Raw genomic sequence first — 66890 nt, forward strand, 5'->3', positions numbered from 1 at the left:
TAAAAGGGTTACTCGCAGGTGCGAGTAGGAACGCTCGCAGTTGCGAGCGATGACAGAACAAGGTTCTGTCGGAGCTCTGCAACACATCTCAGCACTCGAATTCTCACTACCCAGCCCTCTAATTCATCACCAATCAGCATCTAAACGTGTTCTATGACTAATTATCATCTGTCTATATCAAACTACATCAAAATTCACCTAATTCTTCCACTTTTAATGATTTTTGACCTAATCTCAATCCCTTAAACCTACAACAATTGATCACTTCTATGAATTAAAACTTGTTAATAATGAGAGTTAGTCTCACCCTTACCTTAGATTATGATTCTGAAATCCAACAGCCGCGTTCTTCGTTCTTTAGGGTTCTCTCTGGTTTTCTCTTCTTTCTCTCTTCTTTCCTCTGTTGTACGCGTTCTAATTTTCTCTCCCAATTACAGACTTTTATTCTTTCCCTAATTGCTCTTCTCACCACAACTTACTCTTTCCCCTAGTAATTTAATTATTTCTACTAATAACAATATTTCTCCCCCACTTAAGAAAATACTTATATTATTAACATATCTTCTACCAATATATATATATATATACATATATATAATAATTCACATAATATTCTAATAAAAAAAAGCCATAAATCGCTTAAATATTAATTATGAAAAAGTGGGCGTTACAGTAGGGCTGCAATAACAATAATACGTTAACGTTTTCTTAGAAAGAAGAAGAAAAAATGCAGAAATGGCGAAAGGAAGAGGAGACAATGTTTTTGTGTGAATTGATAATTAAATAAAAAGTGTGAGTTGATAAGTGATTATTTAGTTAATTGGTGGGGCCGGAAATTTTCTTACACAATGACCAACAACAAGTTGCAACAATTACCACTTCTTCAATCTCAGCCATTCAATTAAAATATAATTAAATCTACGGTTGTAAAGGACACTTTCCCATCATGGGAAAAAAGAGTCCATTCCCATACTAAACGTCACCATTGATCATTATTAAGAATGTTAAATAACAATAAGAATCTTGATTAAAAACAACTGTCTCTAACAAGGACGACTCTTAAAGGAATGAAAGGAAGAGGAATAAGGTGGCTCCATTCCATATCCCAACTGGATTTAGAGGGCTCCACGGTCACTAGCTTTTCCCTTCAAAACAAACTTCAGCTTTGATTCTCTTGAAAGCTTCTTTTCGATCTTCATTAATGGCTGCTACTTTTTGTTATGTGTAACGAATGACGACAAAATGACTCACATTTTTTAAATCACGGTGATACAAAATATCATGGTTCGATCTCAACATCATGGCAACTTAATTTTGTCAACCAAAAAAAAAACGACTACTTAATCAATAAATCTTACAAGGAAGGCTTTACTGTTCTTCGAAGGATCCTGTAGATCGACCAATTTGCAAGGGTTTTCCCTTTACCCACGAACGTTCAGTTTTCAAATTGCTGGTGTCGTTTTCGTCAAATCCATAGCGTCTCTTGCGGGTCCATGGAGAATTTGGTGTCAGGGTAGATCCTTACAGTCATGGTGGACCTTGCTCGCTCCTTCCCGATAAACTTTTACTGCTTGTCAGAGTACCTTTGATTGTGTCAAGGTCGGCGCGTTTCATGGCAGATCAGTAAGCACGAGCTATATTATTTCTTGCTTGTGGGGTTTCCATATGAATAATTGAGTTCCTTCCCCGGTTTATTTAATTTGTCAGTAGAAGTTATGTGTGGTTCTCATTTACTATATAAGCTTTCCTTGTGTGTGTTTGCTCCATCGTCTCATCCCTCTGCATTTTAGTTTTCTGTTTGTGAACTTGGTCGAGAAATCGCTTGATTCTTTGTTCTGGGTATGGTTTTGATTTTTGTTTATTGTGTATTGATTAATTGTTTTTATCTACTTTTGTAGGAAATCTGATTTGTTTGTGTTTCCCATCTCCTATTCAAGCTGAAACAGATTGGGTAGGAAAGTTCCAAAAAGAATTTGCAAAACTTCTTCATGACCGGCAACAAACACAAACAAGGAGGTAAAGTTCCGTCTTTGTCTCATTCCCTTAATTCTCAATTTCAGAATATGATTTTGTTCTTTCAAAGGTATCAAAATCCATTTTTTCTCATGTTTTGTGTTTATTTTTCATTGTTGCATCTTCTTCAAATCTTGCATTTTTGTGTATTTTCACATCAGCTATATATAGTTTAGTGATTCACTTATTGATGTTTCTGTTATGCTTATTGATTGTGTGTGCATTTCAAATCTAATTTAATCATATCTTTTAATCTTGTGTTGCTCTTTCAGTTTCATATATGCACACAATGTGTTTGATAAAATGCAGAAGTGAATCATCATCAACATTAGCATCACCTGGTTTGATGCCCTTCCTTTTTTTTTTATTCATGAATATTTCAATAAACTTGCTTATTAGTTTTTTATTTGTTTTGCCATAAGACCAATCCGTATCCTGCACACATAGATTGGTAAATTTCTAAATTATCTTTCTTTTTTCTTTACTCATCAGATTTATTTGAAAAGAGAGGGAGAGAAAAACCTAATTTCAACTAACATGCAAGAGTTTAAAACAATATAATTTATCATGATTAAATTATGATCAAGAGTAAACTTCCACACATCTCTGCTTATTGCTTAATCAAGCCTTCTTTATTGTTTTAATCAGATTCAACTATATTTCTAAGTTTTCTCAAAAGGAGTTGAAATCTTTTCATGGGTTAAACACCAAAGTAAAGCAAATATTTGTAGTATGGTTTTAGTTTTTATATATACATGTCATCAGTTGAAGTTAATATAGTCATTAGTTAATATATTATCCTTTATTTTGATTTACATCGTTATGGACCTATGGTGATGTAGACGACTAGACGATGATATTTCTAATTTCAATTTGATTTCTGTTAGTGTAATAAATGTCTACTTGCAAATGATTTGATTTGAACATTTCCTGCATGTTTTTTTATAATATGCAGAGCAACCTTAGTGCACCGGAAATGTTCAAGGAGTTCACATGGTATTCTATTACTTTTCATACTCTGAAAGCCTTTTATTATGAGTATGTTCAGTTGCTATTAGTATTTCTATCTTGGTGATTTCATTTATGAATGATGGATCAATAATTTCTTGCTAAAATTTATGTACTTCTGCTTTTCTTCTATCTACTATACATGATGATATACAAAACTGACATAATAGTTTGGAACTTGGGTTTAAATATTTAGTTGTAATATATGTAAAATTGTTCTACGGAAGGGAGGAAAGTGGCATAATGGTTGAAGTTGCTATCATTGGTTTGAGCCACTGAATTAACCTGCTACTAATGCTTGGCGAGAGAGCAAATAAAACATATTTCCTATGGATTCAACCCTTTCACTGTATCCCACTGTCTCAGCCGTTTTATAGTACTAGATTGCCGTTTAGGTTAAATTCTTCTGGAACGACAATAGATATGGCAAGTATAAGCTTTATACAATATGAATTTTTGGATTGCCTTTGTCATTAGGACTTAGGTTGTGACAGGGTATGAAATATAACAAGGTGTTAGTTCTAAATTTGTTGACTTTACCTACTTTAATAAAAAGTTTGTAGATTTCTTGAGTTATCCTACTTACTATTATACACTTTTGAAAGAAGAAACTTATACAGTGTGTACTTTGAAAATTTCTCGAGTTCCAAATTTTCTATTATTTCAAGAATCCTTTTATGCTGGACTTTACTGCTTTTTCCCCTTTCTGCCAGTTCAAAATTCACAAATATGCAATGTAAGTTCTATAAAAGTGTTATCTTTACCTTCAAATCCTTCAAATGATGCCATGTTGTTGTTTTTTATTGCACGTCACATGAAGTGGAGAACTAAGCCTAACTAGAGGGACTTGAGGAATTTCAAATTCGAATTTATGGCTTGCCTGTATCAGAAGAAAGTTTTCATTGGTGCTTATAAGAGGGTGAATTTCACATGAAGTGGAGAACCAAGCCTCGCTAGAGGGACTTGAGGAGTTTCAAATCTGAAATTGTTGCTTGCCTAACAGATGAAAGTTTTTATTGGTGCTTACGAGAGGGTGAATTTAGGACTAAATAGGGGTTTCACTTTATTGTCTTACTACTTAGTCATGCTAAAATTAAGCCACCCTCAGGTTTAGTATAAACTATTCATATTTTACATGTCCATTTACAACCATTAAAAACTCTGAAAATTGTAGGCTTGGAGAACCATTCTCCAACAATGTCAAATTGCAGGCTTGGGGAACCATGCTCCAACAATGTCAAATGCTTGGTCTGGGTCTAAACTGTTTATTAATGATGATTCCATTGAGGAACTCAAACAATTTAAGGAAAGGTAACCAATTAAACATAAATCAATTTTGAGTTATGTATACAATGTTATATAAATTGAGTTAAGTATACAATATTATATAAATTCTTAGACAAGCATCACAATTTTCAAAGGTTGCCTGTTATTGAAGCTATTGTTTGTGAAAGGCAGGCATCACAGTTGCAGTCAAATTCTCTATTTTTACCTTTTTATTTATAGCTTTTTGGGTTTTATTCAGTTTCAGAATGTGATTTTCAAGCAGGCCAATTCTCTATTATTAATTTAGTTCAGTAGCATACTTTCAAATTGATTCAGACTTAGAATTGTGTTTGGTTGATAATGATATCCATAAATTGAACAAGTAAAAAGAAAATTTTGAAGTGATTTAGACATTTAGTATTACTGTTATTATTATTACAAGGTTGGTTTAAACTTGTGTTTTGTTTACAGATTAATTCATCATGACTGAACTTTACAAGGTCATTCACGGTTGGTTTTATGACAGCTGCACTAAATGCACCAGGAAGGCTAAAACTCCAAATGGCCAATTTAAATGTGATTGTGGACAAGTTTTTGAACAGGCAATCCCAAGGTAAAAAAATATACATGTCTTTGTGCTTATGGATATCATGATGGAATGTGTGCTACTTGATTCGATAATTGACATGGTAGTTTCTTTTGTTCACAGGTACAAATTTCCAATTGTAGGTCTTTTTATCAAGTAGGTCTCAATTTGATTGAAGATTTTATGATGAGAAAGAACATAAATAGTGGTTAATGAAATCTGATGGGAACAAACACCAAGTTAATTTTATCAAATCATAGAACTCTCCAATTAATGCAACATGGATGGATTTGGACACTTCTGTCAATGAGACTGTGGCCAATTCTGTAATTGTCACTATGTTTTAAGGACTAACTTGGGTTTGTTGTTGTTTTAAGTTTTAATCTTACTAATTCTATATGTAATTTGGAGTTTAGAACTTTGACATAATCTATGCTTTTTTATTGATAAACTTATTGGAATAATCGAAGCATTTTCTGGATTATATATATCAATGTATTTGGTATTAATATTCATCAATGTATTTGATATTACTTTGAATATTTTCTGGATAATTTTGATAGTAATTACTTTAAATATTTATCAATGTATTTGGTATTAATATTAATGTATTTGTTGGGACGTGCTTCATCCGAAAATTGAGATGCGAATGTACGTTGTCGATACACGCTTTGTCAAGCATCGTAGTACGATTGTATGTTGTTCTGACTTGTGTTGTCCGAAGATAAATTTAACTGTGCGTACGCGCACGGGTCACACACTAGTTATTTTACACATGGTAAAAATATTGCGATTGTTAAGCGACCGTTGCGGCGAGAATTCAAGCCCTAACTTTTCTCTTTATTTGTGTAAATTTTCAATCACTATTACTATTGTAATTTCGTCTATTTACACACATACAAAAAAAAATCATCAATTATAAATTTGAACCGATATTTGATTGATTGAGAATGAATAACGCACGTTAGTTTTTAAAATAGTACTATTTTGTTGTACTTGTTTCATATCTATCAAATTTTGACTTTGAAAACTTGATCGGTCTAACACATATTGAAATTCAATGCGAATTTTAAAATGAGGCTTTTGAATCAAAAACAAATATTTTATTTAAGTTTAATTATTCGGTGAGACAAAATTATTTACTAAAATTAGGTTTATTATAAAGAAAATAACATTTATATTATACTAGCTTGCAGACATTGCTTATCAACTAATAAATAATTCAGGTATAGACAATATATAACTATATTTGTCTACCATGTTACTCTTTGTCATTGCTATGGACAAACATTCATAAATAGTAAATTTTGGGATGGCCGGATGGACAAGAGTAGTAGCAAAATTCATATTTTCATTAGTTAGATTTGCACTTGATCGAAACTGATCTGATAAACTGAATCAAACAAAAATCATAAACATATGGGAAAGCAAAACAACGCAACACAAAGACCAAAAAACAAAACGACAAAATCACGAAAGAGAAAAACTATGCAGTTAGTTACTAAAAGAGATGGTAAAAATATTAATATTATTTTTACTCGTTCTTTCAATTTTATCATTTTTAAAATAAATAAATACTTTAATAAAATTATTGCAATTGTTTATAATCAATAATATTTTAATAATTTCTACTGATAAACGAATATTTTAATAATCATAATAAAATAATTGTAATAATTATATATTAATTTGTACACCAAAAAAATTATATATTAATTCAAGATATTAAAATAAAAAAAGGGCAACTTGTGATGTCTCCATAATACTTCTAATATCATTTAGGTTGATTGAACGATTTTCCAATGCACTAGACCAAGTGTTCTAAGGCTCTCCTGACATATCTACTGGTGCTGAAAATATTAGAGAATATATGACCTCTTTTTTAGGTGTTTTTGCTTAGTCATTTGGTACCACTAATGTCGTAAATGTTGAATTAGTTGTTGCCATGTTAGCCGATAATTAACGCTGGCTTGAATGTGATTTCATGTTGGTATTTCAAGCTTTTTCTAATACTAAAATACTAACTTGGCTTCAAAGTTGTTGGTCCAATTGTCTCAACTTAATCAGAAGTTTTTGTTTTGAAGTGTTTCATATCTTTGGAGAAGAAAATATTTGTACTATGGTCTTGCTAATACAACTTTTTTAGTAGTAATGATTTTGTTTTTGTGGAGTTTTTACTTAAAAGACGTGGTCTTCCAAATTTCAAATTTCATTACAGTTTTTTTTTTTTTTTTGTTATTTATTCATTGTACTCATTTTTCCTTTACCAGATTTTATGTCACTATGTTATCTTAGTGATATTTTTATTGAGACAATTGTCCGTAAAATCCGTTCCCTTGAATCTAGTCCTCCAAAATCATTTTTCTTTCCTTAATTTTTAATATTACGTTCGTTTGAGGTGACGTAGAAGAATGTGAGGAGTTAGGGTGCTAACTAACCTAACTTGAATATCTTATTTTCTTTAGTACATTAGTTACAAACCCGTGCTTCGCACGGGTTCAATAACGTATTCGATAAAAAAATTCTTCGAAAGGAGATGTTAAAACGATGGAACATTGTGATTCATTATAAAATATGTATGGGCTGATTAAGAGAGCATATAATCAGTTTATGAGATTAGGAATTGACATAATATTTAGGATGAAAACAATTAGAACCAATAAATGAACCAATGATGTGCGAATTTACATATTATCCAAAATTATAAAAAAGAGTGTTGTTGTTATAGAGTTACCAAAAAATGATTGATACCCATATTTACATCAAATGAAATCAAGCAAAGAAGTAACATCGGTGAGTGAATATAATCTAGTCTAGGATTAGAGTTAAGGTGATCTGTTGTAAGTGCGGATCATGAACACCAAATCTTTATTTGGAAACGACTTGAACGTCCATATTTTTAGCTGGCTTTTCTAGATCAAAAATTAACTTATCACCTACCTCTAACATATGTTCTCGACAAAATTTGAACCATTGACCGCTTAAGTATTTTTTGTAACTTGCTCTCTTTGCCGTTATCAAACGACAATTATACCTTTTTTGAGCTTGTTTGTCGATGAGTGTGATTGTTATCCGTGTTCCTTTTAGAAATGTCATTGATATCTCGTTTGAGAAGTGCTAGGTAGAAAATAAATTGCAGTGTTAATTAGAAGTTATATATATGTACATTTCTAAAACATTTACCAAAGCATTATAAATATTTACTGTAGGAAAAGAGCATGTTTTATTTTGTTCAGGAGATTAGGAAAACAACATTACAATTAACATGATACTAATTGGAACCAATGAAGGAACCAACAATGTGCAGATTAACGTTACATAATAGTTAGGTTTATAAAAAAGATTGCAAGTTTCATAAACTAACCAAAAAGGGATTTTTGTCAATATTTACATCAGACAAAATGAAAAGAACAAATGACATCTCAAAGTCAAGATAGTTTACGACTGTAACACCCCGTTTTCCCAACATAAAAATTTCATATTAAATCAGAGTATTTAAACCATAAACGGAATGTCACATACTACTTGAAAGTCTTAAAATGGATAATTAACATTATCCTTCAAATTCAACATCATAAAATCTGAAACTTTGCAGCGGAAAATAGTTCAACATAAACAAAGTCTTGGCACGCAGGCCTTATCAGAAAATCTCATAATTTTAGTTCAATACTTATTCATAAAAAGTTCATAAAAGACACGTAAGGAATAGAAGTAAAGCAAGCCTCATCCCGTTACGTATCAGAGCACCTAGACACAATGTGAGGAGTCTACTCACGAACGCCTCTAGTCTTTGCTTACCTGCAAGTTACTCATACGAAGAGCAACATTTCCAAGCAGAGGGGTGAGATTTCTCAAACAATAATATTAAACATATAAATCATATAAAGTACATTCAACAACTTAAACATTTTATAACTCATTAATCATATCTAATAATTTAAACTTCCTTAACTAGTGTCATTATTTTTCCTACATTAGTCATATACTTCATCAATAACCTCAATTATTAATCATAAAACATCATCACATATCATCAAATAATAGTCACAAACACATTATCATAATCATATAACATCTTACCATAAATCACATAACATCTAACATCAATAATAATCATAAGCATCAACATCTAACATCAATAATATTCACGAGCAAAACATAGTATTTATCGAAAACGTCTTCATAATCAAGTTCATAATCAACTTCATAAACAAACATCATCATTAAATCATAATCATCGAATCACAATCACACTTCATAATCAAACCTCACTTAACTCGACAATGCGACTCAACTTGACTATGCAACTCTTAACATCTCAAATCAACTTAGCATCTTGACAACTTAACAACTTGACACTCGACAACTTCACATCTTAAATCATCTTAAAAACCTCTTGATATGCAAATGCATTTGGTACCAATACAGAGCATCAAGCTCCCAACCAACTTATATGAGCGTAAATAGGCTCTTCAGGGCATCAAGCCCCCAACATAGTGAGCAAAAGCTCCAGGGCATCAAGCCCTCACCCATCGTGTGAATGACTAAACATTCTAGGCATCAAGCCCCCAACCAACGTATATGAGTATGCAATGGACTCAACTTTCTACAACTTAGACAACTTCATGAACATCTCTCATAATTCCATTAATGTGGACAACCTCTTAGATATTTATGACTTAGACCGACTTATACATCTTCACTAAGATTCAGCAGCAACAAACAGCAACAAATGCAGCATATAACAGTGCTTGAATATCATATCATCAATAAGAAATGAATCATATCAACTTATCATCATAGAACATCATAATATTATGTATCATACAATACTCACATAATGTATTCCAACATACCAACAACAATAACCACATATACATTAATCAATTACATTCATATCAAAGTCCAAAACATTCTTCAAAAGCAAATCAAGTTTGATCAATGAGACATAAGCCAAATACTCATAAAACACCTCAACTAAATCCCTAATACTTAAGTTGAAGTTTGGAAACCAACCATAAGTTTTTGGACTAACTTGGGATTAGTTATGCTAAGTTTTCTTAAAGTTTTCTAAAGACCCACTTGGACTATTTTCATCAAAACTCAAAATCTACACATAATTTTCTAGTCACTTCAAAGTCATTAGAAAGCTAACTCAATTATCTACAACTTTCATGTTTACACAGAGAGCTAATTCAACACGGAAAAGGGTGAAAAAGACACAAGAACGCAACAATCGAAGTTCTGACAGCACGCAACAAAAACACAACAAGCAGTCACCCATGAGGGGCTGCCTTGCTGCGCTCAAGCGTGGAAAGCTGCGCCCAGGCGTGGGAAGGCAGTAGCCAGTGACCTGCGTGGCAGCTCTGTGCAGTTCTGGTTTTCCCGGTTTTACCGTTTCGTCCGTAAAAATCTAACCGTTACCCCGATTCCAATTTCGTTTTCGCCTACGCGTTGTATTCGACAAATCCTATCATATTTTACTGAAAAATCATATTTTTAAATCTCCAAAACAGCTTATCCTAGAATCACTTATTTCTCAAAAACACTTAAAATCATTTTTTCTCAGAATCTCAACTTTTCATCCATTCTCATGTTTCTAACCATCAAACTACTTCTAATAACATTCCTATAGGATATCTAAGGTCTGTTCATGATTCCCTCATCAATTCTACGGTTCTTTAACATCTAATCATCAAAATCGCTCATAAACCCCAATCCTCTTAATCTCACAAACTCTCCCCAACTTGTTAGATATAATCTAATGATTTAACAACTTAATATTAATGTAAGATAGTCTCACCCTCACCTTAATATGCAGAAATCGCAGCTTCTTCTCTCCTAGGTTCTTCTCTTCTCTTTTCTCCTCATTTTCTCCAAGACTGAACGTACGTTGTAAACTATTCTCTCGACCTAGCTTCCTCTATTTATATCCTTTCTATTCTTTCTAAATCTATTTTGGGCTCAACAACTTATTCTTCTTTCTATTTTAACCTCCAATTCTACTTACACTAATAATTCTCATATTCTAATAAATAATAGAATAATGCCACATAATAAAATACTAACACCTCATATATATAAATAAATCACATAAATAGATTCTAACTTAATAAAAATAATTAAATAAAAGGAGGGCGTTACAACGACTACAGTCCAAAGTGATACGTCAAAATAGTAGAAGTTCAAATAGTTCACCAACAAAGATCTACTTTTGAACAACTCGAATTTGCAAGTTCTTCTGTGACTTTTCAAGATCAAATATGTGCTTACCACCTTCTTCCATCACTCGTTATCTGCAGAAATTGAACCACTGCCCACCCAAGTTATTTTCATAGCTTGCTCTATCGGCGGTAATGAGGTGACAGTTATATTGTCTCTGTGTCTGGTCATCAATGAGAGTGATTGTTTTGCGCTTTTCTTTCAGAATTGTTCTTGACACCTCGTTTGGGAAATGCTAAACATGAAAATAACTGCAATATTAGTCTAATGCATATTTACATGGATAAGATGTATGCGAATATAGTTACATATAATTTATAAAATAAAGGTAGCATAACACATTTTAAGCTAAAGAAAATGTAGCATGACTTCTAATTTATCTTCCTATAAAGTCTAGATAAATGCATGCATGTACATTATATGTACCCTGTTGACCAATTAACATTGTTGAAACTAATGGAAATTAAGCATCACTTCCGCATGTGCGTATATAGCTAGCACCATTTGACATTGATGTCTTCGAACATTTGGTGCAACTCTCATAATACAATCCAAACTGGTTAGGATTGAATTTAGTTGTTTTCCAAATAGTGATGTAGTATGTTTCCTAACACAAATTATGCACATGAAATAAAGAATAATGCAATATGTATTTTTAATTTGTGCGTAAAAAAACTCAAAGCATGTTTGTGCATAAAAAAAGCAGACATTGACTAAGTTTATAAATTCAACAATTGGCCTAACCTGAGACAGTTTGGAAAAATCGTTGTACGAAGCACGTTGAGAAGAAGTCAAACTCTGACTTAAGTTCTAACTGAAGCTTTGACTCTGAGCTTGAGAAGTGTTAAGGTTACGACAACAATTCAAGAAACATGGTCAAAAAACAATCAAATCGGATTGTGAAATAATAAGTTACTCTAACACTGTATTGTGAAATCATAATGCAAACTTACTAAGTCTTAAACTTCTCAACAACCGGATGATGTAGGTTGATGAGCAGCCTCGAACCTGACCAATTGTTACATATATTTGGGTTGCCATTGACTACAAAATGGAAGCAAAGAACTCAAGATAAATAGATGTTAAATGATAAAGCTACGGAGTATTTTTCCCATAGTGTTACATCAACTATATTCCCACTACATAAGGAAAGACATCTTTCGGGTCATTATCAAACTTATACAAAATCCTATCATCTGATGCTGACAAAATAGAAAATAATACCTTTTCTATTTAACAATGTTTAGTTTTTTTGATTAAGAAAAAGATATGCATAGTTTGTTACGATATAAAGGTGCATTATATATATATATATATATATATATATATATATATATATATATATATATATATATATATATATAAGATAAGTACCCTCTCAAAAAAAAAAGATAAGTATAATTTTTTTAGGCATCTATACCTTTTATGTGTGTGTGTGTGTGTCTATATATATATATATATATATATATATATATATATATATATATATATATATATATATATATATATAAGATAAGCATAATTTTTGTAGGCATCTATACCTTTTTTGAAGAAAAGACATCTAAAATTTTACTTTTAATTAAAACCAAAATTTTATAAAAATTATACGCATTAGCGTAACAAAAAAACAGACACACATAAAGTATTACTCTGAACGCTAATATGTGTGTCTGTATATTTGCGAGGTTGAAGAAAGAAAATAAAAATATTTTGTATCATTAAATGATAGCGAGAATAAAAATATTTGTGAGGTTGTTATGATTAAACGGTATTTAAATTAAATATATAAGTGATAAAAAGATAATAAAATTTCTTTGAAAAAAAGGTAATAAAATTAAATGGAACCTCCTTAAAAAAATTAAATGGAAGAAAAAAACATATTGAAATGTAATATTAGAAAATAAAAGAAAAGGTTCCCAACGTGAATTGAAGAGAGATGCTTGTGAAATAAATTGTCGAGAAGTAGTTTTTTGAAGTAGCATTCAACAACTTTTGGCCAAAGCTCATTCCATTCAATTTTATGCATTAAAAAAAAGTACCTTTTTTAGTAAGTACTTAATTGATATTGTACTTGACCTAACTTCTCCTTAAAAATGTAGAGAAGTTGAAAAAAACCGGGCAAACGGTATCTTAATCTCCCACAACGGCAGTGTAGAAGCAACTGAATTTGGGAGAAAAAAAAATTAGAAAATAGTTAAAAATAAAAAAATTGGAAAATAGTCAAAAGTTTTTAAAAATATGAAAATTGGAAAATAGTTAAAAAATCGGTGAGGTAGCACTCAACCAAGCAATACTAAAAAAAATTGTATGCATTAGCGTAACAAAAAACAAACAGACGGACATAAATTATTACTTTAAACGTTAATGTGTGTGTGTATATATTCGCGAGGTTGAAGAAAGGAAATAAAAATATTTGGTATCATTAAATGATAGCGTGAATAAAAATATTTGTGAGGTTGTGATGATTAAACAATATTGAAATTAAATATATAAGTGATAAAAGGATAATAAAATTCTTTTGAAAAAAAGATAATAAAATTAAATGGAACGGTTCAAAAAAATAAAATAAAATAAAGTTAAATGAAAATAAAACATATTGAAATATAATATTAAAAAATAAAAGAAAAGGTTTCTAACGTGAGTTGAAAAGAGGTGCTTGTGAAATATATTGTCGAGAAGTAGTTTTTTAAAGTAGCATTCAACAACTTTTGGCCAAAGCTCATTCCATTCAATTTTATGCATTAAAAAAGTTCCCGTTCTAGTAAGTACTTAATTGATATTGTGTTTGACCTAACTTCTCCTTAAAAATGTAGAGAAGTAAAAAAAGATCCGGTCAAACGGTATCTTAATCTCCCACAATAGCAGTGTAGAGGCAACTGAATTTGGGAGAAAAAAAAATTGGAAAATAGTTAAAAATAAAAAAATTGGAAAATAGTTAAAAGTTTTTAAAAATATAAAAATTGGAAAATAGTTAAAAAAATCGGTGAGGTAGCACTCAACCAAGCAACAATAAAAAAAATTATATGCATCAGCGTAACAAAAACATAGACAGACAGACATAAAATATTACTCTAAACGTTAACGTGTGTGTGTAAATATTTGCGAGGTTGAAGAAAGGAAATAAAAGTATTTGGTATCATTAAATGACAGTGTGAATAAAAATATTTGTGAGGTTGTGATGATTAAACAATATTGAAATTAAAATAATTGATAGTGTGTTTGACCTAACTTCTCCTTAAAAATGTAGAGAAGTTGGAAAAAAGTCGGGTCAAACGATACCTTAATGGGCCCGTTTGTTACAGATTAAAATAAAAGTGATTTTGATATAAAATAATTTAGAGATTATATTTTAGAGATTATATGAAAAATCAGAATCTATTTTGCGTTTGTTTACTATAATAAAAATCACTTTTTTTAAACAAATAATCTAGTTTGTTTGGATACAACTATATAAAAGGGATTTTTTGTTACAAAATTAGTTCAATCTTTTAAATTATATTTACTCTCTCCTCTAAAAAAAATCTATTTTATTTTAAGCTGCTCCTAACAGCTTCTCATTTGAAGCTGTTTTTAGATTATTTTTAGATTCTGATTTTTTTAAAAATCTATAACAAACGGATGCAAAACTCTTAAAAGTGATTATTTGTTTAAAAAAAGTGATTTTTTTTCTTAAAAAAGCTATAACAAACGGGCTCAATATCCCACAACGGCAATGTAGAAGCAACTGAATTTGGGTGAAAAATTGAAAAATAGTTAAAAAAATAAAAATTGGAAAATAGTTAAAAGTTATTAAAAATATAAAATTATAAAAGTTATTAAAAATATAAAAATTATAAAATAATTAAAAAAATGGCGAGGGGCAAAATGGGAAATGCTTAAAAGTTATTAAAAATATAAAAATTATAAAAGTTTTTAAAAATATAAAAATTATAAAATAATTAAAAAAACGGTGAGGGGCAAAATGGGAAATGCACCCTAAAAACGATGAGGTGGCACTAACCACATCAATAGGAAATTACAAAAATACCCCTCTTAGGGGCAAAATGGTAAAATCATAAGGATTTATATTTTATATATAGTAAGTAGATTTGTACCTCATTGATTTATAAATAAAAAATTACACTAATGACCTTAAAATGAGTTCACATTGTATTACCTATGTAGATACATATCAAGACAAATAGAAATATTCTCCTAATTTCTTAAAAAAAAATTCTCTTAATTGCACCACTCTAGTATGCATAACTCCTTCTCATTTTCATCATCCCTTACCTCATGCAAGCCATTATACTAGACATACAACCACCTAATCACTTGTTGCCATTTTATTTCTTACAATCTAACTACTTTTTAGCGTTTTTATTTCCATTGCAATTGTATCAAGGCTTCTAGGATTACTACAATAAGGCAAAGTCTTACTTGTATTATGCTCATTGAAATATGTAAAGTTTTTCGTTTGAGAGTTAGAGAGTGAATTCTCTCTTAGCTTCTAAGCCATATTTTCATAAGAAAAATAATATACGTTTTTTTTAGACATTATAAGTGTGGAAAAGCGAGGAATTCATATTCAAACCTCAACTCTACATACCATTGTCAATGGAGCTAAACAATTTACACACACTATCTAACAAAAAACCAATTCTTTATAAATAAATAAAAAAAGGCAAAATTGGTCATACGTCATTTAACTTTATTTCAAGTAACAATTCAACTATTTATTATTTTTGGTCCCTCTTTGACCATTTCAACTTTAAAATAGAAAACTCATAAAACTATCAAAATACCCAAAGCTTCATAAGAAAACCTGGATCTTTAAACAAATTAAGATTTCAAATATAAAACACAAATCTTCAGAGAAACCAATCCTTTTTTTTTTTTATAAAATAAAAAGAGTCTCATATCAGTCCAGAGATGATTTTAATAAGGATTTTTAAATGGGGGTAATCCTCACCTAACAAACCGATTTTGTGGGATTATATTAGGTCTGACCATAATTTATATGAAAACTAAGGTTAACCAAATTCATATATTTATTTCCTCGTTTTTAATAATCTATATTGTTTATATCCCATTTACTTTATTTTTAATTATCTATATCAAGACTTTCTCATTTGTTATGATATTAATGCAAAATATTGTAAAATACAAAAGAATAAAGAGAAAGAGATAAAGAGAGAACATTAGACACAAATGTATCTTTATATTGCAATATAGATCCTATTTATAAGACACAAATGTTGTAAGTTGCAAGTGTATGAATAATTATAAAACTAAGGGGAAATTGCACTCACCTCCCCTGAGGTTTCATTGAATGGCACAGACACCCCCTCTAGTTTTAAATTAGACATTCACCTCCCTTGTGTTAACACCGTTGGTCAAATAAACTTCAGAAGGAAAAGAGAAAACAGAAATGTTCCCTTGCAATTCGGTTCTATGAATTTCAACCATGTCCTAGCTTCCAGTTTTCTCACCAAGGCAGCAAAACCTCTCTCAATTTTGTAACTATGCTTTTATGGCATTGTCAATCCTGCCCATTTGTGAGCTGCAACTTTCCTTTTTTATTGTTATGTCTTTCTTTATGCTTTCTGCTATATGCGCATTTGTGACACAAATTAACTGACCAAATTGTTTTATATTGGAGAAGCAACTTATTAATAGTTTGATGTGACAACAATTGTGGTATGGCATCCATTTGCAACAATCAACAACCCACTAATTCGAGGAAATAATCGAAACTTGGATATGAATATCCATTTGTTCCTATGATAACAATAAGAAACCAAACTTAACAATAGTGTGCCAGTTATTTTTTTGTATGAATATCCGTTTGTTCCTATGATGTTACCTATTTCAACAAAGGACATGTCCAAACGAAAACAATAGGGAAACCCAATTAGGGATGCTGCAAAATTCAAGAAAAAACATGAAATATTAGAGAAACCGATACAACTATTATAGAAGAAAAGAGGAATAAGTCAGTTGAGAGAAATAATTCAAGAAAGAAAGAAAGAAATATGTAGAGCCTCAGGCGAGTAGGAACATGCCAATGAACTTTAACGGACAACAAACGGCGTTAAACAAAAGAGGGAGGTAATTGTCAATTGAAAAATTAATTAGGGGAGGTAAGTGATTAATTTAAAACTAGAAGGGGTGTTTGTGACATTCAATGAAACCTCGAGGGAGGTGAGTGTAATTTCCCCTAAAACTAAATATCAATAACATTGAACAAAGCCATTTATCATATAGAAGTTAAGGAAGATAGAAAATCAAAGGAAAATGGGCATCCACGTTAGCATGACACACATGAAATTCATATTATGGGTTGTATCTTTCTTTCGTGTCTACATACATTATGTGAATCTCTCATTCCTTGGCAATGTGCTTGAATGATTTTGTTCTATCAAGGAGTTTTTTTTTTTTTTTTTTTTTGTGAAAATTTTGGTGACTTTTTAACTCGGGATTTTATGTTGTTGTTGGAGATAAAATTTCGAGTTTTCTATTTTAAGATTTGGATTTTTTTTATGAAAATGATGTTAATCATTGATTTATTTGACATGTTTTGTAAAAAGGATAACTATTTTTAGGGTCAACATTTAAAAACAAAAAGGATCGAATTGAAAGGAAAAAAAACAAAGGAATGAAACATTACATTAAATTAACTTAAGAGACCGCATGATTTTGAGTGATTATAAATTTGTGTCTTGCACTAATAATTTTTTCGGATAAACTTACATTGGTAGCGTTTTTTTTTTCTTACTATATTATTGATGCGACGTATCCATTGACTTTGTTCATAACTTCGTGGAAAACATGAATGATCATTTTTTGTGGGGTTTCCTTTTTCAACTATTTTTTTCCCCATCCACGAAGCTCGAACATGAGACCGTCATTGAGACATCTAATATTGTTTACTCAGACCAATATGGTATTGATGCGCATACACAATATTTTACAAAATATCACTTGTATTTAGATACTTATGATTTTCAAACACTCATTCAACGTCTCATTATTTCTTATCTATCTATCACCTACTTCGCACATCTTTCATATCACCAATTTATCTATATCGCTCTCATGGTGTTGAATGGTTATGAGTGTAGAAAAGCACTTTTCCTTTACAAAAATCACTAACTAGTAAATTAGTTAAATGGTTGAAGGTGTGACGTTGACTAACAACTTTTTTTTAAAAAAAAATATTTATCATATGTACTTATATATCTATCTATAAAAGAGATACATGATTTTGAGGTGACTTTTTTTCTTTCATTTTTATTCTTCATTTAAATTTTTTTATTTGTAAAATATTAATTAAAATATAATTAAATCTCATTAAAATATGAACAACTTCACTACAATAGTAATGATATTGAAAACTCTAAAAAGATCTTACTTTAATCTTATTTGTCAAAATTATATGATCATTTTTTTTTGAAAAATTAGTCAAAATTAATATCTATACAATTAAGCATGGTAGAAAGCGGATAAACGACACCTTAGTGTCCTCGTGAGCTTAGCTCAGTTAGTATGGACAATGCATAAAATATGCAAGGTCCGGGGTTCGAACCTCGGCCACCACAAAAAAAAAAAGCAACGCCTTAGTGTCTGTTTTTCACTAGTAATTTTTTTTTTGAGAGATTCCACTAGTAAATATAAAAGGTAGAGTTAAAACAAATAATAAACAATATAATTATTATTTTTTAAATAAATAGACATATCAAGAATAAGTTTTATTTTTCACCAGTAAAAAAAAGTGATTAATTTTCATACACTATTCAGTGTAAAAAGTTTAACACCGTTAATAAATTACAACCATTATGAGCAAACTTAAAATTAGTTATAGTTAAAATTAAACGTTTTCAAATGGTTATGGTAGAGTGATAGTGTAATTTTTTTTTACAAGTGTATATAAATAAAAGGGTTAAATTTTAACCGTTAAATAATAAATAATATTATAAAAATCATTAAATATAGTGAAATTTGTTTTAAGTTCCCATAAAAAAGTGGCATGTTTTGGTTTATGTACAAAAGAAAATCAGCGCAAGTTTTAGTCCTTGTTAAATTAAATTTGTTTAGCCATGCTTAAACTTTTAAATTTTTGAATGATTTTTTACATACATCTTAAAAATATTATAACAAACTCTTTAGAAAGGCTAAAGTATGTGTTGAAATTTTTTACATAGACTAAAACATGTCATTTTTTTTACGATGACTAAAAACAAAATTGACTATATTTTGTCAGGTTGCCTAGTGGCTATATTCACACACATTATGTGTGGAGAAGTGGGGAACCAGGGTTCGAACCCCGACCCCTGCACATAATATCCCTAGTAGCTACCAACTGTACTACACTTACAGGATAAAAATTGACTATATTTATAAAGACAAAAACGTATATCTATACTATATATAAAGAAAACTACCATTTTCAGCTCTTTTGGGCTGACTTTTTCTTTTAAAAAATGCTCTTAATTTTCAATACAAATAACATATGTAACAAAAAGATAAGAATAAATTTAAATATTAAAATAAAAGTGTAACAAACATAAATGTCCAGTTTTTTACTTTATCATTTAAAAAGTGTAATAAATCAGATGAGTGCATATATACTTACTTTTTTATTATCTCAATTATACCCTTAAAGTACAACTTTTTATATAATAAAGATTGTTGTTGGTATCATTAAAAAATAAGAATTTAGATTAATTTTTTTTGTTATATTGTTAGTTTCATTGAAATATATTATCATGATTAGTTTGATTTGTTATAATTTAAAAGCAATAAACATTTATAGTTTTTCTTTTAATCAAAATTAAAATTTAATAAAAAAAACACCGTTCATAATTTTCAAACGTTAGCCAAGAACGGAAAGACGGACACCGGGCACGTGCCCGTCTTTTCGCATTTGAAAGCAATTTCCTAGTAGTTTCCCATTGTTCAAATTCAAAAGCAAGGGCCCTTCTGCTTCTTCCTGGCTTTGTACTCATTTCATTTCTATTTGATGATAGAATAAATGCTTACTTCAACCTTACTCCTTAGACCAACCGGATACCTGGCTTAAATAAATCAAAGCAGCCCCCTGCGTCACGGTGTAATCTAGTAGTAAATTACAAACCTTGTCACTTAGCATATGAGACCGCACCCATTAAGTCCAAGTCCAGTTAACTATTTCAGCTTCAATAATTAAAGAAATACAACCGAAAATATGATTTAAAAAAACTGAGGACAAATTATATCTTATATCCATGACCTTTTTAACTAAAATATGAGTTGCTATGTTAGCTTTACTTCAGATACATATCTATAATTTGTGATCAATTAAGACATCATGCGCACAACTGTGAATATTAATCCATTTGGTTAACTACAGACGGTCTATAGTCTTTGGTAAACTAAAGTTTACTCGCATGCAAATGCAAAGACTACCTTTAAAGAATTACCTCTCATAACATATGTGTTTACGCGAGAAATGTTAGCAACACACATTTTAGCACACACTTTTTAACAGACTCTCTTTGATTGGTTAAAATTCACATGGTATCCACCAAATTTATATAGGACCCACATAATTTGGCGGGACTCATGTGAATTTTAATCAATCACAAAGAGTGTGTTGAAAATTGTGGGTTAAAATGTGTGTTGCTATCATTCCTCATGTTTACATAGACACCGGGTCACCGTTGTGGTAGACGCCCACACCATGTCTGTACTTTGGTTAACTATAATGTATTTTTTGTGTTATGAAAGGATTTGGTTAACTATAATTATCGTCCCAATTCTCAATAACCATTAACCAGCATGGTTTTTAAAATATCGGGTATCACATTATTGATCTTGAAACACTTTTCTCGTTTTTGTTTTGTTCATATGCAGCGTTTTAAATGCCTTTCCGATATCACCTTAGAGGAAAAGAGGAAGATAATCAATTTGGATTCAGTGAATGATTCTTTTCAATCAATTTGGATTTTGTGAATGATTCTTTTCACGAATAAAGTATATTCTGATTTCCCACACCATAGTGGAAAAGTACCTTTTAAGAGAAAATTATACATTTCCTCAAAACAAAAATATAAAATCATTTTACATTTACATCCAATCAAATCATGCTGAATATTGATAAATAACTTAAAAAATTGGCATCATAAATTAATTTGATTGAATACATGTTTAAAAATATTTTACATTGTCAAATGTGTGTGTCTGTGTATATATCATACTCCTCAATTTAACGAAACATCTTTTACAAAAGATAAACATATGATGACTCATACAAGGACCAAAACAGACAATGTCTTGGAAACACATTGTTACGAACTTGAGGTCAGAACATTAGTGCCCCAAGTAGGGATCAAACCTATTCAATACCCGAGAGAAGACATGCCCATTTTCGATGTGCAACATGTGAGTTTTTTTTTTTTTGAAATAAATTGTGAGTTAGAAGTTCCTTATTTGATGAAAAAATGGATGTTGAACGATATATAAGTGGGATGACCGATATACATAATTTTTGAAGACTTTGAGTAAAAATATGGTGTAAATATTTCCTTTATGCGCTTACTTTTGGTCCAATGTAATGATTCCATGAATTCCACTCACGACCCTAGACCCTTCCTGATGCGATTGACCACTGTTCTAGGAAACCAAAAAGTCTCATATTGCACAGGAATCAATGCAAATGGTAGTTTTATAAAGGACACACACTCCTCAATCAAACAATGCGCCATTTACAAAATATAAAATTGTGAGAGCTCATACTAGACTTACAATGGACAATTTTTCAAAACACTGTGATGCGAACTTGAGGTCGAAACTCCAATATTTATCCAAAATAGTTTTTGCAAAACAATATTTGTCGAAATATATTTTTGGTGGAAATTAAATACCGTATATAAAATATATAAAATTTTCCACAACAATCATTTATTTCTTGTTGTAAAATATAAAAGTTTACTTTCATAAGATCTAGCTCACTTAACAATGTTGTTATTGTTTAGTTCGACAACTTCAATCAAGTTCTAACATCAAATCTCACACGTCATCTACCGACCCTAAAAATAAAAATATATAAAAAATTTAACTTTTAGATTTTTTAATCTATGGTGTCATGGTGTGTAATGTTAGTATATTTTTTTTAGAGGGAGTGTAATGTTAGTACATGTACATCCAAATAATAAAGTACTAATATGATTGTAATTGTAAAGTGAGAAGTTTCATAAGAGAGGAGTGACAAAATGAAAAGCTTGTCTTTGTGTGGAAGTAGATGGATACACAAGCCAATTATGCTATCTATATATGTGTGCTAGCAAAATAACGAACAAGTGGCCTTCCCTTCTCGTCCTATATATATAGATTAGAAGAAGATAGCATTTTCCACCAATTGCCTTCTCAACTCAAACCAAACCTCTTCTCTCCATACATTATCATCACATCAATCAGGTTTCTTCCTCAATTTCTCTTTTTTAATTACTTAAATAAACAATATATTTACATTTATATCATATATTTGTTGTCTATTTTTATTTATTATCGATAATTATATTGCGGTTTAGGGTTTAACCTTTGAATTATCAAGGATTTGTCTTCATTAACCTAATGTAAAACGATTTTACTGTGTCTTGTATACAGATCTCTGTTTTCGTATTGTTCTGTCTCTCTGCATATCATTATTTTTGTTTTTGTTTTACTCTCACCATTTATCACTGCTATTTTATACTGGTATATAATATATAATAATAATAATTCTACTATTGTTTGTTTTTGCTTCACCTAAAAACCAAAATTTTAGTCAAAAAATTGAATGTTTTTAAGAATTCTTTTTATTTATTTATTATAATTTCAATGACACACACTAAGTGCAGATAAGTGGGGAATTGTGATTCGAACCTACGCCCTAGCATATCAATTGTCTATGCCTTTTAATTTGAGTTGTACTTACGAAATTGACACACATTTTAATTCTTTTATTCCCTATTTATTTTTGTCAACCATAGTGAATTAATTGTTTTCATATGCTTTCATTATTTAATTGCATTCTAGAATCCACCATGTGCCTTCATGTGTTGTATTGCATTCTATTATTTTATTTGTTTATGTAGTATCTACTTGTGTTTTGAATTCAATTAAGACCAATTTTTTGGTTCTGCAGGATGGGAAGTACTGGAAAAACTAACTATGGAGAATACACCTATGAGAATCTTGAGAGAGAGCCTTACTGGCCATCAGAAAAGCTTAAAATTTCCATCACTGGTGCTGGGGGTTTTATCGCGTCGCACTTAGCGCGGCGTCTCAAGAAGGAGGGACATTACATTATTGCTTCTGACTGGAAGAAAAATGAGCACATGACTGAGGACATGTTCTGTGATGAATTCCATCTTGTTGATCTCAGGGTCATGGATAACTGCTTAACGGTTACTAAAGGGGTTGACCATGTTTTCAATCTTGCCGCTGATATGGGTGGAATGGGTTTTATTCAGTCCAATCATTCTGTTATTATGTATAACAACACAATGATTAGTTTCAATATGATTGAAGCTGCTAGGATTAATGGAATTAAGAGGTTAGTATCTGACACATCATGTTTTTGGACCTATAACCGAACAAATATTAGTGATTTTGTGTTAGTTTCAATTATATGATGTACTTTACTCAAGCCAATTGCGAAAAATGTTTGTTTTTCAGGTTCTTCTATGCCTCAAGTGCTTGTATCTACCCTGAATTTAAACAGTTAGAAACTACTAATGTCAGCTTGAAGGAGTCTGATGCATGGCCTGCTGAGGTTTGTTCGCGATTCCTTTTGGTTGTTTGATGCATTTTGGTTCTTTATTTTTACATTAAGCTTGGGATTGATGTGTTCATTTTGATGAATGTGTTTAGCCACAAGATGCGTATGGGCTAGAGAAGCTTGCAACAGAGGAGATTTGCAAGCACTACAACAAAGATTTCGGAATTGAGTGCCGCATTGGGAGGTTCCATAACATATATGGTCCTTTTGGAACATGGAAAGGTATGCTCTTAACTGAATTGTAAATTTTGTTATTTTGTCTTTTCCGAATAAGCAAATTAGTAGATGTTTTTAATTTTGGTAAGCTTACCGATGTAATGAGTTTGTTGCTTTGTCATACAGGTGGAAGGGAGAAGGCTCCTGCTGCTTTTTGTCGGAAAGCAATCACGTCTACAGACAAATTTGAGATGTGGGGAGATGGTTTGCAAACACGATCATTTACCTTCATTGATGAGTGTGTTGAAGGTGTACTTAGGTAGGTCTTGGCTGATTGTTTGGTTTGGTTTTTCCAGCTTTATTCATGTGTTTTTTCTTGAGTTTCTCTGTTTGAATTATAATTTTGAGCTTATGGTTTCTATGATTGATGTAAACAGAACCATTTAACCAAACTTTTCATGTTTGAGCTGTTCTAAGGGTTCGTCAATTTCATTAAGTAGTTTCTTTACAAAATCCAGTTAGCTCACTCAATCAACATTATTGCATAAATGACATTGAGAGGTTTTACTGCTTCTGTATAATTTTAGTATCCGTAATTGGTTGGGATAGGGAAAATGATACGGTGTTTGTCAAGCAATTGTTTCATCTTTTATTTCATGTATTCTATGATAAGCCCTGACAATTTGGTCTGTTGTTATGTTTAGACTGACTAAATCCGATTTCCGCGAGCCGGTAAATATTGGAAGTGATGAGATGGTCAGCATGAATGAGATGGCTGAGATCGTTCTTGGTTTTGAGGACAAGAAGACTTCTATACATCACATTCCTGGCCCAGAGGGTGTTCGTGGTCGTAACTCAGACAATACACTAATAAAAGAGAAACTTGGCTGGGCTCCAACAATGAAGTTGAAGGTATAAAATGACTCCGTCCTTCTTTCTTGTGTCTTAATAAGTTTTTATCCAATTTGGCTCCTTCATCTTCTTTCAGAAAGTGTAATGGAATTTTTAGGTTTTGTACTCATTGATAAAATTCACAGTTGATCTTGTCCTCCTATTGTTTGACTTTAATGAATATTCAAAGGGTTCTGTGTATATTTACAGCAGTATCTAAATTCTGGTATTGTAGGATGGGCTGAGGATTACATATGTCTGGATTAAGGAACAACTTGAAAGGGAGAAGGCTCAAGGTCTTGATACATCAGGATATGGCTCATCAAAAGTGGTGCAAACCCAAGCACCGGTCCAATTAGGCTCACTTCGGGCAGCAGACGGCAAAGAGAGTAGTTAATTCATGGCAGTAGCAGTGAAGTAAATGTTTCCGGAGAAGAGTGTGCTTTATATTACAGCTCAATAGGGTCGATGTCATGGTTATTAATTGTTTGCACGTTATTTATGCGTAGATCGGAATCCTTATTGCTCAATGTATTTTCATATTTTACCTTTTTTATAGCACTTGTCGGTGCTTGGGGGTGGTTTTCTGCACTAGAAGTTCTAAATCACTTGTTTTTAGTCTCAATTTGTGGTTAATAAGCAAACAATTGTTTTCTTCCTCATGATTTATGAAGTTCAATGTAATTGGTTCATGTTGTTTCTGAATGTTTTATGATATTAGTGTATGTAGTGCCGGATATATTTATTATTTCAGCATAAAGCTTTTTGTTATTGTCTTGCAAAAACCATTGTTACTTCCACAGTTGTGTGATTTTAGATAGACTACCCTCTGTTCAAGTATCAATTTCACTCTTATTGTAATTGTTAATCCATTTTGTAAGGCAACCCCACTTCTTTTTTCACCCATTTTGCTTGTGCTTGTGCATATGTATGGCTTTAATACTAGGGTATAACAGAGAATCTGATTTAAGGGCTTATTTCTCTTTTGAAGACTACAACCTTCTACTCTCCCTTGGACTCTGCTCTAGCGCCTTCCTCTGTTGCACCAATCTGTGCTTTTTATGATTTTGTTGATTTGGATAAACCTTTTGCTGTTTTGATTTTCAGATTAGTGTGTTTTTATCAGTATGTTTGGATATTTGTGGTTTGGTGTGATTTTGTGGTTTCGATTCTATATTTTTGTGCTTGATTTTTCATTTATAGTTTTCTTATTTTTTGTGTGCATGATCTTATATATAATGAGATTGTTATTTTGCTCTTCAATCTGTTGATTATGGATGGCTAGTTGGCTACTGATATCTTTTTTTATTAACAAGCCAAAATGAAATTACAAGATATATTACTAAATGCACGTTCCGCCTAGCACAAGATGTACTAGGACATACAACAAAAATAGAACACGTTCAGAGTACAGACAACAATGCCAAAATAAACAAAAAAATTACTAGTCAATGCCCAAACAAACTAAAAGATTAAGCTAACAATTATGATAACTGAAAGTAAAAGTAGCATGTTTTGCCTTCAACCACCAAAACGAAAGAAGCTTTATTTTATCTAACATTTCATGCTTCCTTGCCGTTAAATATTCTATTGTTACGTTCTTTTCAGATCACGCAGACACATGAAAACCAAATTAAAATAAAGCATAAACCGTAGGCTTTTTGAATTACCACCTATCTTACCGAATTACACAAAATGATCAGACATGTAGATATGATCAACCGATGAAATTCCAAACCATTACCTAAGAAGATGTCAAATACAACCAAAAAAGGACAAGACAAAAATAGAAGTACCGCTGATTCTTCCCCACTACACCCACCAACACAAAGCTCACATTGTTGTTGAATGATGCCACACCTATGAAGGTTATCCTATGTTTGAATCTGATTCTGAATAAGACGCCACACAAAAACAAAAAACCTTTAGGGGGACCTCTTTATGCCAAATAAGATATGTTGTTAATTGATGGAGTAAGCATATCCGCATTTGTTATAGAACTCGTAAACACCACGAACTGAGTAACATTTGTTAGGCTCTAACCGCCATTGCCACTCATCAATTCCATCATCCTGCAAAACAACATTAGATAACAACTCGCAACACTCCCCAACCATCTCCTCCTTCGAAACAAACAATCTCCGCCTCCATTTCCACGTCTCTCCGCCCTCACCCAACCAAACTCAAGCACAACAAAAGCATACATCAAACCATCATCTATTAATTCATAAAGACGCCTATAAAGAACACTCAACGAAACATCACCTAACCAACAATCCATCTAAAAAGAAGGTTGGGTGCTGAAAAATTAATATTTGATTGTTAAGTTTTTGTTTAAAAATGATTCTTATATGGTGGATGTCACTAACATCTTCTCCATTGTCGAAACCTCATAAGAAAGTTTCAATTCTTTATAGTTCAAAACCTCGTTCCAAACTGCAAAGAACTGCATTGGAGATGATCTTACTCTTGAGCACTATCAACCCTCCAGAAAATAGAACAGAAACTCGTGTGTTTAACACACACTGCCTAGTCCACAACTTATTGCATCAATTTTGTCTCCTCAAAGCTGTCCATTGTTATTCCTTGATGTGTCACATAAAATCCTATCTCTAAAAATGAAACTTGAACTAATGATGAATCCAAGTGTCAATTTTAGTTATTTTTGTTTCTTTTCGGCCGGTCGATATGGGGTCTAATACAAACTTGATATATTCTGAAGTAAAAAAAAAAAAAAAAACTTGATATATTCTTTTACCTTTATGAGTTGTGAAATTATTTATTTATTTGTCAAAGTCTTATGATTAAATAATTCTACCATTTCACTCCCAATTAATATGGCTAATCCATTCGGTTTAAACAATTTTGTGTCACACAGTTTTGATCTCATCGTTGGATCATTTATTACAAGACAATGATTTGGCAAAGTTGTAATCTACACCCTCTAATACCAATCATTGTAGCCAAAATAAATAAAAAATCACCAATCAAAATAAAAAGCAGCGTGTAATAGTATATATATTTTTACAGTAGCAAATCTGAGTCTATCGTTAGCAGTTTTGTAATTCTCATCACAGGTGGTTGGCATTGATGGACGGGCACTTGCCTTCCATTTGATAATTCAGAGAATTTCTTTCCCACCCTTCTCTCTTGTCACGCATCCTACAATATTATCAAAATGCATGATTTCTTGAAGCATTCGATTATAGAATTTGAAATGCTCCAATAATAGAACATAAATACATAATGCATATTTTTGTTTTATGATCATAACACATGAGGATTCATTTCATTGTAGACCAGATTTAACACCGCTAATTACAATATGCAGGTACATATGAAAGACTTGTTTCGGCAATTTGTTTTACCGGAAATAATCACTACGTGCCCACCTCCAAAAAAGTTTAATACAAAAGGTGCACCAAGGAAAGTGGATCGTTTCGTATGATCAGCTAAGCGATCACCTTCTCTCTTTGAGTGTGTCGACTCTCGCCACTCAGATTTGCAAATTTCACAATCGAAGTAGAGAAAGTGTGCATGCTAGTAATAAGTCTCCTAACCCTCCTCTAGTTCAACGCAACTTCCCACAAGTGGGTTGGAATTGGTGGACGTGACCTTACCTCCCATTTGATATGGCGTTTTTCAAATTATAAAACCTGAAAGACGTACTCCATCTCAAACCTCTTCTATGGCCATTAATCCTTTTTATTTTTTTGAAAAAAACTAATTCAGATTATATAATCCAAAGTGTTTCCCGCCTTTGAATTATTTTATCTGAAATACGCATACACACACATCCCAGACTCAGACATCAACTCACCTTCTTTCTCACATTCCACTCCATACACCTCCAAAAACGTGATTTTGGATCTTCCAAACATAAAATAGTATCATTATTAGCTTGAGAAAAAAAATGGCTAATATAATAAAAGTATGTTCCATATTGGCCTATCCGAATGAGTTTTTGGCATATCTCTGAGTTGGACAGTTTGAACGATACCATTATAGAAAAGTGAAACGGGAAAGACAAGAAAACACAAAAAAAAAAAAAATTGTACAAAATATTTTAGAGCCACATATAGGGGTTTTGTTTAGAATGATTTTGAGTGAGAGAGTTGGAGAAGATGACGAATTTCAAATGTATGACCATGCATATATTTTGTACCGTTCGGATTGGCCAATATCCGAACAAATCCCTTCCGAATTGTGTAAACTAAAAATTCTTTAATCTTTGTATTTAAAAAAAAGTGTTCAATTTTTTTTTTTTTTTTTTTTTGTTTTTTTGTTTGTGCGATTGTCCTACAAACCTATCCAGACAAACCTACCATTTACCTTGATAGGTCTGAAACTCCAACCTATTTCTTTAGGTTTAAGATAGGTTGATCCATTTACAGTCTCTTCATCCACAACAAGTTACATAAAAAAGGTTCTCATAAAAAATGTCTTTGTAGTCATGTCAACGACTTAATGAAATTCTATTTTCTAGTGAGTTAAGTAACATAAATAGTTGCTGAAAATTGTAAAAAACATTACAGAAGATTAAGCTTGAAATTAATATTTTAATAGTTTATTTATTTTACTAAACTATTATAATAGAATAATTTTAATATTATTTTGTTATTTTGTTAGTTAAATAAATATTTCTTAAAACAATGATAGAAGAAATTTATAGTTTTTATGTCATACAATCAATTTCAAATTGAAGTTAACAAAGTGGAATTTGTTTTTCAACAACAAAATAATGAGTTCAATAGGGAAAGACTGCAAGGGATACCCAACCCATGTTACAACAGAGGTGGGCAAAAAAACCAAAAAACCGAACTGAACTGCTGATCTGAACCAAAAAAAAAAACTGAACCATTTCTGACAGTATCGAAACTGAACTGAAACAGTTCAGTTCGGTTCAAAACAATTCAATTCGACTCGAAACAGTTCGGTTCAGTTCGGAACAGTTCAATTCAGTTTGGTGACTAAAATTCGATTTCGTTTGCTTTTTTTCATATTTTTTTCAAAAGGTATCAATAATAACAATTCGATTCAGTTCGGAACAGTTCAGTTCGATTTGAAACAGTTCAGTTCAGTTTAAAATGCAAACAGTTCAATTTAGTTCAGTTATTTTAAATTTAGCAAACAGTTCAGTTTGGTTTGGTTCAGTTTTCATCCCAAAGCTCCAAGTTACAAGTCAAATGTAAACATTGTTCCCATGAGGCAAACAACTATCATCTACAAAAGCAACCAAGTGGATCCGCCACTCATTCATAAAAAAGACACTACACCAAAAACCATCTCCATGAGGTATGTTCAATAAGACCAATACCTCTGAAATAATTGGCTTCTTATTAAGACAAGATTAATTCATTCCTAATACCTCAAATAAACTAGTATAGAATGCCAATCCCACCTGCTTGGAACATTCTTCCCACACCCATGGATACAAGAAAACAATGCATTCAGAATAAGAAAGACATAGCCAAACCTACCCCATACCACATTTGAGCTGCAAAATCACATCTCATGAATAAGTGCCAAGTCGTTTCCTCAATGTCACACAAATTACCCAAAAGACATCTTGAGGCTCAATGATAAACTCCACAATGACATAAGTTAGATTTAGTAGGAATTAATCTTATCTAAAAAGAAGCTATACTAAGAGAAACCAATTACCTTAGATGTTGCAAAACTCGACCACAGCTTGTCCAACACAAACTATTCTCCAACTAAAAGGCTTATCCGAAGGAGTTTACCTTCATTGAAAACATAGGCCGATTTCACCGAGAAACCTTTACCGGCAACGGGCGCCTCCGTTAGTTGATCTTCCACCTGAAATATAGAAACTAAATTCATAATTTTGTGGCCTAATCTTCTTTCCAAGTAAACAACCCTACTTCCAAGATATGGTCCTCTCAACACTCCATATTTAGTGGATTTTCATTAAATATTGTCACTATAAAATTTAAATAAGAATAAAATAAAAGTTATCATATGTTGAATTCAAATCCAGAAGAAGAAAAAAAAAGTAGTAACTGTTAGAGGACAAATATATCCCAAAATAAACATTAGAGTAGTTGCATTACAATTACATCACATAGTCATAGCTATACAGAGAATTGCATTACCGTTGAAGGGGCCGCAGCTAGCTAGTAGGTAGTTTGCCAAGTGTTGATACAACTATACTCCTCTGCCAACAACAGTTGTCCCAAGCTTGTACTTTTTTGCTGCTACGGTCTAAGTCTAACACTCAGTTCAAGTTTAGACTCAAAGTGTACTGTTTCATTCCTTTAATTTATTAATTATTTCTTTCATTCTTCATCTATACTTGTATAATTAATGTAGTTTAAAAGGTAGTCTTCTTTTGGAAACACCATTATATTATGGTGAGAGAACCAAATTCTCATCCTCTTGTTCTTTTTTTCCCAAACAAATCACCTCTACATGCATCCACAAAGATCTTAAAAATAAATATAGCTTACCACTAACTTTTTTATTCAAATTTTCAATTGTATTAAGTATTTATTTACCTAATAATATCTCTCAGGTTCTCAGATTCGATTATATCTAGTGTCAATTTTGGTGGGTTAGTTCGGCTTCTTAGAAAGAAAAAAAAATCAAGTAAGAAATAAATACTATTATGGTGAATATGTATAAATGAATTATTAAGGACGGATGTAGTATAACCTAAGATACAAACTCCATATTCAAGTGTGCCCTTGCCCATATATGTGCATGATCTATTTATGTCTACACATATGTAACATGCCATGCTGCTATAATGATTTCCATAACACTATAATAATTCAACCAATTAAACAAAAAAGTAACACAATACAAGCATATCAAAGAGACAAGGATCTATGTGTATCATTGATGGATGGAAAATGTTAATTAGTGCCCCCGGGGCACTGGTTAAGGAATCAAATGCAGAAAGTCTTGCATTGAAACTTGTGTTGTCAACTCATCAAAAGCTTAAAAAATGTTATTTTTACTTTGAAATTTCCTTTTTTAGTTTCCTTAACCAATGCCCCCGGAGCACTGGTTAACATGACCCTTGATGGATATATTGAAAATGTGTGAGGTGTGGGAAGAAGAGGGAACAATTAGTTATTCCAATGTCTATATATCTGTGCATAACTACTTTTTCTAGATCTTGAAGTTTGGAATCATACCAATCCAATCCATATGAAACAAATGTAAAAATATATATAGATCTCAGAAGATAAGATTATTATTTCAAATGAAACAGTACTTCTGCATATTATATGAAGATATATGAGAAAAAAGGGACCAGTAAGTATCCCCAAATCCAAGGTAAGAAGTACACACCGAGTTACTATCACTTGATTTCAGATTCCAGAACATAATATTACACAGCTTCCTTCTCTTTCTCAATTTCTGCAAAAATCTAGCAACATTATAATCTGAATTCTGAACATCATAAAAAAATGTATAATCTGAATTAGTACTTCAATTATTCAGATAGCATGCATATATATAAGTATGGAAGAAAAAGCTTATGGATCTAGAAGGAATGGAACAAACCTTTTTTCTAGGGTTCTATGATAAAGAATGAAATGAAATCTGAAAGCTAAGAAATTAGGGTTTGCATATATGCTTCCAGTCAAGAGGTGAAGCTGCCATATGATCTATTCTTGCCATTAGAAGGTAAGCTCAGATCATGCTGGCAGCTTCAACTGCTGAAGGTGCACAAATCTATAGATAATATATCACACTTTCCTACACAAACCGTTCTGTCTCTTTAATTCTTCAGCTATGTGTGTGTGTGGATAAATGCTCTTCAAAGTTGAGGATTGTGTATACAAAGAATTAACAGCGATGAGAAGATTGAAAACTTAGCTATAGGCTAGCAAAAACAAAAGCATGACAAGTATATATGATATATACTCTCTCTTTTCAACTATGGCTTTTGTAGAAGAAACAATTCCTATTTATTTATTGTTTTTTAAATTTAATTCAATATTAACTATTATTTTGTGAATAATAATCTTAACTATTTGTTGATAATAAATAATATAAGAAAATAAATTATTAAGACTACTGTAAGAAAAAAATAAAAATAATTAACATAATTTATTGGTTTTTTTATAAATATAAATTAATTTAAAGTGACTAAACATGAACAACGGAAGTAATCTCTCAAAAAAAAAAAAAATGAACAACGGAAGTAAGATTACTAAAAAATAATGAACAAAGGAAGTAAGAGTTTCTTCTCCTCAAAAAGAAAAGGAAGAGTTTCTTATAAAAATCCACTATTTTTAGCATGTACAAACTAACAAGTTTTTGTATAACTTTCTAATTTAGATCCATTAAAAAATGAGAGGTTGTAAGTTAGCAAATTCCTATAAGATTTGCTAACTTGCACCAACTGATTTTTTAGTTGGTTATTTGTGTGTGAATTTTCAATAATTATTGTCATTTTATCTATCTACTAAAAAAAATTATAGTGGCCATCTTTTTTTATAGAAAGCAAACTCCATCTTTAGATAAGTTTTTAGTTATAACTTCTCTTTTTATGAAAGCTATAACTTGTTAACTTTTTATTTTTGATGAAAGATGTAAATGGAACTTGTTTTTTTCCATTCCAATTTTACCTTTTATATAAACTATCTTATTTATATTTAACCATTCTTTATTTAATTAAAAAATAATTTTTTAAAAAAATATACCCTTTTATATTAAAAGATGACGCGCCTAATATGAAACAGTTAAAATAAACAATTTATTATTTCCAGTAAATTTTAATATAATATTCAATCTGTTCTACATTTTTTATTGTTATAAAATTTACTTTTTATATCCATATTAGATGAACTTATGAGAAGATACTACATTTTAGTGTGATAATCCTTCTTTCAATTTTACTATTTGTTCAAACTTTTTTAATTATTTTTTCCTTTATTTAACTTTAATTAATGTTATTGATAAAACGTAAATGAAACGAGTCTGTTTGAACGTTAATTCGTTATAAAATAAGTGGTCGTAAATTAACCAACTCCGTATGTATGCGGTGCTTATAATAATAACAAAGAAAGCAAAAACCCTAGAAGTTCCTTTATTTTAAATTTGTCTACCTGTCTGTACTGTGCTTAATTTTAAATACCCTATTAGCTAGGCTACGTTTGGACCATCTCTGGTTCTAAATAGCTAGTTTTGTTGTCTCAGTGTCATCTCTTTAATTTTGTCTCATTTGATGGAGATAGATCACTGTCTCTTTATCGTTACTTTGTATTTTTCTGCAACTTATTATATGTACGTATGTTATTTTTTAATTTTTGAAGTCCTTAGGGGAGATATTTAATTGTCGTTATATAATATCAAGAAAAATGGGAAAATTAAAATTTGATATAGTAGATTATCATAATGTTAAAATCCTTTAAAAAGAGACAGCATCTTTTCTCACATTATTTAGACATATAGTCGGCTCAACTGTGAAACAACTATAAAATTCTTGCTTTAGTGTCGCAAATCTCTTTAGGCCCCAAAATTACTAGCTACAGCTAGCAAGAACAAACCCTTATTATTCAATTATATGCAGTCACTATAATCGTCTGATTAATTTCTTGATAAGCTGTTCAATTTGTGTTTTAATATACAATTTATAATATTAATGGATTAACACAAGTATTAAGTTCACTCACTATTTTTTTTGTCATTAATTAATTATACATGAATGCAACAAAATTAATCAATCTTATGAATAAATATTTTGTTTTTATTTGCCATATTTATTATTTAATAATATAAAACTAGTTAGTATTAAGATTATACACAATCATAAATTTCTACGTTAGCATAAAGGAACTTTAGATATTTTGAAGTTTAATTGAGTATCGATACTCGATAGGCGAAATTCATTTAAAAATATGATATGACATTAGTCATTAGTATCTAAGATATTGAAGTGTACTTACTTACCAAACTCTAAGATATCGGAGTGTTCATCTTGGTAAGTGTATGTCATTTTTCTTCGGTTGCATTTTAATCAGCTTGAAAAAATTCCTAATTTTTTTATAAGAAAAGAAGATAACAAATTTTATAAAGTGGTAAAAAAAAATGTAAAAGTATAAAAAAAAATCTTCTTTATTTTGTTTTTTGTGGAGAAAATGTGTTAATTTTGTAAGAAAAATATGGATATTATCCTTCACGGAACGTGCAAGTTCTCTCTCTAAATCTAACTATTCTTACGGCCCCGCTACAGTGTGTGCAATGGCAGGAGGAGGAAGCAATAAAAAAATAAAAATGCATGAAAGGATTAGCCATTAATTACGGACTATAGCTATTCTCCAATGGCCATGTCGGCAACTTTATAATTAAATTAAGGAAGAGAACTATAAAGAATTGTAAGATCAAAAAGTTAAACAAGGAGAAAGATGTATATGCAGTGGTCCAAGAGAAACTCTAACATGGTCACAAGACCAAATAAATAGCATTTGGTCACACACATAAAAAGAAGTATTATTTTAACAAGGGTTAATTATGTTTCTAGTCCCTATAAAATAGCGACTTTGTAAGTTTAGTCCCTACTTAATTTTAATAGCATTTTTAGTCCCTAATTTTGTTTTTCTGCACTGAGTATTAGTCCCTACTCAATTCAAATTTGTTTAATTTATGCTTAAACTCTTAAATTTTTGAACAATTTTTTGCAGACATGTTTAGAATATTACTAAAAGTTCGTCCGCAAAAAATTATTGCAAAATTTGATTTCTACATCCAGATTTTATTACTTTTTATCTTTAACTTTTGTCGTTTTAAAAAATTCATATTTAATTCATTTCATGTCAGAAAATTCTAAATTTTAGTAAACGAACCTTTCATAGTGTTCTAATCTTGTCTCAAAAAAATCGTTCAAAAATTTAAGAGTTTAAGGATAATTAATCAAACTTTATTTTAGCAGGGACTAAAATTATAAGTAAATTTTTTTTTATAGGGACTAAAAATGCTATTAAAATTAAGTAGGGACTAAACTTACAAGGTCACTATTTTATAGGGACTAGAAACATAATTAACCCTTTTAATAATAAAAAGGAAATTGATAAAATAATGATTGAATATTTTGAGGATGGTCTTTTTATGTGTGTCCAAATACTATAGATATGATCTTGTGACCATAGAAGAATACCTTGTGGTCCAATATACTATTGTTTTAACGAATTTATTTAAATAATATCACGCTCACGCCACCACATGCAGACACTAGCTAGTGAGAATTTCTATATATCTTAAAACTGTGGTTGGATGACACTTTAATCTTTTTTTTTTTGTTTTTTGAGGGAGACACTTTAATCTTTTTCTTTTCCTTTCTTTCTCATAATGTGTGTGTTGTATGTAAGGTAGGCATCAATTAGAACGAACCAAATAGAGTATGTGAACGATTAGTGTATATAGGGGACCATTCATTTGCAATTTGCACAGATCTGATCGTTCAGTGTTACATAAGGTTCACACAATCACAAGAAAAGGATGGAAATCAAGATAACAAACATTTTCTTAAAACTTTCTCTTTCAACTAAAGATAAAGTGATATGCATCATCAAGCTCAATGTTTGTGATAGCCTTTAGCTCTCTACACTATTGTGCTCTCTATACTTAGTTTATGTTTGAAAGAGTGGCGATTTTATTAAAATTGTATACTGTAGTTTTTGTTAAAATCAAGGCGACTCATTAAACTTTGTTAACGTCACCATGAATCCAAACGTGCACTTATTATTGAAGGTTGTTTATGTCTTATAAAAATAAGAAAGTATTAGTTCTCCTAATAAAATTACATTTCTTTCTTGTATAGTGAAATAATGCGTAAAATCATCACAAACTTGCATATTAAAATGGGCATCAGAGAGTATGTTCCAACCCTCTTCATCTTTGAAATACAGTTTTTGGCTGAGTTGGACCAAATTTAAAGCAGGCTCAACTCTCTATAGTTTGTGGGGTGAACGGGTTCCACAAGTCTATATTTTCTTTAAAAAAATATATATAATTTCTTTGTGGGAAGTAAAACTATTGCATTTCTAAATGAATAATAAATTTGCAATAAAATCATAAATAAAGTAAAAGTCTTGAGAACAAGAATAGACATCGTTGTTTGCCTCTAAACAAAAACAAGTCAAGAAAACTGAAAAAGAAACAATTTACAGTTTGAAATGAGATTTGAGGTGAAAAAGATGTAACAATTAATGGTGGGTGTAGCGCCCAAAATTAAAAATAGTTTAGTTTTCATCATTCGTATAAAAAAAAAAAAAAACTCCGCTACAATAGTTTAATATTCTTATTAACAAGTGTTAAAGAGCACTCTTTAAGCATTCTAATTCAAGAAATTATCCACTAAAAGTCAATTGTTTCAATTTTTAATGCATTAAATACAATAATTTTCTTAAAAATTTACTATTTAAAAGTCTTAAAAGTGTCCCGGAGGCACTCATTAATATTTCTCTTGGTATTGTTATGTTATTTTTATTGTTTTTTTAAGAGGTCAAAATAAAATATATTAACAAACCAAGGAAGTCCCTAAAAAACAAGACGTATCAAAGAGACCGAAAAGTTGATACAAAATAGATAAACAAAATAACTAAGAAATAACAATCAAAGAAGGAAGAGCTAAGCCTCCAAAGAATGTTACATATTTTGATTTCAACCACCAAAAGGAATAATGCTTTACTATTTCTCTTAAAGATTGTAAGTGATATTTTTATTATTGTTAAATACACTTTCATCTATCATTGGCTACTTTTGTCAAAAAAAGTTTAACATTGATCACATAATTTTTAAACGACCAATGTTAAGTTATGTTAGAACTAATTTTATTTTTTTTGTCAGATAGCTTAGTGGCTAGAATTCACCTTATAACGTGAATAAGTGGGGTATTCGAGGTTCGAACCCCGGCCCCTGCATATAATAATGTATTATCCTACCAACTGAGCTATGCTCACCGGACATTTAAAACCAATTTTAGTATTGTATACTTTTACTAACAACATTACTACTACATTGATTGACCGTGTAAATTCTTTTTGCAATGACTAAAACTTTTGGTTTCCATAAATGCACAACAGTTTTGAAGGCGGAACAAAACCAAGTCAAAAATTTGGCAATTTATAGGAGTATGGGATCCATGCTCGAGTTCTTTCGTTCAGCCACTAAACTTTTACAAGCTCCTAATAAATTAATTAATAATTCATAGCAACACTTTTGTTACTTGAGTACTTCAAACCCGTTTATAACTATGAGACACGGACACGGACATTGACACACCAACACTGATAATAATTTAGGAAAATTACATAATTCAGTGTATATATCGTATTGGCATCAGAAATATTGACGTGTGTCCGACACCGAGGCACACCTAATTCGAATAGTATATGTGCTTCCTAGTTTATAACATTATGGGAACACTTGTGCATACTAACATTATGGGAACACTTGTGCATACTAAATGTTACCCTATAAAGAACATAAGAAACTGGCCGTGGGACTCTGATAAAAAAAAAAAGGCTTAATTGCAGTTTTGGTTCCCCCTATTTTAAAATTCGACAGTTTTGATCCCTCCATCATATTTTTGAACTATAAAAGTGTAATGTGATAAATTTTAAATGTCATGGAATATCTGAAGATGGAAAAAGATCAACATCGATAAAATTGCAACAAAATTCCATTGAAAACTTCATTTAAAACATATCATATCATAATATCTGAAGATGGAAAAAGATCAACATCGATAAAATTGCAACAAAATTCCATTGAAAACTTCATTTAAAACATATCATATCATAATATTTTAATAAAAAAAATTGATAGAGGGACCAAAATTGTCCAATTTTAAAATAGGGGGACCAATTTTGCAAAATAATGAAAAGAGAGGGACCAAAACTGCAATTAAGCCAAAAAAAAAATGTGTTGTTACTTGTTACCGAACCCATACACACCACAATTTGGTGGAAGAAAATCTGTGATAGTAACCCTATTCTATTTCGGATGCATATTTTTTAGAAATGCAAAGTAGGCAGCTGATGCTTTAAAAGAAAAACTAATATGGCACCGTCAATGTAGTCTAGCTCCAATCTTAAGTCATTCAAGATAATTCTAACCCCAATTTTTTACATATTACCCAAACATTTGAAAAAGAAAATAAACAGCCATGCAGCTTGAACATTACATCCTATCACATAAATTGTCACACCCAAGCAGATATACTGTTTAACATCAGTCTTACGAAAAAAATATAGATGTTAGAAGTCATAAATTAACCATTATTCATGAAGCTGAATATAACATTTCCAATCAAAATTTCCAAGGGTAGATGGATGTCCAGAAAACTTGACTCATACTTTTTACGAGGTCAATGATCCTCAATCTTCTTCAAACCCTTCATGTCCGTTGTTTCAACTCTGCATCAAAATATTAGAATTGTGTTGAGAATTTTCTTTTAAATACATTTTTTTTATTACTATCTACAATTTTGCCTACAATTTTCAAAATGTTCGACATTTTGCCCCACCTGTGCATTTGGAAATGCTTTTTGATGATGCGACAAGTGAGATGCTTATACGACGCTGTTTAGATGAATTTTCACTTAACAATTTATTTCCATGTCATCAAAATATGTGTTGATGTATATCGCAAAAGCAACCTAATTTGACTGATATAAGGCACTTTGTAGATGAATTTTCATATAACTCCTTTTCATGTTATCAACTATATTGCCACATCAGCATCTCACATTCTCACTTGGGTGCATCATCAACATTCAATCTCAAAGGCGTAAGTGGAGAAATGGCCATTGGTCAGACATTTTAAAATTTCGGAGACCAAATCTGTGAATATTACAAAATGGGGAGACTAAAACTATATGAAAGAACTGAATGAAAAAAGACTGAACATTAAAAAATTTGCATAAAAGAATCTAATTCAAAGAACGAAAGTGTGGCCCACAAGCAAGACAATTAAGTACCAATTCCAATATGGCAATACGACACACCAATTTGTAGATCACATTGCAAAACAAAAAGATTATGTGGTGCTATAGCCGTCTTATCGTTTCTTCTGCTAGAGGAAACTAACAACTACGTGGTAAGCAACAAGAATAAAGGTTTTCCCTACTAGGTAAAGTCACCTCCACAAATTAGTTGACATCATAATCTTGTAAATCATGTCTAATGATAAACCACTCAAATCTAAACCCTTCTTAATGGTCTGACTTATAACTTTTATTAGTTTCCTTTTACCTTTTACGTATTAGGCTACCATTTTATATGATTTATTCTTCTTACTGAGACTTGCCTATGGCTTCTGCACATACACCCAAACCACACAAGTTGAAATTTTAGCAACATATTCAGAATAGCAGCTACCCATATTTTCTCTCCAATACATTCATTCACAAACCTTATTGTTTCTTCTGCTAGAGGAAACTGACAATTAAGTGATAAACAACAACAATGAAGGTTTTCCCTACTAGGTAAGGTCACCTCCACAGCTTACTCGACATCATAATCTTGTAAAATCATGTCTAATGATAAACCATTCAAATCTAAACCCTTTCTAATGGTCTGACTTGTAATTTTTCTTAATCGCCTTTTACCTTTAAGTATTAGGCAACCTAGGCTACCATTTGTATGATCTATTCTCCTTACCGAGACTTGTCTATGGCTTCTCCACATATACCAAAGTCCCAAACCACATATGATGGAATTTTAGCATCATATTCAAAATAGCAGCTTCCCCTACTTTCTCTCCAAAACATTCATTCATAAATTTATCTTATCTTGCCCATCGACCACCCCAAATGTATAACATTATTGTTATATTAAGTCAAATATTATTTTATTTGGTTTAAAGTTTAAACACACAAATAATACCCCAAATAAAGGGGTGAGGCGAGAGGGGAGGGGAAAACGGTAAAATGCAAGTGTCAAATGGTTCAATAGGTGTTTCTTCACACCAAAGGAAACACAAAGCTGTAGCAGAGAAAGAAGTCACAGCAGAACTGATAGATGGTTAAAAACTTACGTTGATCCAATCAGCATAATCTTCTGAACTTTTGTGATCTCAGAATCAGTCTGATTATCCTCAATAAATATTGTCAAGCTGGTCAAGTAATAAACATGAATTAGAAGTTGCTCCCACCACCAATTGGATGAGAAAAATGGAAGGCACTTTATAAAAGTAGGAAATAAGGAAAATAACATACCTCCGAACATTTTGAAATTTGACATACTTTAAAAGTACCGGTTTTCCCTATAAGAGAATAAATTAAATAATTGTCATGTTAAATATTCCAAATATGATAGAAAAAAATATCAACAAGCGACATTGAGCATAGTTAATGGACTTGGGAGAAAAGTTATGGAGCAACTACCTTGAGGTTTTCAGGAGACAAAATTAATGTATCACTTGGTGGATAGTCATTGACATTGCTGTCATTTTATTAAATCATTAACAAACAATCAGCAACCGATTTAATCACAGGGCACAAGTGCTATTAAAACAAACAAATTTGGACCAAACCAAGCTATACCTGAATCCCATGTGTTCCTTGTTGGAAAAGAGCTTCACTGTCTTGGGGCCTAGAAAACAACATTGACTCCGATTACAATCATGTCAACAAAAAAAATAAACAAAAAAAGTGCAGTAGCAAATTGGTGAAGATTGTATTTGTAGGGTGCTGTAAGGTTAGTCTTTGTAGTTACTTCCTCCATCTCATTAAAAAATTCTTCCAAGGTGATGAACACCACTTAAGAAAATGATTAGCTATGTAGATTGTCATACTAAAATCATGTTTTAAGACTATATACCATTATGGAAGAGTAGAACATCGCATTAATTTAGAGTGGTTAAAAGTAGCAGTAGGTGTAGTGAAGTAGTTAGGTGAATAGAAAATTTAAATAAATTGAGGTACAACAACAATGACAACAACTAAGCCTTATCCAACTAAGTGGGGTTGGCTACATGAATCAAACGACGCCATAGTGTTCTATCAAAAACCATTAAAATAAATTGAGGTATCATTGAAAAATTAATAAATAATGTCTTGGTAATATAAAGTGAAAAATTACTTGACATGAGAAATATCTAAAACAGAACACTTATCATGAGAAGATGAAGTAAGAAATTGACAACAACTTCCATGAAAATATAAATAGTCGATCATTATAGTAACATGTTACGCTTTGGAAAACATTGAGTTTAACCTAACAAATACAGGAACTAACTTTACATTCATAAGTAATTTTTCAAAGATCAATTTGATTCGAAGTATTCAAATATAGGAACTACTTTGAAATATTTGCTAACAAGATGTAAAGTTTGGACTAAAATCATCGATTTCAATGACTACCCTCCAAGAACCCATTTGGGTTGGCTTGGGACCTTGGAGTGTGCTCCTCTCAAGGTCTCATCTTTGATTATCCCCGGTTGCCAATTTCGGTGGGCTAGTCCATACAATGCTTTGCTCTGGCTTTAAACGGGCCCCCGCAAGTGGATGGTGGGATTGAACCCCTCGAATTAGTCAGTCTTAAGATCAGATACCGAGTTTTCAAAAAATAAAAATTTACCACTGTACAAGTATAGATACCAAAATGGGGGGATTTGCATTCACATACACAAACACATACTTGACATCGACGAGTCAACACCGCTAATGTTTGAAGGAAAAAAAAATGACATTATTGAATGTAATCACATGTTGGTGCTGGACACAGACATGTGTCAAACACCTGAACTGGACACGCCTTCAATCAAATGTGTCGGAGTGTTAAGTGTACATGTGGATCTTACATGTACAATCATATGTGGCAATCAGGAAAAAATAGGTTTTACAAATAATAATGTAGTTTAGTTATATGATATGAATGAATAAGGATCATACAGTATTACCTTCATCTTCAGGACCTTTGAAAGCAACTGAATAAAGTTTAATAACTTGAGTGAAAGGAATATAAAGCAAAAGCTGCTCATCAGCATCACTTTCTAGATGCAATCCATCATCTTCTCTATAACCCTAATTTTCATTAGTAAAAAAATTAAAGTGATTAAAACAACATCATAACTAAGTAACACAATAAAAAAAAAAAGGGTTTTTGGTACTGAACTAAAACCGAACCTGTTTAATAGCGTTGGGGAGAGAGTTATTAGTTTTTTGATTAAGACATTCAACTCCAGTCCAATCTATGAAGTCTAAGAGATCAACCTGGTTAAATTAATAAAAGAAAAAGATTAGTAACTAGGTTAGAAGATTGAATTAGAAAACACGATTATGATGATGAATAATAGGGTTTGAATCTTACTTGACCCTTGTGAACAGCGGTGGTGGCTGATTCTCCAGACATTGCTCGCTCGACGATACGATTTGTTTGTGCGATATATGGAAAGAGAAAGAGAGGAGAATCAATATCAATGTCAATAACACCTACCCTCGACCTTGTAAATGATTTTTTTTAAGGGTAAAATATTTTTATTTTTTTTAGGAGGAAGGGTAAAAGATTTATTTTATTTTTCTTTAGGGGAAAAAGATTTATTATATAGTGAATTAATTTTTCAAATCTAAACTATTAATATTTATATTATTTATTTTTGTCAAAAAACTATTAATATTTAGATTTAACTAAAATTTCACATTTATTTGATATAACAAACTTTGAGAAAATTATGGATTTGAGGAAATTATAGTAAATTTAGTGAAAAACCTATGTTAATTTAATTATTATTGTGATCATGAAATGAACCTTCATGTTAATTTCAGTTGGTTGTTAATAATGATTTGTGTTAAAAGTGGGAGAAATTACTAACCTATAAGACGCTTTTGTAAAGGTTGAGATTTAGAGTCTAATCACAATTCACACATGAGGGTCGGTCTAACATGTTTAGAGGCCGAAACAAATTTTATTGAGATATCTTTTTAAATAAAAAATAACACAAATTATATAAAAAAAATCACGTTTTGTTGAGCCAAAGGTTCAAACTTTGGTTACAGAACCCAAAGATATGATGACTTCTTCTTGACAAATTGAGTTAGACAAACATGTATAATTAATCGGTCGTATTATATTATATATTTATATTTAAATTGATTTGTTTTAGGTTTTTTTTCCAAACATGTATAGTTAATCTGTCATTTTCGCTTTAATTTCTTCGTCCATTTCATGTCTCCATCTCTTATCCTAGGCAACTTCTTCAAAATTCAATGATTCATAATTTGTGAAAAGACACGTCAATGTGAGATTGTCCATTCCCGTAGTCTTCTCATAGAGATCTTCAAGTCTTCATGGTGATAAGGCTTCTGCATTGTCAAAGAGATCTTGAAGACTTCCTGTATTGTATCATGATCCTTTCACTCTAAGTGTCTTCATAAGTGGGCAATGTTGGTGAGTATGACACTTATTGAACTTCTATAGATGTTTCTTCTTTAAATTCTAAAAATAAATTGTATTTCTTATTATGAGGTCCAAAATTCGATCGTCCTTCTTCACCGAAGACCACATCACGACTGACTACAATATTTTTGTTGTTTAGGTTATACAACTTGTAGCTCTCTGAGTTTGGATTATACCCAATGAAGATTAACTTCTCGTTCTTGTTGTTAAGTTTAACTCTTTTCTCTTCTAAAAATGCAAACATGGACTACACTCCCGAATACACTTGAGTTGGAGATACCAGACTTTCCTTCACTTCATGCTTCATGTGGTGTCTTTCCCTACACGCTTCTTGTTTGAGAACGATTAAATAGATAAACTAAAAAAAGAATTGTAGTTTCTTACTTTTAGAAAGGAGAAGGTAATGATGAGCTTTTAGGAGAAATCAAGGAGATAATTAGAGAATACTTTGTTTTTTGCTTTTACTTGTTTGTTTGGTTTACAAATGCCAACATCTCCCCTTTTATAAGTTCAAAGCGAGAGTTCTACACACATCAAGATAATATTTTACATACTTTAAGAGTTCTACACACTTTTCTCTATGACTTTCATAATTTTGTCTCTATACTTCTCATCTATTTTATAAACTTTTCTAAAGCCTTCTTTTATACTACACTTAAACCAAAATGGGTCTAACACTTGATTAATTCAATAGATCAAATCAAGTTTATGATCCACGAAGTATACACAACTATATAAACTTACAAAAATTACTTTATAAAATTTTACTTTTACATTAGATGATACATATACCGACATATTCTGTTATATGCACCTTATTAAAACTAAATAGAATTAACATGGTAGGGTGCTTGGGTCTAACATTCTAACCACTTTTTTTTCATCCACAAATTTTAAACTCGAGATCTTACTCTAAGAATTCAAGTTCGAATTTTGCTCTCCACCCAGCACAAATCACTCGCACCCTGCAGCGTTGCCATTTTTACCCCTGCGCAAGTTAAGTCACGCTGCGCACCTTAACTTGCGCAAGTTATATATTATGCGTGACTTAACATGCGATGAGTTAACTTGCGCAGCGTTAGTTAAGTCATATATCAGCAACACAGAAACACATTTCCCTCCTTTCTCCAACTTCCCAACTTCGAAATTTTTCCCCCCATATCTGATTTTCATCATTCTTGCGCCATTCAAAGCCAATTTCTCCCACATTATCAAGTAAGTGATGATTACCCTACTTAATTGCATTTAACTTGTAGAAATTTTAGTTTTTTTTGAAGAAATATGACATTTTTAAGTTTTTATAAATTTGGCTTGCATGTTAGTTTTGATGATTGTTAGTGACGAATTAACTTAGAAATTGTTGTTTAGAAGTTGTTTAGAGTAGAATGTGGTAGTTTAGGGTCTACAAATTGTTAGATTAAGGTAGTTGTTTGAAAATTGCACACCATGTGTTTGGTAAAATGTATCAATGGTAATTATTTTGTTTTTTTGGATTGTGACTTATCAAATTAGTTAGCATATGGTTTGTTAATTTTGATTATAACATGTTTGACTGCAATGTGGTAGTTTACGGATTGAAATGACATTGTTGGAATTTTAGTGTTGTTGTTGAATTGTTGAAAATGACACAATGTGCGTGTGAAAATGTATATTGAATTTGTGTTTTGTTAAATATTGTGCAGATATGCCTCGGAGGAATACGTCTCAGAGACCTCCTGAGCCGCCTCAGGATAGGAGCGACAGACTTAGGGCAGGGAGGATGGCCCCTACTGGTAGTGCACGGAGGGAGAAAGAAGCATTACGCCCTCCTATGGCTGGTCGTGGGAGAGGTGGGGGAGCGAGACTTGCTAGAGTTGATGCTGCAGGGGGGTCAACGTCGCAGACGGGTCCATCCCAGACGGTGAACCCGACACAGTATCAACAGGATTATCAGGTGTATGAGCAGGCGCATGATCAGGCCTATCATTTTCAGGAGCCTCAGCCTCAGCTATATCAGTTTGTTATTCAGGAGCCTGCTTTTGAGGAGCCACCTGTTATTGAGGAGCCTCAGCAGAATGATGAGCCTGAGCAGCCTGAGCCTCGTTTTCAGGGGGTGCCGAGGGTGGTGTACGAGGCCAGCCCGGACGGTTATGCAGGGGGGCCTTTTGATCTCGCGCTTTTACCTAACTTTGGTGGACATGATATGAGTTGATGTCGATGTAAGTATAATTTAATGTTTATTTTACTTCTTTTTTTGTTTTGAAATTCAATTAAAATAATTAATGTTGTTGTTAAATGTCTATGCTATTCTTACTCAGTGTTTATTTTACTTTTACTATTTATACAACTTATTTTAATTATTATTTTACTTATTTAATGTTAGACTTAACATTTATGTTAGCATATATTTAATGTTTGTTTTACTTGTTATTTATTTAACGGGGTTGTTTGTTGTGTTTTGTTTTTGTAATTCAGTTTCGAAGAAGATATAGGGTGAAAGGTATCTCGCACGGGAAGAAGATGAGCGTTAAAAATTTGGCATTGCCTATTCCGGGGGAACAAAATGAGTGGTTTTGGAGTGAAGTGAATATGTCCGGTCTGACTCCCCTCCTGACTAGTGGGTACGAGAACATATCTCACGGGTTCGTTCGTGCGATGACAGAGAGATGGCATGAGGAGACCAGCAGCTTCCATCTACCTGTTGGTGAGATGACCATGACACTAGATGATGTGGTGTGTCTCCTAGGCATCCCCATCACTGGGAGACTCCTTCCTGATAGAGAGTTAACCCGTGAGGAGGGGCTAGAGATGATGCAGGCGGACCTACTGTTTACAGAGGAGGATGCCGCTAAGGAGCTGACAAAACAGGGTGGTTCTCACATCAGTTTTGGTGTACTGAAGAGGCGATACGAGGAGCTCTTAAATAGGTGTAATCAGCTTCTTAAGATTGACAAAGTTGAGGAGCAAAACGAGCGAATTGTAGTTAGGTTGGCCTGCGTTAAGGCGTTTCTGTTGCTCTTGCTTGGCTGGACCATTTTTTCCGCCAAGAACAACAAAACATTAATCTTCTTTGGCTGCTTGCGCTGCAAGATATGGAAGAGTTGGACAGCTGGTCATGGGGTGGGATGGGACTTGCGTTCCTATATGAGCAGCTATCTCTTACCTCCGACTCATCTGTGGCCTCCATTGGTGGTTACATGACATTGCTTGTGGTAATATTTGTTTTTCTTCTTTTTTTACTTATTGGATCGTAAATGTTTAGTTGTTTGTATAATTCTTGCGGTGATATAAATATTTGTTTCTTTGTGTTTGCAGGGATGAACTTTGGCGCACTTCTCGAACATCATTCCGAGGATTGATGATGATGCCTACGACCCTACTGTTTCCCCGCTTGTGAGTAAATGGAAACCTCCCAGGGGCTTTACTGATCCGGGACACTACCGAGCTGCCATCGATTCGATGGACCTTTCTCATGTCACCTGGAGGCCGTACGAGAGACAACGACACATCACGCCCTTTCAGGATATATGCTGGTACTCCGGATGGATCATGGCCGGCAGCGACAGGATGGTCCGTCACTTGCCAGAGCGGATTCTTAGGCAGTACGGGTATGTCCAGAGAATTCCCAGACCTCCTACAGACATTGAGCTTCTTGCGGTGGATGACGTGGCCCAGGCCTTCACGGAGTTTGCTCTACATGTCCTCAGCCATCAACAGAGGAGTCATCCGGTTCCAGATAATGAGTCGTGGTTTCATACCATGGGGTACATGAAATGGTTCGTTAGAGTATCACATCCTATTGTGAACCCCCCTGCGGCCATTCCTGACTACGCAGCTGATTCCCCTCCTCGTCCTGTCCCTCCTTATGAGGAGGTTCTTGTTGAGCATCAGTGGGCCAGACATCCTCTCGCCCCATACCAGATCATCAGCAACATCAGAGCTAGAGTGGACAGTGCAATTGGGCATCCAGATGTGTTTGGTAATCCAGAGGTTCTTCGCATCATGCAGGGCATACAATCTGAGTGGAGCATGCTGGAGCAGGTGCCGACTCCGCGGAGGAGGAATAGGAGTCCACGGGATGGACCAACATGACTTGTGTAGCTTTTATGACTTGTGTAGTTTTTTTTGTTTGACATTTTGTTGAATTTGGGTGTAATCCTATAACACTTGCGCTTTTTTGCGTTTTTATGACATTATGCGTTATTTTATTCCGTTGTTTTATTATGTTATTTTTTCGTAATATAATTATGAGTTAATGCTTGATTGAATGAATGCTTGAATGAATGATGAAAAATGTATGCTTGAATGAATGTATGAAAGAAGGATTGAAAAAATAGGGAAAAAAGAGGTTTTTGCCTCTTCTGGTTGTATGCACAGAGTGTGCGTGAGTTAACTCACGCATGTGCTACTGGCTGCGTGAGTTAACTCACGCAGTGTTAATGGTTGCGCAAGTTAACTGACGTAGTGTTTAACACTTGCGTTACTTAAGTTGCGCAACGCATGTTAACTAACGCATACATTTACACTTGCGTTAGTTAACATGCGCAAGGGTAAATATGGAAGGGCTGCAGGATGCGAGCAAAATGTGCTGGGTGGAGAGCAAAATTCTTCAAGTTCTGTTACACTCAAATCAATGTAGAATATTGGTACCAAATAGAGTATATGTCGAATGTTACTATTTTTATTTCAATTATTTAATGTGATAAGTACAAGGAAACAATAGTGCTCTGAGTTAATAATAATATATAGGAAAGATATATGTTTACATGGGTATATAAGTACGTATACAAAACAGAAAACACCATATGATACAATAGTCATCATCTCCAAATGACCGAATCATGGCTTTATTAATGAGACTATATATTTATATTACACAAAAATCAAATAAATAATTCACAAAATTAAACTAATATATTCCCATCAGACTTCCAATAATCATGAAGTTCAGCACAATATCACACACCATCTATGCATCCTAGCTAGCTCCACATAACCATACCCGTTGAAATCAACAACACAGTGATCCAATGGAACCTTCCTCCAAAGATTGAGCTTGCTGGGGAATACCAAATTAGACACATCATCAGAAATCAATTTTGTTGAAACTTCATAGTAATAGTAACTTTATACAATTTGATCCATAAGAAAACTAGCAAAATTTCAAAATAATCCTAAATTTAAAAATCTTGAACCTCATTAGTCCGTTGGTAACAATTTCTGTGTTAGGGCTTGAAAATTTAACATGAATAACAAAGAAAAATTGTGCAAGATGAGAAGAAAACATAGTCGAATCTCACCATGACTCTCAACATCTCCGGTTGAATTTGAAACTTTAATTCCAAGTCTGGAACAATCAGATCCAAGAGTACCTTCAAAATTTAAAGTCCACCAAGATATTAATCCATGTTTGGTCAATATTCTTCTTTTTCTAACATTTGTTACCATTGTCAAAATAACTGAATAAATAAAGGTTTAAGGATGCTTACATTCACTGTAACAAGGGAAGACAGATATATTGAGAAGATTATAATAATTGGGGTTGCATTCACATCTGTGTGTATGTGTCTTGTTCTTGGTGCATTGTCCTTCTCCACAATATGCCCAATAGCAAGCTACAAAAATATTTTTTTTATTTGCATGCTATAGTTAGTGTGAGCTCAAACTTTATCATTGTAAATTTCTCTTTTATACTATCAATAAATAAGAAAGTATCACCAAACTCATGAAACCTTTTTGTGCATATAATATGAAAGATTGTACCAAAAAAAAATTATGAACCTTTTGAATTGATAATATGGTTCAGTTTTTTTGTGGTCCAGTTTGGTTCAGTTTATGGATACGATTCAGTTAACCACATTTTTGCACACCCCTAGTGTTAATGAACTTCAATTAACGTTAATTGTTCAGAAGAACACAAATTTGAATCCTGATTTTAGCAAGACTTTACTTATGTCATGACTGAATTCTGAATAACCAAAGTCAACAAAGAGTTAAGTAGCGTTACACTTACGATCAAAAGCGGAAATATTGCGAGGTAAAGTCTTCTCTGGAACTGGAGGAGGTGCTGGTTGGCAACCATAATTCAAGCTACCTACAAGATAAATGATAGAATAGAGGAGATTTAGGTTAAAGTTTAAGTTGTTACCTTCATAAAAAAAATTAAGTTAATGCCTTAATTCTTATATATTTATTTGAGTAGCAAGTAAATAAGAGTTAGTAAGGAGGAAAAGAGATTGAAATTTACATTGAGGAATGACACATGGAAGAAAGCTAGTAGCAAATATATCATCATCTTCATCTTGGGTTCGCTTCCAGCCAGAATCGCATTCACAAACAAAGTTCAAAGGGTAACTTGAATTCACCACACAGTTTCCTTTCCCACACTCCACTTCTTCACAAACCTTTTCTGCAATTAATATATCCATATATATATGTCACGGTTAAGTTAATAAATATATAGATGATCATATTAGTTTGTCAAAAAAAGATGATCATATTAGTATACAAATACAATAATTCACTATCATGTAAAGTTTCCATGTATATATGCATTAGATATATAGGTGATTTTTTTTTCTTTTCAAAAATGAGTTTACGTACCAAGGACATCATCAACAAAATCCCCTTTGGCAGCCATGGGAAGTAGTAACATGAGAACCATGGCTATAAGACCCAACAACTTGAAAGAACCCATTTGGTAATGTCACAAATAGTATAGAATTGGAAAGTAAGGAGAAGATGATGTACTATAACAATAAGAATTAGTACAAGGTGTATGATTGAGAAAGGATTTGAACGTGTCCTTCTATATATAGTAAAGAGGGTGTTTTTTGTGGCGTGTTTTTATTGTTGGTTCATAGGTTTTTTCTTACACGTCTTTATTATTATATTCATTCATATATAATGATATAGTATCAATATTAATATTATAGCTTTTTTTTCTAATTTTTTTATTATACCTTCTAGTCTTCTAAGATTGAAGTTTTTTTTTTTTTGACTGGGAAGGTTGAAGTAGTATTTGTGATAGCATCTGACATTCCCATAAAATTTATTGTGTTTCACATATACTTGATTTTTGTTTAAATGTATTATGTAATTTAAGTTATCATTTCAAAAAGAAAAAGAAGTTTGTACTCAAAAAAAGAAGTTGGTACTAATTCGGGCTATCACAATTAGCTATTAGTTAATTTTTTTTTCTTATGCTTTGTTTACGAATTTGATGGGGAAGGGAAGGGAGGGATTTGGAAAAAGGAATGAGCAAGTGGAAAAAATAGGGGACAATAAAAGTGATTTTGGAGGGTTAATTTTTCTTCACAATACAAAACCCTCTTCATTTAGGGAACTAAAAAATTGCACCCTCTTCATTTAGGGAACTAAAAAATTGCATTGAAGAAGTATTTTGGGAGGGGTTTTGAGTGGTTTATATGAATTCTTCAAATTAATTTATATTGTTATAATATTTTTAAAATTAAAAATATACGAATCATATGCATTAATTTATCATTATTTAAAAAAAAAATCCATTTTTCTCTATATTTCGCACCCCCAAAGCCTTCTTTTCTCCTCCCCTCAAAACTCCCAACAAAGCCTTAAGAAATTGAAATATTTTTATTAAGAACTTCATAACTAATTAATCACTTCAACTTCTTTATCAAGTGCAATTTTATAAAGTACAAAGGGTAATGAAAGAAGTTAGAAATTTGATTAGTATTATTTATCATTTTGTTATTTATATATTTACTATGGTATCATAGAAAGGGTACGTTGAACATATTACGCTGATATTAAAATGGAAAATAAAGAAAGTGGTGTGATAAATATAGTAAAATTGGTGATTTGCTAGGAACATAAAAAGAGAGAAACTAAGATGTCAAATTAGTACAGAAAAATTGGAGGTGATATAAGTGTTATGTTAAAATTACATGTTTTCATTGCAAAATTATGATCAAATTCAAAATTTAATTTAAAAGAGAGTAAGAGACTTTTATTTGTCACACAAATAGCTTCGTCACACAGCAATTTTGGAAGAAAAATAATTTCTATTTTAATCACCTAATGTTTTCTATTGCTGCCCCGCATTTCAAAGTAAATTTAAGTTCTTCTTAGCATTTCAAAGAAAATTTAAGTTCTTCTTATCTAGAAGATTAAAAAGTAAACATAGGCAGCTTTTTCTTCCAAATAAAATGGTCTAGTTCTAGGAAAAATAGACGTCAACATAGAAGACCCTAAGAATAATCCAGGTTGAGTCCTATCAGAACCACATTTTTCACCAAATTAGTTATGATACTATTGTAGCATGGCCGGTTGATATGAATGGCCGTGAAATCTGATTTAGGAGTGGTTACTTATTTAAAATTAATCCTTCAAAAGAACTTTTAATTTTTTTGACTAAGTCAGAGCCAGAAGAGTAACGGCATAGATTAGAGTCAAATCACAAATATTTAAGTTATATTGATGCACTCATGTTCAACATTAACATCTAGAAATTGATGAAGTTAACAACCATGGTTGACCATCTACCTCTTATTCTTTTTCTACCATGCTTCTTGAGGGTGATGGGTATTTGCATTTGCGTACGAAATAGCACAAACCAATAATGCGCGTGTATATGATCTACACAATTAAGAAAAGGTAAAAACGGTCAGACCAGGATATTATTTACAGTATATAATTATTTGTATGAGAACACCTGAACAATGTGCGAGCATAATTTTATTGCATGCATCATTATCCTTGGTACGTTTATAAAGACTTTGATATATGAAACCACATAGATTAGTCTGCGTACATTTCTAGAGACTCGATGGAGTATATGGACTACTAATCCACCATTACACTACAACAATAAAAAACGCAAAAAACTTTGACATATGTCACCATTTCCAATGTGTTATTTGTAAATCAAAATACATGGACCACATTTATATGTATATATTTTATTTTTCATCTTTTAAAACTTTCACACATAAATCAAACAACATCCTATTTCACATCAAAATTTTAATATCAAATATCATTTCTTTAAAAAATGGCTTGTGTATCTAAAGATTTTTATTTATTTTGATGATGTTTAAAAGTCCCTACAAGACTACCCTCCTCACATTCCAAACTCTTTCACTACTCTCAAGTTAAATGGTTTATTAGGGACTTTTTAAAAGGAGAGTCTCAACCTAAACTCCTTTTTCTCTCAATCTTTGTTTCCATACAATCTCTCTTACTTGCCTCAAATCTTTTCCTTTTTCTATTAGACTTTACTTGCCCGAAAACCTCGAACCTCGCTTGCCTCCAAACCTTTGAACGGGGCAACATTAGTTTGCTGCACAATTTACAACAATTGTCTTCCATTTTCGCTCTTTATCCCACTCCATCCTTAATTATTGTCCCTTTGCGAACCACCAACCGCAGATAGGTTGTTCTTCAAAAGCAATCAAGCACTCGAATTTGTTTGTGTTGAAGGAGAGAAGCCATTTTGTCAGCAAAAATGAAGAGAAACCAGGAAAACTGAATCCAACATTACCCCATGACCAGATATAATTGTCAAAAGCATAACACTAGCCTAGTTACAAAATTGGGCGACCAGTCTCTACTCAAGGCCAACATCTGGCTTTATTTTGTTGACAAAAAATATATCTGGCGTTCTTTTAAACTGAGTTTAACATTAGCATTAACTCAGTTTAAATTAACTTATAACTTATGAAAAAAAATTGAATTAAAATACATTTATGCAACATCACAAAAAATAATTGTGAGAGAAATTAATTAATGGTATTCTCACAAATTGAAATGTACTAAAAAATTTTGTTTTTGATAAAATGTAAAACTTTTTATTTTATCAAATATGTAAAACTTGTTTATTATCTAAGAAACTATTGTTTAAATTAATCATAGTTATTGCAAAAAATAACATTTTTTTCATAAATAATTAAATACATTTAAGTGCACGGATACAAGGGTTAAGATTCCAACCTGCTCCCTTTACTGAATAGGATTTATTTGGACATAAAATAAAACATCTATTACAACAATTATACAAGAGTCAGACAGGTATTGTTACCATGAAAATATTTATGGTCTGCTTCATACATTAGTTAACGAACTTTAGTCACAATTACTCAGTAAGGTGGAAGAAAAGGGTAATGAAAAAAATGACAGCCTACAAAAATCAGCTGGCTAAATGCTCCCGTGTGATTGAAGAAACACCAGAACTCAATAAATGACTACAGTGCATACCTAGAGGAGTTTACGGGGATTCTTCTGTGTTGTTAGTGTTCCCCTTGAAGCTCTTGCTCAACCAGATAGCAGTTTCTCTTGGAGAAACCTTCTCGGGGCCAAATGGTTTCAACAAAACTCCTAGTTCATCATACCTTGCTTGCTGGAGCAATCTTGCACTAAATTCAAGCAACCCTTCTAAGGCTTCAGCCCTTTGTTGGAAAGATGAAGTGTCAAACTGTCGGCGCTGCAAATCTGAAGATGTGTAGCTTGATGCACCTGCCGTTGCATTTTGATCAGAGGAACCACTTTTATCCTCATGAATTTCCTTTAACATGCTGCGCTTGATTCCCTGCCAATCATCCGTAGAACTAGGCTTAACAGAGGCTCTATCACATACCTCTATTGTGCATTTGTCTATCACAGTTGAATGAGATGGGAATCCTGAGGAACCTTGTGCAGAGGTTGACGTCTTATTGACAGGGAACAAACAATCATCATATGATGATAATGGGAATTCAGCTATCCTATCAATGCGGGGAGAGTTAACTGAGATATCCGGTGAAGACACATGGCTAAGCAAACCAACACTCTTCCTGGAAGGAGGCTCCTGAATACCACCCCTTGTTGGCAAAGGAAATGATGCTCTGCGATTTGTATGAGCAGATTTTGTGATGCTGTGTGAAACAGGAAGCTGCAACCATGGTTTAGAAAGTCAGGCATTGTGTAAACTTGTAAACTTCATATTTTGGATAAAGTAAATTCACTTGTGACCACATATCACCCCTCGCTATTTTGAATATTACAATATATTCTTAATACATATTATCATATTTTATCATCGGACACGATTGTCAAATGTTAATTTTTTATATAGTATATTATTACTTCTACAATTAATCTCCTATTGTTTTCTTTTTATATTTTATAAAAATATTTGAATACAGAGAATTTAACAGAAGTATTAAACCCAGAATTAACTTCTCTAATGGTGCATGTACTGTTTTATGAATTGATATAAATGGTATAATCAGAGCTATCTAGCAGGAAAATTAAGTGTAAAAGCTGTGTACGTTGATGATTAAAAAAAAAGCTTGTGATTTTTTGTATAAAACAAATGAAAAGGATAAAATTAAAAGCTAATTACACAACAGAGGTTTCTGTAATATAATGCTAACAGTAATATTAAAAACTAGGAAGAATGTTCTTGTCTTTTGATTTAATCAATATAAATACCCCAATCTTTAAAAAGTACCATTAAAGGTCTGGGAGTGGTCCATTTTTAAACAAACCATTTAACAATGCGACAAGCTTAAGTTTCTTTCATGAATAAACCACGTGGCAAACATATTCCTCTACCACAAACTAAAAGGAAAAAAGAAAAGGCCAAAGACGCTTGAAATACTTACGGTTTGCTTTACTACCTTACGATTGTTAGAGGATTCCATTGATTTTCTGTTGGTGCCAGAAACTTTTGTTGAAGTGAACTTTGGAGCCTTAGCAATACTAGAAGTTCTGGAAACAACAGGTTTATGGACCGACTTCATGTCACGGCTATCACCTGTACATAATTCCGCTAACCTTTGATTCAAGTGATCAGGAGTACAACCTATTTCTAGGGTAGAGCATACAGAATCTTGATCAGCTCCAGATATGCTAGGATTTAGAGTGCGGTCGTTACTGTAAGAATAGCGCTTATCCCTAACAGTGTCTTCTGGAACTAAAAATCTAGTTTTCTTCGTGTACTTTGACTCTTGCCAATGAGCAGGCAATGTATTTCGCCTGGGGCTATTGAGTTTGAGATGGATCTTTAGAACATAAGATTGAAGATGTGGGTGCCCAAGAAGCTCAGAAGCCTACCACAGGAAGTAAAACTTAAAATGAGAAAATAGGTTCATGTGACAGATCAAATTTAAACTCGCACGGTCGAGCATAGCATGATATCTACCCAGAGTTAAATAGAAGAATGAATGTTATAGGACCATGTAATCTTGAAACAAAATTTGAGGAATGTGCGGTTAAATTTCATGCTTGTTCTTCAGATGATAGTATAAATGACCATCTTTTTAGACACTTGGTTCAACTAAAAAACATGAAATAGTGGTGCCATTGCATTGCATTATGCAAGGTCAATGGAGAATTATACATACACTGGGCCTCAGCTCTGGATTTTTCCGCAGCATGCTTTTCACCAGACTTCGACTGCCAAAAGGAAAAACAAATGACTCAACCAATCATCAATCATACAATCTAAAATTTTATAGTACTAATAATTAATTGCTATATTTTAACAAGAAACGCCACTTTGAATTATCTTTCGCTAACCCACTCCTTTTAGCTTCAGACACTATGATTGTTAAATGCTAAATTTTGCAGCATAAGACATTACAATACACTTTGCAAATGGCAAGATTAACCACGGTAACTCCATGATGCAAGGATAAGGACTTACAATGAACTAGAATATTTTGTTGGCAGTGGAGCTACTATGGACTTACTAATCTTGATAATCAATGCTTGTATATCCTGTTCAAAGAAATTGAAAGATAATTAGGTAATCAAATAAAACAAGTTTGCATAGAAGATATGAAAACAGTAAAGCATAAGATTTCAATTCTTTGAGACAGAAGTATAACCATGCAGCTGATAATGTAGTTAAACACCATAGTTGAAAAAAATATGTTCAACAAGGTTACAGAAAGAAAGTTAAATGGATTTAAGCCTAGAGGTCAGCCAACACAGCACAAGATCCCCGTCCAAGCATTGAAATCTGATGATAGTCAAATCGATAAGCAAATGTGTTTATACAACACATCCTGATGGTGAATATAAAGATTGAAGATGTGGGTATAAACTTCAGGGGGATGTGTTGTATAAACTTTAAGGGGATCTTTAGAACATAAGATTGAAGATGTGGGTGCCCAAGAAACTTACAAATGCTTTGAATGCAGGCTTATGTCCTGCCATTTCGTATATACAACATCCTGGATAACCGATTTCAGATATTATACATACATAATAAACCAATAATAGATAGTTTATGGAGAAAAAATAATCATAACAAAAGTACTAATTACCCAAGGACCAAATATCTGATTTAGAACCATAAGGTATATCAGCAAGGAGCTCAGGGCACATGTAGCTAGGAGTTCCCACAACCTACACAATACAAGAAAATGATTAATTGATGATTAAATGTAATCAATGTCAGAAAGGTGGATTCATTCAAGCATTACACATTACTTACAGAGGAAGTAAGATCATCAGAAGTCAACATTTTGGCAAGTCCAAAATCACCTGATTCATCATTGACCACTTGTAACAAAAATTTCAATGATCTATACCTTACTTAATGAACCATAGAATAGAAATAACATACCCAATCTTATGTCACGATCTTTCGTCAAGAAGATATTTGAACACTGATGGAATCATGTGATTTTCTCATTAGTATATAGCTTAATAAGATTTAGATGCAAATAGAAATACCACTTTTATGTACAAAGAGAAATCTGTTACAAACCTTGACATCACGATGAAGAATGTGATTCATGTGCAAGTAGTCAAGTGCCATAAGAAGTTGAACGAGCCACTTGCAAAGTTTCTGAAAACAAATGATCCTTTTTAGAATTTAAATGCAATATTTCAAATGTTATCTTCACTCTTGTCAGAAATCAAAATATCAGCAAGGAGAAAAAGGGACACTAACCTCCTCGGGAAACAGAACACCATTAGTCTTCTTTATAGCTTCCGCCCTGGGTTACATAACAATGTAATTCAAATATTTTCATGCTTCAATTCACATAAGCTGAAAGAAAATTGAACTATAAAATATACACTAGAAGAAGTCAAGAATAGAGACTTACATATCTCCACCCTCACAGTAACCTATAATTATGCAGACATAGCAACCCTGAGAAGGAAGAGCCAAAATAGGTCAATACTTGAAGTTTATATGACAAAAAAACAAGACGTTTCAGCCACTCTTATAACTAACCAACAAGATGGAAGAGATGTAAAAATTAAGATGCAAAATACCTTTTCTACCCATGAGTCTTTATACTCCACAATGAATGGGTTTCGTAATTTAGAGATAAGCTCCATCTATACATGCCATAAGAAACACATTAGAATTATCTTGAATCATATCCACAGACAATTTCACAAGAAGCAATGTGGTCAAAGTAAGTTGTCATGAAGTTTACTGCTTAATGTAAATATTAAGGTTAGAAACCTATCTTTAGACTCTTTAGCATCTAGCAAATAAAATTTCTCAAAAACTACAGCACAGATGCACAAGGAAACATGCAGCATGCAGAGGAAAATATTTTATAATACAGCAAAACAACACAAGATAATAACGCCCTGTTTGTATAAACGGCTTAATTTGAAGCTTATAGCGTAAGCGCTTATGTATGGGCTATTTTTACAACAAAAGATAAAATAAAGTTAAATCATCTTCGGATAAGCTATAAGCTGTTTTCATAAGTTCTCCCAAACAGTCTCACAAGTGCTTATGCCAGAAGATAATATCAAATAAACCAATCCAAACATGACCTAAGTCAGTTCACTAATTGAATCATGACTAAGAAGCACGAACCTCCTGGTGTGCAGATCTACGAGACCGCTCCGTTTGGCGGGCAAGTCTAATCTTCTTCAACACATATCTACATAATCAAAACCCATTATTAAAAAAAGCATTCCTAATAATGATACATAGGATCTCATACATCATAATTTAAGGAAGCAAAAAAAAAGCCAAGGTAGGCTCCATTTCTTACTTTTTCTTCTCATGTTTATGTCTCACAAGAAGAGCTGAACCAAAAGCACCTTTTCCAATTTGCTCAAGTACTTCATACTGCTCCATGTCATCAATTTAGTAAAAAAAATTCCCCTCTCTTCAGTACAAACCAAAACAATTGTGTTAGTCAAGATTTGCATATACTTTGTACTCATCAACATAACATTTTTCCTTTTCTCTTTTCTTATGGTAGAATAAGAAAAGTACTACACAATGCAATCAAACCCGAAAATAAACCAAAATCAGTAATCTGTCACATAATTTAGACAAAAAAAATATATTAAATATAGTATAAAAACTAAGTTTAGCACTTCTAATTACAATTACAGTTTAGCATAAAGCATATTCCCTCCGGTCTCAAATATAAACAAATAATTTTTTGTAGTTTCGTTGAATAACTGATGTATCTGGTCTATATTATTGCTAATATAATCGATAATTAACGACAGATCCCTGAATTTGAATAATTAGTGTTCAAGTTCAAGCATAAAAATGATTCATATAAACTAGTACTAGTATCTTTAAGTTTCCATTTATAGGAATTAACCTAGTGAAGCAGTAGCAATTATTTGAGAAAATACTGAGATTTAGATTAACTAACTACGTGTTGCTTTCTCAACTACATTTCATAGAAACACACGACACAGCAATAAATTAAGCAGTAACGAAAATAAATAGCAGAAAAAATCGTTACAGTTCATAAATCAGAAAGTGGAAGAAAAAGTCAAATGCAGAAGAATTTAAGCAGGAAAAGTTGAATTAAGAAATTTGATAAGAGAAATATGAAGGAAGCATGGAAATAAGTTGAATCAGTTGGAAAATTGGAAGGAAGGAGTGAAATGTACCTAAGTTGTGTGAGTCGGTGGAAGCAAGAAAGAGGAAGAAGTTGAAGAAGAAGAAGAATGGATCGAAAGGATTTGAAATGTAGATGGAAAGAAGAAGAGTTAGAGATTGGATAATGAGAAGTTGAAGAATGGTGAAGGAGTTGAAAAACGACACCGTTGTTCTGGGAGAAGAAGAAGTAGATGAAGTTGTAGAAGAAGCTCTTTCGCCATTCTCGTTCTGAGAAGGAAAAGGACAAATTCAGAGAGAGAAATGGAGAGAGACTACACTACATTTATTTAATATTATATTTCCAATAATTAATTTGATATCCACAAGTGATGAATCTCATCTAAAATTTACGAGTTTGGACGAAGATATTCAACTTAACAATCAGATGTTGTATTTACAATATTATTTAATATTATTTGTTTTTGAATTTCTAATATAGATAGATAAAATAAAATAACCATTGAAAATTCATACATAAACGAAGGAGTCGAGATTTAAACTTTAATAATAATATTCGATCGAATAATTTAAGTATTTTTTATCGGTTGAGTTAAAATTTGTGGATGATCGAAAGCGCAAGTGGTGTTGTGAATGGTTGAGAGGGCTTTGTTTGAGGCTAAAACCAGTGTCCCGTGAGGGGGAGATATTTTTTTTTACTTTAGCATGATGTAAACTGTAAGAGCATCTCCAATGGGGGGTCCTTACTTAACAAGGACCACTCCCCGTTAAGGACCCTCTATTGGAGGAAGAAAAATTGAGTCCCCGTTAAGGAACGGGTAACTATATAAGGATCCTCTCTCTCCTGAGTAACTAACGGGTCCCACGTTTAAAAAAGTAATAAAATGTGTACTACTTGGTCCCACTTGCATAAAGAAGTAATAAAATGTGTACTATTTGGTCCCACTTGCATAAAGAAGTAATAAAATGTGTACTACTTGGTCCCACTTGTAAAAATGAGTAATAGATAAATTATTTTTGTTTAATATGTAAAGATAGTGGGACATATTTAAATACTTTTCATTGGAGTCCTTATTAGTGTATTGTCATTGGAGTCATTGAGTCTTTAATAGGTGTTTTTATTAAAAAATTATAAATAAGTGATGTGTCACGTGGGGTCCATTTAAGGAGTCCTTGTTAGGGAACTACCATTGTGGATGCTCTAAAGGGTGAAAAGGAATGGGAGTTGATGAAGGAAAATGATGTGGTGTTGAATTATTAATTAAATTAAAGGAGAGTGAAACATTTATTACCCGGTAAATGAAATGAGAGTGGGATGGGACGCTTTTGTTTCCTGTTTTGTGAAAAGAAGCATAAACCAAGAGAAAGCAAAAGACTTGAAAGGTGGGTTGTCTACTTGTCTCACACTCACACTACTCCCACACTTCTTCTGATTGTGACTACAGTAATCATTCTCGATTTGTTTTAAAGGTTATAATAACGATTGTTTTTACAACATTTGTTAAGAATTTAAAAAAAAGAAATAATTTATAAATTTTATGTAAAAAAAAGTATTTTTGAAGCTTCAATATCTTAAAGAGACACTTGTTAGTATTTTCCTTGTTTTAATTTACAATGAACTTAACAAAACTACACTGAACCCTAATTTTGAAATTATCTCGTATGTTTAATTTTATTTTATTTTCGAAAGGATCTCGTATGTTTAATATTACGATGGAATGTGAATTTGTTAAAACTTAGGAAAGTCATTGTAATTCTACAAAAAATATAGAGTATAGTTTTTGTAAAATTACCATGGTGAACATCATGGTTTCGATCAACTTATTATGATACTAAAAATGCATGTTGTTTCAATGAAATTACGATGTTGTCGTGATTTTATCCAACTCATTGTAATTTTTTTTTTGATACACTACTCATTGTAATTTATTTTGAGACAAATGTTAGTATATAAGATATTCGATTTGCTTCAATGAATAGTTTCAAATTATCAAATTTCTATAATTTTTATTATAGATAATTAAATATATTAATAGTCAAATTGTGTATTGATATATCATATATGTGAAATGATCAATTGCAACGTGTATTTAAGAACTTATGGAACTGGTGAAGTAGTACCAAACATACACTATAATATGTATTGTTTGAAAAGTATTATTGTCTCCTTTCCATGTAATAAGGAGCGACTTGTGGACCATTTTACACATATTAATAAAAGAGATGAAATAATATGTTTACAAAATTACCTTTATCAATCCCTCAAAAAAAATAATACCTTTATCAAGTATTTGTGTTTTTACGTTTAAAGTGAAATATATTGACTTGTAAGTGATGCAAATTTTTTTTTTTTTTTGACAAAAGTGATGCAAAATTTTAACTACAGAGTATAGTTGAAAAATATTAATAACAACTAATGTTGTGTTGAATACTAAAAGGGTCTTTTATTTGCAAGGACAAATTTGTTTTACATTATGTCATTTATAATGAGACCGAGAGGGAGTTATCAATCAAATCGAGCAAACAACCATTTTGATCGTCAAAAGTGTGAGGAATTGTCACTATTGTCCATAAATACATCAAAATTGCAAACACATTTATAACACCTCTTTGCAAACATGATTTATCTCTCCGACTTTGTATCACTCAGATACAAACCAACCTTGTTGTAAACGGCCCAGCAGTGGAAACAACCTTTTATTTAAAAGGGATCTCAAGTGATATTGACATTAAACAGCTGGCTCTTCAAAAGACTCAGTTGAGTCGGGGTATTTGAAAAGAAAATGTAGATTCTTACTAAGTTCGGAAATTTGTTAGATAATTTATTATAAAAGAAATATAAAAAATTTAAGTTAAGAAAATGTATATTCATAAATTTTTAGATGATTTGTTAGATAATTTTTTTATTAATATTTTTTTTTGTGTTTAACTTGTTGCGTAAACAATACAAGTAAGTTTTTATTATAAAGAAAAGGAATAATTATTGAGTAAGCAGTACAAGTAAGTTTTTATTAAAAAAACAAAGTAATAATTAGTGTTATGTTAAAAGTAGCAACTTATATTTTTAAGACAATTTTTATTTGTAGATTTATTAACCAATGTCGTAACGGCAGTGACCTGCAAGACCAATTTTTTAGATGAATTAGACATATATTAATCTATTAAAAATATGATAATGGATGTATCGGATGATTTTTATGTTATGCATTTGAATTTTTTTAAAGAATTTTTGTTGGATTGATAATGGAATATTTTGATTTACTCATTGTCATTCATATTCATCTAAACCATATATTATGCACCATTAGAAGAAAAAAAAATTATCATATGTGTCTAACATGTTCTGTAATAAAGATTTAACATAGTTATAAAAAAAACTTTTAATATAAACTCTTAAAAATAATAAACAGTGTACTCTTAAAGATGTAACCAAAAAAAGTGCACTCTTAAAAGCTCTATCCCACAAACTTGTTTGACTACCGATTTCTCATTCTCATGTCCTATTCCCTATAATAATTATCTTTAGTACATATACTTTCTCACACATTATAATCAAGAAACCGTAGCAAATTCAAAGTATGTGGAACAGCATATCTTAATTTTCATCTGAAAAAGAGATATGTATATGCTACTCCAATAAAACAAACCAAAGTCATATCCAAGATTATTAATTTTCTAAGGAGAATAGCAGAGTCTGGGAAGCATAGTGGGACACACACCTTTGCAGATTTATCCTTCCCTTATATCCCGATCTTGAGTCTCAAGTCCCTCTCAAGTCTCAACCACCTCTTCCTAATCACAAGTCCAAGTATCATCCGGTGCTTTCTCTCCTCTTTCCCATCTATTTTTTAATTTATTTTTCCTTTTGGTTGATAATTTTTTTTATTGAAAATATCTACGTACTATTGTACTTTCCTAGTATATTTTATAAATAATCTTTCTTAGAAGTATAATTTGCAAGAACACGCTTATTAGTTTTCATGAATGAGTATTTTAGCAACATATATTTTAGGCTTAAATATGGTATTGGTCCCTGCAAAATAGGCTAGTTTTGGTTTTAGTCCCTGCAAAAAAAATTAATAGTTTTTGGTCCCTGCAAAAATAGGTCAGTTTTGGTTTTAGTCCCTGCAAAATTTTTGTTTTTGGAAATAGTCCCTGACCCCAGTTATGTAATAAAAAAATATTAAAAAATTCTGGAAAAATGAAAAATTAATAAAAAAATTGAAAAAAAATATTAAAAAATTATGGAAAAATGAAAAATTAAAAAAAAAAATAAAAAATTCTGGAAAAATGAAAAATTAATAAAAAAATTGAAAAAAATATTAAAAAATTCTGGAAAATTGAAAAATTAATAAAAAATTTAAAAAATTCTGGAAAAATGAAAAATTAATAAAAAAATTGAAAAAAATATTAAAAAATTCTGGAAAATTGAAAAATTAATAAAAATGAAAAAAAATAAGAAAAAATTAAAAAATTCTGGAAAAATTAATAAAAATAAAAAATGATTAAAAAAATAAAATAATCTAATAAAATGAAAAATAATGATAAATTCTGAAAAAAATAAAAAAGATTATAAAATTCTGAAACCAAAACTAACCTATTTTTGCAGGGATCAAAAACTATAAAAAAAAAATTGCAGGGACTAAAACCAAAACTGACCTATTTTTGCAGGGACCAAAAACTATAAAAAAAATTGCAGGGACTAAAACCAAAACTGGCCTATTTTGTAGGGACCAATACCATATTTAAGCCTATATTTTAAGGTGTATTTATCAAATTTTTAATCATCACTTACTTTTTTTTAGAGATTAACCATCACTTACTAACACACTCCTTCTAAAATTGTTTACAAAAAAAAACATAATCCTAAAAAATGTATTTTGTGTTCTAACAAATGAAAATGTATTATGTGTTCTAACAAATGCCTATAAGAATTGTTAATTACACCTAGTAATATTTTTGAATGCATGTTTTATCAACATCACCTTAAGGTGTATATAGTCATTTTTTTTAGTTATAACCTACTTAAACACTCATTTATAAAAAAAAAAAAAATTTGTCTAATGAACATAAGTAAATTGATTTTACATCATGCAAAAAATTATTTTTCCTTATTGGATCAATAAGTCATATCATATCACATTTAATCAAATACTAAAATTTATTGATTTAATGGTAGAAACAACATGTGCATGGTGAAATACTTGTGCACCATATATATTATTATTATTATATTAAGAGTAAATTACAGTCTCCTCCCCTCAAAGATCCTTGAATTACACACCCCTCCTCTCTTACGTTAAAATATACATACACTCTCCTCCCTTGAAAAGAAAAATTTATACTCCCCTCCCCTAAAAGATGCTTGAATTACAACCTCTTCCTTTAATAATTAAATATGCACTACACTTTAATCTGTTTTAACTTAAATAAATATCTTTATGATATATACTAATTTTTAACCACCAATTGAGAAAAATAAATTCATTTCTTTATAATTTAAATGTCAATGATAATTAAATTTAAATATTTTGCTATTAATTTTATATTTTAGAGTATAAAATTAACTTTTAAATAACCATATTTTATTGTCTTTAGTAATTTTTCACATATTTTAATTTTATTTTAGGTTGTTTCATATTTTATATTAGGGTTTAAAACTATATGTTAATGAAATTGTATCAAAAGTGAATTTAATTTACACGCATAACAAGAGCTCATAAAAGGAGCCGCCGTACTCCTTTCTCTCTAAACCTAGGACCGCCGTACTCCTTTCTTCCTCACACAAATTCCAAATCCGCCGCCGCCATCATGTAGATCAAATGGATAGTGGTGCAAAGAGGGTCTTTGTCCTCCGCACCACCGTAGATTTCCGACGTGCAGTTGCTCTCTCTGTCGTCGTAAAGGTTGGTTTGTGTTTTTGGTGTTTTTTTTGTTTCATTTGGTTGAGACGTTGGTGGGTTTCGTGGTGTGCCGCTGGATGCTTGCCGGTGGTTGTTTGGTTTTCGTGGGTCTCAGACTTTTTGATTTGTTTTCTCTCTTGGTTGTGGTGGAGGTTATGTTTGCTCACAACTTAGGTGGTGATGGATCGGTCACGATGGTGGTGATGGATCATATCTAGGTTCGTTTATGAATTGTTATGGTTTCGATGGATCTTTGGTTGTGTTGGTTTGTGGTGGTTCATGGCGGTTTTCTTGATGGTGCTGATTTTGGGTCTTTTGTGGCGGAGCTCGTGGTGATTTTTGGTGGTGGTGCTTGTGGTGTTTTTGGTGGTGCTGCGCGCGGTGGTTGGTGTTGCTTTTAGGTGAGGGTTAATGGTGGTTTTTGTGGTGGTCAATGGTAGTTTTGGTGACGTTGGCGGTAGTGGTGTTGAATTTTGTGGTGGTTTTTGGTGGTGGTTAATGATGGTTATGATTTTTCCTTTTTGCATGATGGGACAAAGGTTTTTGGTTCGCTTTTGCGGTTCTTTGTGAGGTGTGTTTTGGATGAAGGTGCTTGGGAGAGCTAACGGTGGTGTTTGGGGGTTTTATTCCCGGCTATTTTTCAAAGGTCGTTGGTTGTTGTGTAGGTTTTTAAGTTGGTGTTCAGGGGTTGTGTGCGATCAGCGGAATGTGGGTGGTGGAAGTTGTTTTTGTGGCAATTGCGACGATGTTTGAGGATTTTGGTACAACTTTTGTTTATGTTGTTTCGTTGATCGTGGTGTTAGCTCTGTTTTGGTGTTTCTATTTATTGATTTCGGAGATAGCCCTTTGTTAGGAGGTGTTTCCTATAAATTTTTTGGATTTTTTCCTTTGATTCACCGGT

The 66890-nt window shown here is 31.8% G+C and overlaps 6 protein-coding genes and 1 long non-coding RNA gene across 31 annotated transcripts; 3 read left to right on the forward strand and 4 right to left on the reverse strand.

Annotated features, from left to right (window-relative positions):
• Positions 1 to 1343: 1343 nt before the first annotated feature.
• On the forward strand, positions 1344 to 5413 carry LOC146957119 (uncharacterized). 23 transcript variants are annotated; one of them, XR_015022246.1, is made up of 8 exons: positions 1344 to 1839; positions 1938 to 2016; positions 2286 to 2354; positions 2969 to 3051; positions 3842 to 4129; positions 4233 to 4332; positions 4759 to 4900; positions 4997 to 5413. XR_015022246.1 is itself a non-coding variant. In XM_085734186.1 (8 exons), exons 5-8 carry the CDS (start codon positions 4025 to 4027, stop codon positions 5014 to 5016), a joined length of 312 nt encoding a protein of 103 aa, XP_085590312.1. In that variant the 5' UTR covers positions 1344 to 1623; positions 1899 to 2016; positions 2286 to 2354; positions 2969 to 3051; positions 3842 to 4024; the 3' UTR covers positions 5017 to 5413. The 23 variants fall into 23 exon arrangements, 8 of the variants coding, with proteins under 8 accessions (XP_085590312.1, XP_085590293.1, XP_085590331.1 ...); XR_015022225.1 differs by having other exon boundaries at positions 1344 to 1623; positions 1899 to 2016; XR_015022221.1 differs by having other exon boundaries at positions 1344 to 1623; positions 1899 to 2016; positions 2969 to 3009.
• Positions 5414 to 22467: 17054 nt separating this feature from the next.
• LOC146957120 (GDP-mannose 3,5-epimerase) lies at positions 22468 to 25628 on the forward strand. The gene is made up of 7 exons (XM_085734333.1): positions 22468 to 22531; positions 23241 to 23651; positions 23774 to 23870; positions 23969 to 24098; positions 24219 to 24351; positions 24737 to 24944; positions 25159 to 25628. The coding sequence occupies exons 2-7, from the start codon at positions 23242 to 23244 to the stop codon at positions 25318 to 25320; spliced, it is 1140 nt and encodes a 379-aa protein (XP_085590459.1). The 5' UTR covers positions 22468 to 22531; position 23241; the 3' UTR covers positions 25321 to 25628.
• Positions 25629 to 27743: 2115 nt separating this feature from the next.
• Positions 27744 to 32786, reverse strand: LOC146957121 (uncharacterized). Of its 2 annotated transcripts, XR_015022273.1 has the most exons (5): positions 32460 to 32786; positions 32244 to 32312; positions 31040 to 31188; positions 30588 to 30743; positions 27744 to 28085 (listed from the first exon to the last, which is right to left on the reverse strand). It is a non-coding gene; the product is annotated as an uncharacterized LOC146957121 (long non-coding RNA). The 2 variants fall into 2 exon arrangements; XR_015022272.1 differs by lacking the exons at positions 32244 to 32312; positions 32460 to 32786 and having other exon boundaries at positions 31040 to 31627.
• A 6192-nt stretch (positions 32787 to 38978) lies between these two features.
• Positions 38979 to 43295, reverse strand: LOC146957122 (PITH domain protein (DUF1000)). Its single transcript, XM_085734362.1, has 8 exons — positions 43217 to 43295; positions 43033 to 43119; positions 42807 to 42930; positions 41449 to 41497; positions 41290 to 41347; positions 41122 to 41168; positions 40941 to 41018; positions 38979 to 39319 (listed from the first exon to the last, which is right to left on the reverse strand). Exons 1-8 carry the CDS (start codon positions 43256 to 43258, stop codon positions 39271 to 39273), a joined length of 534 nt encoding a protein of 177 aa, XP_085590488.1. The 5' UTR covers positions 43259 to 43295; the 3' UTR covers positions 38979 to 39270.
• A 4089-nt stretch (positions 43296 to 47384) lies between these two features.
• LOC146957123 (uncharacterized) lies at positions 47385 to 48401 on the forward strand. The gene is made up of 2 exons (XM_085734377.1): positions 47385 to 47493; positions 47597 to 48401. Exon 2 carries the CDS (start codon positions 47741 to 47743, stop codon positions 48371 to 48373), a length of 633 nt encoding a protein of 210 aa, XP_085590503.1. The 5' UTR covers positions 47385 to 47493; positions 47597 to 47740; the 3' UTR covers positions 48374 to 48401.
• Positions 48402 to 48940: 539 nt separating this feature from the next.
• LOC146957124 (uncharacterized) lies at positions 48941 to 51069 on the reverse strand. The gene is made up of 6 exons (XM_085734386.1): positions 50885 to 51069; positions 50529 to 50690; positions 50295 to 50375; positions 49771 to 49896; positions 49582 to 49653; positions 48941 to 49340 (listed from the first exon to the last, which is right to left on the reverse strand). The coding sequence occupies exons 1-6, from the start codon at positions 50976 to 50978 to the stop codon at positions 49264 to 49266; spliced, it is 612 nt and encodes a 203-aa protein (XP_085590512.1). The 5' UTR covers positions 50979 to 51069; the 3' UTR covers positions 48941 to 49263.
• A 3168-nt stretch (positions 51070 to 54237) lies between these two features.
• Positions 54238 to 60379, reverse strand: NEK2 (NIMA-related kinase 2). 2 transcript variants are annotated; one of them, XM_085734401.1, is made up of 15 exons: positions 60140 to 60379; positions 59275 to 59389; positions 59094 to 59160; positions 58532 to 58597; positions 58360 to 58406; positions 58203 to 58248; positions 58017 to 58097; positions 57873 to 57915; positions 57741 to 57790; positions 57571 to 57652; positions 57428 to 57477; positions 56946 to 57019; positions 56644 to 56695; positions 55918 to 56349; positions 54238 to 55187 (listed from the first exon to the last, which is right to left on the reverse strand). In XM_085734401.1, exons 2-15 carry the CDS (start codon positions 59358 to 59360, stop codon positions 54525 to 54527), a joined length of 1839 nt encoding a protein of 612 aa, XP_085590527.1. In that variant the 5' UTR covers positions 59361 to 59389; positions 60140 to 60379; the 3' UTR covers positions 54238 to 54524. The 2 variants fall into 2 exon arrangements, with proteins under 2 accessions (XP_085590527.1, XP_085590520.1); XM_085734394.1 differs by having other exon boundaries at positions 55903 to 56349.
• Between the last annotated feature and the right edge of the window lie 6511 nt (positions 60380 to 66890).

This window comes from Medicago sativa, chromosome 1, assembly GCF_051527215.1.
Source record: "Medicago sativa cultivar Bolivia chromosome 1, Bolivia_mono, whole genome shotgun sequence".
Lineage (NCBI taxonomy): Eukaryota > Viridiplantae > Streptophyta > Magnoliopsida > Fabales > Fabaceae > Medicago > Medicago sativa.

What these genes read in the sequence shown, in the direction of transcription:
- LOC146957119 (XM_085734176.1), top strand. Translation starts at nt 4,025, where the DNA reads ATGAAAGTTTTTATTGGTGCTTACGAGAGGGTGAATTTAGGACTAAAT. An exon ending in TAAAATTAAGCCACCCTCAG is followed by an intron (nt 4,130 to 4,232) that starts GTTTAGTATAAA and finishes GTCAAATTGCAG; the next exon opens with GCTTGGGGAACCATGCTCCA. An exon ending in CTCAAACAATTTAAGGAAAG is followed by an intron (nt 4,333 to 4,813) that starts GTAACCAATTAA and finishes GTTTTATGACAG; the next exon opens with CTGCACTAAATGCACCAGGA.
- LOC146957120 (XM_085734333.1), top strand. Translation starts at nt 23,242, where the DNA reads ATGGGAAGTACTGGAAAAACTAACTATGGAGAATACACCTATGAGAAT. An exon ending in AGGATTAATGGAATTAAGAG is followed by an intron (nt 23,652 to 23,773) that starts GTTAGTATCTGA and finishes TTTGTTTTTCAG; the next exon opens with GTTCTTCTATGCCTCAAGTG. An exon ending in CTCCAACAATGAAGTTGAAG is followed by an intron (nt 24,945 to 25,158) that starts GTATAAAATGAC and finishes CTGGTATTGTAG; the next exon opens with GATGGGCTGAGGATTACATA.
- LOC146957122 (XM_085734362.1), bottom strand. Translation starts at nt 43,258, where the DNA reads ATGTCTGGAGAATCAGCCACCACCGCTGTTCACAAGGGTCAA. An exon ending in TGTCTCCTGAAAACCTCAAG is followed by an intron (nt 41,169 to 41,289) that starts GTAGTTGCTCCA and finishes ATTCTCTTATAG; the next exon opens with GGAAAACCGGTACTTTTAAA. An exon ending in AAATTTCAAAATGTTCGGAG is followed by an intron (nt 41,019 to 41,121) that starts GTATGTTATTTT and finishes TTACTTGACCAG; the next exon opens with CTTGACAATATTTATTGAGG.
- LOC146957123 (XM_085734377.1), top strand. Translation starts at nt 47,741, where the DNA reads ATGGACCTTTCTCATGTCACCTGGAGGCCGTACGAGAGACAACGACAC.
- LOC146957124 (XM_085734386.1), bottom strand. Translation starts at nt 50,978, where the DNA reads ATGGGTTCTTTCAAGTTGTTGGGTCTTATAGCCATGGTTCTCATGTTA. An exon ending in CAATATTTCCGCTTTTGATC is followed by an intron (nt 49,897 to 50,294) that starts GTAAGTGTAACG and finishes ATATTTTTGTAG; the next exon opens with CTTGCTATTGGGCATATTGT. An exon ending in CGGAGATGTTGAGAGTCATG is followed by an intron (nt 49,341 to 49,581) that starts GTGAGATTCGAC and finishes GGTATTCCCCAG; the next exon opens with CAAGCTCAATCTTTGGAGGA.
- NEK2 (XM_085734394.1), bottom strand. Translation starts at nt 59,360, where the DNA reads ATGGAGCAGTATGAAGTACTTGAGCAAATTGGAAAAGGTGCTTTTGGT. An exon ending in CATAAACATGAGAAGAAAAA is followed by an intron (nt 59,161 to 59,274) that starts GTAAGAAATGGA and finishes TTGATTATGTAG; the next exon opens with ATATGTGTTGAAGAAGATTA. An exon ending in CTGATGATCTTACTTCCTCT is followed by an intron (nt 57,653 to 57,740) that starts GTAAGTAATGTG and finishes TGTATTGTGTAG; the next exon opens with GTTGTGGGAACTCCTAGCTA.